We start from the raw sequence: 71637 nt of genomic DNA on the forward strand, positions 1-71637 counted from the left end.
ATTTACAATGACAGCCTACACCGGCCAAACCCAGATAACGCTGGGCCAATTGTGCACCGCCCTATGGGACTCCCAATCATGGCCATTTGTGATACAACCTGGAAATTGAGCTCAGGTTCATCCTGTTTCCATTGATCATCCTTGAGATGTTTCTACAACTTGGAGTCCACCTGTGGTAAATTCAATTGATTGGACAGGATTTGGAAAGGCACACACCTGTCTATATAAAAGGTTCCACAGTTGACAATGCATATCAGAGCAAAGACCAAGCCATGAGGTCGAAGGAATTGTCCGTAGAGTTCCGAGACATGATTGTGTCGAGGCACAGATCTGGGGAAGTGTACCCACAAAATTCTACATTGAAGGTTCCCAAGAACACAGTGGCATCATTCTTAAATGGAAGTAGCTTGGAACCAACAAGACTCGTCCTAGAACTGGCCGCCTGGCCAAACTGAGCAATCGGAGAAGGGCCTTGGTCAGGCAGGTGACCAAGAACCCGATGGTCACTCTGACAGAGCTCTATAGTTCCTCTGTGGAGATGGGAGAACCTTCCAGAAGGACAACCATCTCTGCAGCACTCCACCAATCAGGCCTTTATGGTAGAGTGGCCAGACGGAAGCCACTCCTCAGTAAAAGGCATCTAAAGACTCTCAGACCATGAGAAACAATTCTCGTCTGATGAAACCAAGAGTGAACTCTTTGGCCTGAATGCCAAGCATCACGTCTGGAGGAAACCTGGCACCATCTCTACGGTGAAGCATGGTGGTGGCAGCATCATGCTGTTGGGATGTTTTTCAGCAGCAGTGACTGGGAGACTAGTCAGGATCAAGGCAAAGATGAACGGACCACGGTACAGAGAGATCCTTGATGAAAACCTGCTCCAGAGCGCTCAGGACCTCAGACTGGGGCGAAGGTTCACCTTCCAACAGGACAACAACCCTAAGTACACAGCCAAGACAACACAGAAGTGGCTTCGGGACAAGTCTCTGAATGTCCTTGAGTGGCCCAGCCAGAGCCCCGACTTGAACCCGACCGAACATCTCTGGAGACCTGAAAATAGCTGTGCAGCAACACTCCCCATCCAACCAGACAGAGCTTGAGATGATCTGCAGAGAAGAAAATGGGAGAAACTCCCCAAATACAGGTGTGCCAAGCTTGTAGAGTCATACCCAAGAAGACTCAAGGCTGTAATCGCTGCCAAATGTTCACCAAAGTACTGAGTAAAGGGTCTGAATTGTTACGTTAAATCTTTTTTTAATTTTTTATTGAAATAAATTAGCAAACATTTCTAAACCTGTTTTTGCTTTGTCATTATGGGGTATTGTGTGTAGATTGAGGGGGGGAAAACATTAATAAAAACTTAAAATGTGGAAAAAAGTCAAGGGGTCTGAATACGTTCCGAAGGCACTGTATGAGCCATCTCACCTGTCTGTCCTGGCTTTATACTCTCATGCCACCACACGTCACCATCTGGACAAGTTAAAAGCTCTGATGTAAAGTCCCTTGTTTAGGGGCCTGCGTGGTTCTGGTACTGATTCAGACCGCACATTTTATTTTTACTCCTTATTCTACACAAATTCATGGTATCCAATTGGTAGTTAGTCTTGTCCCATCGCTGCAACTCCCGTACGGACTCAGGAGAGGCGACGGTCGAAATTGGCCCAATTTGTGCGCCACCTCATGGATCTCATGAGGAGAGACTCCGTGCTAGACTGAGTGCTACTTGTGCTGCTTTAACATACTGAATGAATGAGGTAGTCATAAAAAAAATTGTCAAACACTATTATTGCACATAGTGTGAGTCCATGCGACACGTGAATTTTTACTCCTGAACTTATTTAGGCTTGCCATAACAAAGAGAGTTGAACACCTATTGATTCAAGACATTTCAGCTTTTCATTTTTAATTAATTGTGTTTATTTTTGTTTTAGGGGATTGATAAGTAATATCTTAATTATTGTTACAAATGTATGATGCTCATTTTCCTGCGTCTCTACTCTTTTGTTTGAAAATAAATACGTTTTTACAGCATGGTAGACCGTTAGAGAGCGCCCAAGACTGGAATGTACAGCAAAACAGAAAGGGAGTGTAGACACTAGACAGAAGGTAGAAACAGCTGCCATGAGTCTGACTTCAGTAACAAAAAGGTCAGATATATAGACAAGGTATTGTGATACTCCCAATCACATTGTGAAATGGAACACCAAACGTAGCATTTTTTTAGCGGCATAAACATGATTTCCAGTTGTTTTTTGTTTTTTTCTTCACACGGCGGTCAAAATAACACTGAAATTGTGAACATTTTGATAACGCCCTTTTTGTGTAAGAGCTGTTTGAAAGAAAATGCCTAGAATTTCAAGCCTGTTCAGGTGGGTGGGTTTTTTGGCACAGATCATGACATCACAATCTGATCTGATTATTCTGACCAATGACCAGCCATCGATAATTTGCATATGCATCCTCCTACTTTGAAGGGGTACGCGGAGTAGGCTCTAGACGATCCAATTCGGGAAATTAGGGCTGTGTATGTAACTATATTAACATTTGTATCAACACGCCCAAATGATGAGACACAGCATTTCAATGGCAAAAGGAGGCTCATGGAAATAAATTATAAAAATTATTTGGAGTTATTTTCATGAAATAAACAGTGATTTATTAGACATACAGTGATGATTTAAATATCTAATGTAAAAGACTACATGGGGGCTTTAACTGACAAGTTCAGGTAGTATTTCCCCATTTCAAAAGTTTTCTAGTTGTGTCAACTGAACCCCCAGCTTCGCCGGAGCTGTAGAGAAGGCACGGAGTAACATTAAAAAAATTGTTAACTTGCTCAAGGGGTTGGGTGCGGGATCCTCTTAAGTATAATTAGAATTAGAAAATTACATAGACAGCGCTCCCGAAGGATACATGCAATAGGCACAATGTGACATCCAAGAGTCAGTAATATGTAGTAGAGCTCTAGTAGCAGAGCTATGGAGCAGGCACTCGTGAATACAGCAGGCTTCATAATGCACATTGCATATTAAAGGAAATATCCCCATCCAGTACAGTAAACTTGCCTGAATCAGAAGTGATCCCCCTTTTCACGTCTTAATTCATTATATTAATAAAACAATGTTTTAAACCAAAAAATTACAATCACAGTGATACAGTAACATTGGTGCATTTTGTCATTGTCAATAAATAAGCTGGACCCTGATTACATACAAATGCTGTATGATCCATGATGTTTAAAATGATGTGTGTGTAGGTGTGTATCGTCTCTGTCTTTGGTTAGGCAGCCCAGGATTGTCCAGACTAGTTCATCAGTACCAGTGACCAGAGCAGATCATCACTGCTCCCAGTTTTCTTCTTAGTCTCCTCACGCTACCAAAGACATCTGTCATTGTCTAGCCAAAGGAAAATATCCACACTGTGTGGAAAAAGGTTTACATTTTTACTACAACAGTATCTCCTTAGAACAGGATCCTCGGTAGTGTGTTGTTAAAATACAGTAAATCAGTAGTATCATGTTTAAATAGAGTACCCAGTAGTGTTTTGTCCACCTTTTCTCAAATCCAGTTCTTGAAGTCTGATTCGGGACTGGGGACTGATTCGGACACAGGTTGTTATTTATTGTCATTAGTCTTGCCCTGGAGGCAGCTTAGCAGTGGTCATAAAATCTGTTTTGAAACCCCAACCACACTGCTAACCCAAACCTTAAATTAAGACCAAAAATCGTGAATTTTTAAGATACAGACAACTTTGACTTGGCTGCTGGCCCATCTTGCAGAAACAGCTCAGTTCTGCCTCCAGGGAAAGAATCATGACAATAAACATCAACCTGTGATTCAGACCTGGGACACTTGGTGAGTGACTGGCCAACCAGCAGTACTGCGGACCTACATGTTCAGATTTGAGTACCTCTGCTCTAGTTGTGTCTTTTTCCCGGACAATCAGTACTATGTTGTGTTCATCATCACCACACCCTCAAACCTTTTGAGTGACAGGGGATATCACCCAATGGTGTCAGGAATCCCCTCTGTCCTGCCCTCTCGTTAACCGGTCGACAGCTGTAAATGGCTGATGCGAGGAATGGGGACGTTAAAGTGTGGCAGTTTGCTTGCACCCACGGATGCGTCGTCGTGGGTACGGCTGCATCGCTGAACGTTTTGGCTGTGTTGTTGTGGGTTACGTGCCGCTGCGTTGGGTGCGTCTGTTCCACATGCCACGCTTAGAGTGGTAGTGATGCAGGAAGTTCCTCATGTAGATACGCTCCACCTCCAGACCCGACTGCAGAATCCTGACACAGAGCATGGGAGAGCAACATAATTCCTATTAATGATCAGATTGACAGAGTAGGCAAGAGCAACAGAACACACACAAACATGTACCAAACCACCATAGACAGACAAACACACACCTGTCCAGCAGCTCCCAGTCCTCTCCTCCCCAGCGGTCAGTGAAGTCATGTGTGTTCATGCCTCCTGCAGCATCCAAGTCAGACTTATAGATCCCCAGCAGACCAAACCCATTCACCTCCCAGTAACCTGGAACACACACAGAGAGACGTGTGAGACGTGTGTGTGTGTGCACGTGCTTGTGTGTGTGCACGTGCTTGTGTGTGTGTACCTCTGGGCTCCCTGGGCGTAGCCCCACAGTCCAGTCTCATGACGATAGGAGCGAAGGCCATGTGTCCCTCCACACAGTGTTTCCTGACTGAGTCGATGATGGAGGGGGGGAAGTGGATGTGGAGGTCACACAGAAACACTATACTGTGCTCATTCTGGGGAGGAAAAGAGAATATTTATGCCCATTTCATGAAACTCAGTTGATGTATGGAACACAAAACGCTACACACCCACTGTCTGTCACAGTGATGATGTCACTGATCATGTCTCACTCACAGTGATGAGGTCGATGCCGGCCTGTAGACCAGCAGAACGCTCAAAGTTCCCACTCAGCTTCAAGTATTGGTACCTGGTACACAGAGGCAAGTTATCAGGGGTGAAAATAAGCCGCACAGTTCAAACATTCGCTTATCACAATAATTTAAGCAAAGATGCCAACACCGTAGGATTTTACACCATCATTTATTATTGCCGCATCTCAGCCAAATGAAAAATTAGCGAATGGACTAGAAAATGGGTGGTATATGCTCCAAAATGCAGTGTGGTTTCATATCTGCGGCGAGAATTTTTTTATCAAGGCAAAGATGAATGTCCAAGACCAAGACAGCAGTGGACAACACCTCAACATTAACTCAATCCAGGCTACAATTGACTTAATTCCCAAAAGTCATTATACTTTCTGGTGTTTTGTAACAGATGTCTCTTTCCATTACTGTGTGGATGCTGGAATTATTTTAGAGTGGAGGAATGTGCACAAGTAGTCTACGGGAGGCTTTCGGATGATTTGTTTACATACCATTTTTATAATTTATTGCGCAATGAAATGCCACACACTGCGTACCTGTGCAGGGTGGATGCCTTTAGTGTTGTCTCTATGTCCATGTCAGTGCTGTTGTAGTCGGTGATGATGAGGTTGAAGTTGGGGTCTCCAGTGGTCTTGTACAGACCCTCCATGTCAACTATCAGTTGCTGCACCCAGCGGGCCTGGTTCTTTACTGACACACACAGATAGACAGACACCCACAAGAATAAAGCAATATATCGCCCTACAACAGTAGGAGAGTAGCAGTAGGGTGTGTGTTTGTGCGTACCTGGTACTATGAAGTGGACAGTGGCAGTTGGGTTCCAGTGAAAACCGACAGGGTTGCATAGCAACATCTCAGGGGCAGGGCGAAGCGGCGGGAGTCCCCGGGGGCGAGATAGTCTGTGGCGAATCAGAGCATAGATGTAGTGTGACAGGCGAAGGTGTTGGCCATTCACATCCCTCAGCTCCAGCTCCAGGAAGTACCTGCTGCCCTGAGCTCCATCCACTCTCCTCTCAACGTTCAGCACACGCACCAGGCTGAAACGCCTAGGGAGGGAGGGAGGGACAGGTTTAACACACACTCACACTTCCACAAACACATATACTGTACACACACACACTGACCCATGGTGTCTGTGGTTGAGTTTGTTCATGAAGGCCTTGACGATAGGCAGAGCGTCTCTAGGGCGGAGCAGCAGGTTACCAGACACGTTACAGCGGAGGTCTATCCAATCAGAGCGCATCGCTTGGAGGTCTAAAGGGGTCACCTGGAATGTCTGAGCCCAGTTCACCTCAGGGTCAAACACTGTTCGAGGGGTGGAGTCATAAGACAAGCCCTCCACCTCTTCAGAGTCTCCCTCAAGACCCCATAAAGACTCACTCACACCCACCTCCTCCCCCTCTCTCTCACCACCTCCCCCTCTGTCAACCCCTTCAACCAGACGGTCCATCCCTCTGACCACACCAGGGGGCAGATCCCCGTGGAGTGTGTTGTCATAGTCAGGTTGCGGTCGTGACTTTATCTGTGGTTGTGCTCGGAGGATGATATCTGTCTCTAGGACCTGGACTCTCTTCCTAGTCACAGTTGCTTTGTGGTCCAACTTAATTAGCGGTGGTTTAACCTCAGGCAGTCGTGTGGTCGACTGTTTGGCAACCGCTGACCACAGCTCCAGTGTACGGTTAACAAGTCTCCGCCCTCGACCGACCCTGATGGACCAATTAGAGACAGTGGGAGGTGGGAGGTGCTTCAGGGGATTGGGTGTTGCGTTACCCCAACCCCTCGGACCAGGCCGTTGAACACGCCGGTGCCTCCCTTGCAGCTGGGGAAGCCGAACTTCTGGTCCATCTCCCTCTACTGACAGGTTCTGGTCTAGTTTTTGTGGTGCGGGTAAAATCTTTAAGCCGGCTGAGTTCTGTTCTGCTGGTCTCTCTCTTGGTCTGGGTTGTTTTCGGTCTGCTGGCGTCCCTCCTGGTTTCTGTTCCCCTGCTCTGGACTTCACAGGTCTGAGCTGTTCTGCTGGTCTGTCTGCTGGTCTTTTTGCTAGTCTCAGCTGTTCTGCTGGTGTAGTCTGTAGTGATGTATGTGACCCAGGACCAGGGGGGATCTCCAACCCATCCTGTTCTGTTGCTCTGGTCTGGACTACAGCTTGTTGCTCTATTACAGCTGCTGCATTTGTTTCTCTCCTCTTCTTGTATGTGACAGTATCAGACATGTTTGTGTGTGTAGGTGCCCTGTCGGCCTCTGGCAGGGAGAAGAGTTTGCGTCGTCGTCTCTGAGCGTAATCGTCATAGTCGTCTCCATAGTCAGGAGGAGCGGGGTCTTTCTTACTAGCCCCTCCCACATTTGGAGGAGCCTCGCCATCTAACCCCTCCTCTGAGACGGCCTTTCTCCTCCTCAAGATGCCATCAACTACCAAACAACACGCAGACAGAGAAGAGTGTTAAAATAAAACAAAGGCCGACCTGCGACAGTTCATATACTTTTTAACCAAAGAAAAATGTGTGTCTCCTACCTCTACCTCTGGCTCGGCTCTCTCCCTCCTGCCCCTCTGGCTCATCCAGCCTCATGTACCTGGAAAAGCCATACCTAGAGAGTGGCGATACGGGGGGGGGGGGGGGGGGGGGTAGAGAGGGAATGTTACCATCTCTCTCTGACGACATTATCCATAACTTCAGTGATTGCACCCTGCCCTCTGCTGGTTGGTAATGGTAACGACCTCATACAGGATAAGCCCCTTCTCAGACCAGAGTCATAGAGGTTAGACATTTCACTGTCAGTTCTACTTCATAAAAATACAAACACTCTCCCTTTCCCTCTCCCGGCCTCTCTCCCTCCCCTCCTCACCTGTCCAGGTATAGGGGACTGTCGTGGTAGAAGCAGGTGTTGTCTGTCTCCATGTGTGTGAGCCGCGTGTAGTCGTTGGGATAGATGTAGGACATGTGGACCTGGAGACACACAAACATGGTAATAACACGCTCATTTCTGTTACTTATAGGGATTCGAGGTGGAATATTTATGGTACTTACAAATTGCAGGCCTTGGTATCGCAGCAGAGGGAAACCTTTGATGATGTAGCTGGGTTTATAGGTGCAGTCAGGTAACACGCCTTGTAGGAACCTACTGTCTAAGGCAGGGACTACACAGACAGAGTTATTTGTTCAATCTAGTGACTGTAGTGTTGTGTGTGTGTGTGTGTGTGTGTGTGTGTGTGTGTGTGTATGTGTGTGGTCTTACTCTGGTATAGGGTGTCGCGTGGGTCGACTCTCAGCATGTCGGCTGCAGGCTGGTTGCTCAGCTGGTTGTCGGGCTGGTTGCTAGGCGAGAGGGTGTGACTAGCAGCCGTTTGGGGTACATGAGTGATGTCACTCATCCTCAGAGCAGACTCATCTGTACACACACACAAACATCTGAAATACATGTCTGAAATAACAGTTAGGTAGTTAAAATTTGTTAGTAATATTGGATAGCTAGAATGTGTGTGTGTGTGTGTGTGTGTTACTCACTGCTGTAGAGGGATATGTACTTGGAGCTGATGACTGTAAACCTTAGACCCTCCTGGTTCAGCTGCCACTGTGTCAAAACAAATACACACACACTTCATACTACTGCCCAGATGCGCACACACACAGGAAAGAGTAGAGAAGAGGGGAAACTCACCGCCACCTCAATGTGGTCTGTTCCTCTGTCGTTCTGTTTATGGACTATCTCAAAAAAGTACCTCCTTTGAACGGACAGCCTGCAGAACACACACAAAACAGTTACTCCATGCTAGTTTCTGATAGGCGGTTGTAGATGCCTGTCATGTCATGCCCCTTAACTGTGAATGCCTTTCTTCCTCCCCCTTCCATAGCTACCTCCCCCTCTCCTGCCAATACCTGACTATCATCTCCCTCCCTCTATCACCTCCTTTAACCTCTCTCCCCCTGTCCCCCTCCCTCTTTCTACTCTACCCCTCTAGCCTGTGGTCCATGCTTCATTATGGTAGTTGTGACAGCTTCTTTTGTCAGGATCAAACCCACGTCTCCCTGCACCATCCATCATTGTACACACACACACACACACACATCAGAAGTGTGTTTGTGTACATTTCTGAATGTGTGTGTGTGTGTGTTCATCCTGGCTCAGTGACATCACACCAAGCCACCACAAGAAGAAAAACAACCTCTGCTAAAAATAACTCAGCCCTGTGTTTGGATGTGTTTTCAGTTATTCACTTGAAACAAATAGATTCATACACAATTTTGTTTCCCGACAAACTTCCGACAATCATAGCCTTCACTCATACACACCCACAGTGTTTAGCTGACTCACCTAACCGGTCTGGATGTCTGACTGGCATACTTCCCAAACTCACCAGGAGCAGTCCACTCCATGCCAGTCTGCAAAACACCACACACAGTCAGAGAGCTCCCAGAACCCCAAATAAACACAATCATTACAGTCACTGGAGCCATCTTCGGTCCAAACTGACAGACTCTCAGAGCCCACCTTGCCAATCCAGGCCAGTAGCTGCAGGTTGAGTGGAGAGTTATCCCGGCTCAGCCAGAACTCAGAGTTATCATCAGAGCTCACCGCAAACACAAACTCACCTGGAACAAACAGACACAGAGATGACAAATATAGTCAGATAATTATTTGAATTAGGTGTTCCTCTGGGTTCAGTGTTTGGACCCCTGTGGTTCAGTCGCCCTGTGGCATGTAAAGTTGTCAGAACTGATCGTATAATTGAATGGCTGTCTTACTGCACCAAACACAGTTGTCAAAAGCCTTGGTGTTACTATCCACCCAACTTAGATGCTTTACTTCAGAGATCAACAACTACATTCAGCCTTGGGACAATTTTTTCTTGAGTGGATGGTCAGGGTCACGGAACATAATTACAAATAACTCATTTGTAGACTGCGACTTGACTGCAAGAAGCCCAAACATATATAATCTTTGACTAAAACAAGCATTTCAAACCTTGCTTACATTTGTATACGATCACATACAGTACCAGTCAAAAGTTGACACCTACTCATTCAAGGGTTTTACTTTATTTTTAAAATGTTGTATATCAAAACTATGAAATAACACATATGGAATCATATAGTAACCCAAAAAGTATTACATCAAAATATATTTTCCATTTTAGATTCTTCAAAGTAGCCACCCTTTGCCTTGATGACAACTTTGCACACTCTTGGCCATCTCTCAACCAGTTTCACCTGTAATGCTTTTCCAACAGTCTTGAAGGAGTTCCCACATATGCATATCGTCCTTTTGAAAAACAAATTATAGTGCAAACCAGATGGGATGGGCGTATCGCTGCAGAATGCTGTGGTACCCATGCTGGTTAAGTGTGCCTTGAATTCTAAATAAATCAAACCGTGTCACCAGCAAAGCACCCCCACACCATCACAACTCATCCTCCATGCTTCACGGTGGGAACCACACATGCGGAGATCATCCGTACACCTACTCTGCGTCTCACAAAGACACAGCGTTTGGAACCAAAAATCTCAAATTTGGACTCATCTGACCAAAGGACAGATTTTCATCAGTCTAATGTCTATTGGTTGTGTTTCTTGGCCCAAGCAAGTATCTTCTTCTTATTGGTGTCCTTTAGTAGTGATTTCTTTGCAGCAAATCGACCATGAAAGCCTGATTCACGCAATCTCCTCTGAACAGTTGATGTTGAGATGTGTCTATTACTTCAACTCTGTGAAGCATTTATTTGGGCTGCAATTTCAGGGTCCTGAAAAAGGGACATTTCTTTTTTTGCTGAGTTTATATGGGGCAGCAGCCTCTAATGTGCTAGTGATGGCTATTTAACAGTCTGATGGCCTTGAAAAATAGCTTCTATCTCTAGGTCCCAGCTTTGATGCACCTGTACTGACCTCGCCTTCTGGATGATAGCAAGGTGAACAGGCAATGGCTCGGGTGGTGGTTGTCCTTGATTATCTTTTTGGCCTTCCTGTGACAACGGGTGCTGTAGGTGTACTGCAAGGCAGGTAGTTTGCCCCCGGTGATATGTTGGGCAGACCGCACCATCCTCTGGAGAGCCCTGTGGTTGCGGGTGGTGCAGTTGCCGTACCAGGGTTTTAGGTGCCAAGCCAAATTTCTTCAGCCTCCTGATGTTGAAGAGGCGCTGTTGCGCCTTCTTCACCACACTGTCTGTGTGGGTGGACCTTTTCAGTGATATGTACACAGAGGAACTTGAAGCTTTCCACCTTATCCACTGCGGTCCCATCGATGTGGATAGGGGGCCCTCTGCCGTTTCCTGAAGTCAACGATCAACTCCTTTGTTTTTTTGACATTGGGTGAGAGGTTATTTTCCTGGCACCACACTTCCAGGTCCCACACCTGTTAATTGAAATGCATTCCAGGTGACTACCTCATGAAGCTGGTTGAGAGAATGCCAAGAGTGTGCAAAGCTGTCATCAAGGTGGCTACATTGAAGAATTTGTTTTACACTTTTGTGGTTACTACATGATTCCAGGTGTTTTATTTCATAGTTTTGATGTATTCATTATTATTCTACAACGTGGAAAATAGTAAAAATAAAGAAAAACCCTGGAATGAGTAGGTGTGTCCAAACTTTTGACTGGTACTGTATATCTGGGAAAACTTTGGAACAGATTTCCAAAATAAAAAAAATACCGTCGGTATAGGGGTGGAGATAGCCAAATATCCTGAGGCCGTAGTTCATCCACCTGGGAGAAACAGCCAGCTTCTTTACTGTGGTTCTGGACTAGAGGAAAGAGCAAGAGAGGAATGGGTGTAGTCTTCAGTTGAGCTATGACATGTCATGTGTATATGTTGGCTCGGGAACTGTGTGACTTACGTGTGGGTAAAGAGGGTAATGCAGGTTCATGCGAAGCTGAGCTGTAGAGCTGCCACACCAGTCCTCAAAGGTATGGAGATTAGCCTGTCCCTTATACTGGGGGGGGGGGGGGGGGGGGACACAGGACAGTTTGATCCCATAATAACACCCCCTCTCTCCATCACACACACACACACCAACACCTGTTAGGAAGACAGGTTTTTCTATTGATTTATCCTTTATTTAACTAGGCAAGTCAGTTAGAACAAATTCTTATTTACAATGACGGCCTAGGAACAGTGGGTTAACTGCCTTCTTCAGGGGCAGAACGACAGATATTTACCTTGTCAGCTCAGGGACTCGATCTAGCAACCTTTCGGGTTAATGGCCCAACACTCTAACCACTAGGCTACCTGCCACCCCAGTTATCTGAGCTGTGTGAGAGAGTGTGTGTGTGTGTGAGAGAGAATTAAGCAGGTCAGATCCAAAGCCTCTAAGAGAGGCGCTGTCTTCAGCTAACAGCAGAGATGCTAATGATTGGTCATTAGCTTGGTGGCTACAGTCGCTTAGCTTGGTGGCTACAGTCGCTTAGCTTGGTGACAACTAGTCCCAGTGTGGCCATACATTATTACAGATGGAAACTAAACATCCCTAGTCTGTCACGAATGTAGGATAAAATTATATTTGAACTTACTCTACCAAAGTTGCTAAAACACGTGACAAAATGAAGAAAGGAACGATGGCATGTGAACGTCCAGCGGGGCAAATGGCTGGAGCTTTTGGTAGAAAAATAAGATAGATAAGGCTGAGAAGACAGCCGTGTTGATATGTGACATTTCTCTGACATAGCGCAATGCTCGTCTATTTTTAATGTGAAGCTCTTTGAGTTGTCTGACAAATTGCACGATTGTGATTGGCTTGAAAAATCTGAAAGGAGTAGGTCAAACAATACAGTTACTAGTTTTACATTTGGGTAACAGTGTACAAAACAAACATTAGAAAATATATATTTTTAAAGTATACATTTTCTTTATTATTATATCCCCTAACCCTACCACCCCTCCCCTAATTGGAGTAAACTAATGGACAAAAACACTTAGGCTTCTACTTCCAGCTTACATACGTTTCACAGACACTATTTATTACAGTGTCTTTTCTAGTCCCATCCTTCAGCTCCCCTCTTTTCTAGTCCCATCCTTCAGTTCCCCTCAACTCTTCCCATCTATCTCTGAAAACCATCCAGTTTTGATTTCTAATTGCAATGTATGTTTTAACGGTGATGTTTCACAAAAGCACAACCCCCACCTGTGGACGTTGGGCCCTCATTACCACCCTCATGGAGTCTGTTTCTGACCGTTTGAGCAGACACATGCACATTTGTGGCCTGCTGGAGGTCATTTTGCAGGGCTCTGGCAGTGCTCCTCCTTGCACAAAGGCAGAGGTAGCGGTCCTGCTGCTGGGTTGTTGCCCTCCTACGGCCTCCTCCACGTCTCCTGATGTACTGGCCTGTCTCCTGGTAGCGCCTCCATGCTCTGGACACTACGCTGACAGACGCAGCAAACCTTCTTGCCACAGCTCGCATTGATGTGCAATCCTGGATGAGCTGCACTACCTGAGCCACTTGTGTGGGTTGTAGACTCCGTCTCATGCTACCACTAGAGTGAAAGCACCGCCAGCATTCAAAAGTGACCAAAACATCAGCCAGGAAGCATAGGAACTGAGAAGTGGTCTGTGGTCACCACCTGCAGAATCACTCCTTTATTGGGGGTGTCTTGCTAATTGCCTATAATTTCCACCTTTTGTCTATTCCATTTGCACAACAGCATGTGACATTTATTGTCAATCAGTGTTGCTTCCTAAGTGGACAGTTTGATTTCACAGAAGTGTGATTGACTTGGAGTTACATTGTGTTAAGTGTTCCCTTTATTTTTTTTGAGCAGTGTATTTACCAGCTTGGTTCTGTTTCAGTAATAGTGAAATCAGACCTTCTAGCTGCCCATCTGATAGTCTACCATTTTTATAGGAGTGGTTAAAAAAGGTTCGACCCTGGAGTTTGTCCGGACTTAAAGGATTTAACTGTATCAAGAAGTTCCTCTTCTGTAATGTGGCCTCACGTAAGTCTTTCTGTACAGCTCTTCATTTTACATGATTAATAGAAGAAAAATAATTCTTACAATTAACTTCAGTTAGTGGAGACTGAAGAGACAAACGAAAACATATGCTTCAAGTACTTTGCTTCCCCTTTCAAAATAGTGTTTGGTGAATCATGGATGACAGTCATTTGTAACAGGTTCCTGTTGTTAATTTTTGGGAGCATTTCTACTTTTGAAGATAAAAAAAAAAATCCCCATATTCCAGCCAGTTCGCTTTATTTTTTATAATATATTACACTTGATCTTTCTGAAAAAAGTTCAACCATTTATAAAAAAAAATCTGCCAACTTTCTGTGCCTCTATGGTACCGTTTTTATTGAATTCCATCTGTATTGTTAGTTGCTCCATTTCCTGCTCTTTTCATGACAAACTTACCAGTTGAATCCAGGTGAAAGCTATGATCCCTTGATGTTAAATCCCCTTCAAATCAGTGTAGATGAAGGGGATGAGACCGGTTAAAGAAGGATTTTTAATCCTTGAGACATGGATTGTGTATGTGTGCCATTCAGAGGGTGAATTTGCCTTTGAACAAGGTATGGTAGTAGCTGCCAGGTGCACCGGTTTAAGTGTGTCATGAACTGCAAGGCTGCCGGGTTGTCACGCTCAACAGTTTTCCGTGTGTATCAAGAATGATCCACCACCCAAAGGACACCCAGCCAACTTAACACAACTGTGAGAAGCATCTACGTAACATTGCAAAAATCAGAAACTTTCTGTCCAAAAAAAGATGCAAAAAATTAATCCATGCTTTTGTTACTTCTAGGTTAGACTACTGCAATGCTCTACTTTCCGGCTACCCGGATAAAGCACTAAATAAACTTCAGTTAGTGCTAAATACGGCTGCTAGAATCCTGACTAGAACCAAAAAATGTGATCATATTACTCCAGTGCTAGCCTCTCTACACTGGCTTCCTGTTAAGGCAAGGGCTGATTTCAAGGTTTTACTGCTAACCTACAAAGCATTACATGGGCATGCTTCTACCTATCTTTCCGATTTGGTCCTGCCGTACATACCCACACGTACGCTACGGTCACAAGACGCAGGCCTCCTAATTGTCCCTAGAATTTCTAAGCAAACAGCTGGAGGCAGGGCTTTCTCCTATAGATCTCCATTTTTATGGAATAGTCTGCCTACCCATGTGAGAGACGCAGACTCGGTCTCAACCTTTACTGAAGACTTATCTCTTCAGAAGGTCATATGATTGAGTGTAGTCTGGCCCAGGAGTGTGAAGGTGAACGGAAAGGCTCTGGAGCAACGAACCTCCCTTGCTGTCTCTGCCTGGACAGTTCCCCTCTCTCCACTGGGATTCTCTGGCTCCAACCCTATTACAGGGGCTGAGTCACTGGCTTACTGGTGCTCTTCCATGCTGTCCCTAGGAGGGGTCCGTCACTTGAGTGGGTTGAGTCACTGATGTGATCTTCCTGTCTGGGTTGGCGCCACCCCTTGGGTTGTGCCGTGGCGGAGATCTTTGTGGGCTATACTCGGCCTAGTCTCAGGATGGTAAGTTGGTGGTTGAAGATATCCCTCTAGTGGTGTGGGGGCTGTGCTTTGGCAAAGTGTGAGGGGTTATATCCTGCCTGTTTGGCCCTGTCCGGGGGTATCATCGGATGGGGCCACAGCATCTCCTGACCCCTCCTGTCTCAGCCTCCAGTATTTATGCTGCAGTAGTTTATGTGTCGGGGGGCTAGGGTCAGTCTTATATCTGGAGTACTTCTCCTGTCTTATCCGGTGTCCTGTGTGAATTTAAGTATATTCTCTCTCTCTGGACCTGAGCCCTAGGACCATGCCTCAGGACTACCTGGCATGATGACTCCTTGTTGCCCCCAGTCCACCTGGCTGTGATGCTGCTCCAGTTTCAACTGTTCTGCCTGCGGCTATGGAACCCTGACCTGTTCACCGGACGTGCTACCTGTCCCAGACCTGACATTTTCAACTCTCTAGAGACCGCAGGAGCGGTAGAGATACTCTTAATGATCGGCTATGAAAAGGCAACTGACATTTACTCCTGAGGTGCTGACTTGTTGCACCCTCGACAACCACTGTGATTATTATTAATTGACCATGTTGGTCAATTATGAAACTTTAAACATCTTGGCCATGTTCTGTTATAATCTCCACCTGGCACAGCCAGAAGAGGACTGGCCACCCCTCATAGCCTGGTTCCTCTCTAGGTTTCTTCCTAGGTTCTGGCCTTTCTAGGGAGTTTTTCCTAGCGACCGTGCTTCTACACCTGCATTGCTTACTGTTTGGGGTTTTAGGCTGGGTTTCTGTACAGCACTTTGAGATATCAGATGATGTAAGAAGGGCTATATAAATAAATTGGATTGGAGTCAACATTGGCCAGTACCCCTGAGGAATGCATGACACCTTGTAGCCCATGCCCAAACAAATGAAGGCTGTTATGATGGCAAAAGGGGGTTCAAATCAATATTAGGAAGGTGTTGCTCATGTTTTGTAGACTCCGTGTATGGGCTGAGGAATATGTAATGCACCCAAATGATATACATCTCAAAATAATAGGTCTAATGAGTGTAAAGCAAATTAAGTATATCTAATGGCTAGGTAATAAATACTGTAAAACTTTAGAGTAAGACTAAAATACATAACAATGCTTTCCAATAAGATGAAAGTAAAGGGGAGGGTGAAGCCTCCTTGTGAACTAGTTATAATTTTATTTTGTGTCATTAAAACCTTATTTTGGAGAGCCACACTTGAGACTGGTGGACAAATGGACAAATTATTTTTTAAATATAACTCCCAATAATTTAATGAAAGTAGCCTGTAGCAGCTGCTCCCAAACTTTTTCACTCAGGGCCCCCCTTCCAGCATTGGGGAACATCCCACGCACAAGCACTGTTTATGACAAACTGTTCACACCCCTCGTTGGTAGAGAGAATATTGCAGGTTTAAAGCTAATTTCCTACAATTCTACACAATGTTGTGGGATGCAAAGAACATTTTGCAGTTATGGCAAATTTTCTTGCAATTCTATACATTTTGCCATGTCAAATATTATTTAACTAGGCAAGTTAGTAAAGAACAAATTCTTATTCACAATGATGGCCTACCAAAAGGACACAAAAATGTAAAATAAAAGTAGGACAACACACACACCACAACGTAAATAGAGACCTAAGAACACAACATGGTAGCAGCACAAAACATGGTACAAACATTATTGGGCACAGACAACAGCACAAAGAGCAATAAGGTAGAGACAACAATACATCACGTGAAGCAGCCACAACTGTCAGTAAGAGTGTCCATGATTGAGTCTCAATGAAGAGACGGAGATAAAAACAGTCCAGTTGGAGTGTTTGTTGCAGCTCGTTCCAGTCGCTAGCTGCAGCGAACTGAAAAGAGGAGCGACCCAGGGATATGTGCGCTTCTCAGACCTTTAACAGAATGTGACTGGCAGAACGGGTGTTGTATGTGGAAGATGAGGGCTGCAGTAGTCATCTCAGATAGTGGGGTATGAGGCCTAAGAGGGTTTTATAAATAAAAATCAACCAGTGGGTCTTGCGACAGGTATACAGAGGAGTATCCTATAAGGAGCATTTGTGGCAAATGTCATGGCCGAATGGTAAAGAAACAGCTAGCCCCTCGAGAGCACCCTTACCTGACGATCTATAAATTATGTCTCCGTAATCTAGCATGGCAGGATGGTCATCTGAATCAGGGTTATTCTGGTAGCTGGGGTGAAAGGGGAGCGATTACGATAGAGGAAAACAAGTCTAGATTTAACTTTAGCCTGCAGCTTTGATATGTGTTGCGAGAAGGGCAGTGTACCGTCTAGCCATAATCCGAAGTACTTGTATGAGGTGACTACCTGAAGCTAAACCCTCAGGAGGTATCAATCACACTGGTGGGGAGAGGGGCATTCTTCTTACCAAACCACATGACCTTTGTTTTGGAGGTGTTCAGAACCAGGTTAAGGGCAGAGAAAGCTTGTTGGATACTAAGAAAGCTTTTGTTGTAGAGCGTTTAACACAATCCGGGGAGGGGCCAGGTGAGTATAAGACTATCATCTGCATATAAAATGGATGAATGAGCTTCCTACTGCCTGAGCTATGTTGTTGGTGTAAATTGAGAAGCGCCAATGGATGGAGCCTTGGGTTACAGGCAGTGGTTGAGACAGCAGATGTTCTGATTTTATACACTGCACTCATTGAGGAAGCTAGTTTGAAAACCAGGCCAAAGACCACTCAGAGACACCAATACTCCCACAAGAACAGAATGGTCAGAAGTATCAAAAGCTTTGGCCAAGTCAATGAAAATAACAGCGCAACATTGCTTAAAATCAAGGGCAATGGTGACATTGAGGACCTTTAAGGTTGCAGTGGCACATCCATAACCTGAGCAGAAACCAGATTGCATACCTGAGAGAAAACTATAGAACTCAAGAAAGCCAGTCAGTTGATTATTGACAAGTTTTTCCAACACTTTTGATAAACAAGGCAAAATAGAAATTGGCCTATAACAGTTAGGATCTGTTTGATCTCCCCCTTTAAATAAAGGACACACTGTGGCTGACTTCCAAGCAATGGGAACCTCCTCAGAGAGGAGAGACAGGTTGCGGCCCCTATCATCACCAAACCTTAAAAGAGAAAAGGGGTCAAGTTTAAGGGGCTCCTTTAGCACCTCAGACTCAGTGACTGTCTGCAGGGAGAAAGTTTGTAGCAAAGCAGGCGGGGGGAGGCGCAGCCGAGCTAGTCGCATTAGAAGGGGTGGGAAATTAGGAAATTTTGGACGGGCAAGGAGGCATGGCTGAGTCAAATGGGAATCCTGACTTAATGAAGTGGTGATTAAAGAGCTCATCCATCTGCTCCTTGTTAGTAACAACCACATCATCAACATAAAGGGACATGGGCAGCTGTGAGGAGGAGGGTTTATTCTCCAGGTCTTTAACCGTTTTCCAGAACTTCTTTGGGTTGGACCCACAGAGAGAGAACTGCTCCTTAAAGTAACTAACTTTGGCCTTCCGAATAGCCTGAGTGCACTTACTTCACATTAGCCTGAACGAGAACCAGTCAGCCTGAGTATGAATGTGCCGAGCCTTTCGCCAAATGGAATTCTTGAGGTGGAGTAACTGCCAGATCATGGTCATACCAGGGACTGAACAGGTTTTTAATTCTCATTATGGAGGTGTGTTTGTTAACAATACCACTGAAAATATCAAAAAAGGTCCAAGAGTCTTCGACAGAGGGGATCAAGCAGATTCTATACCAATTTACAGAGGCCAGGTCATGAAGGAAGGCTTGCTCATTAAAGTTTTTTTAGCAAGCGTCTGACAAATCAGGAGAGGTTGTTTCACTGAGCAGCCATTACGAACACAGGCTGTAAAACAGTGATTACGAAGGTCATTACAGAAGAAAGAAAAAGATGCCTATCAGGATTATTTGTGAGGATAACATCAAGGAGAGTAGCCTTTTCTGGGTGTTTGGAGTCATAACTTGTGGGATTGGTAATAATCTCAGAAAGATTTAGGGAGTCCCCTTGCTTTAGGACTTGGTCAGGTGGTTTCAGCATGTCCCAGTTTAGGTCACCTAGCTGGACAATTTCAGACTTAGTGTAAGGGGCCAGGAGAGAACTTAGGGCATTTAGGGTACAGGCCGGTGCTGATGGTGGGCGATAAACACCCAGCAACAGTCAACAAAGAGCTATTTGAAAGTTTAATGCTTAAAACCAGATAATCTAATTGTTTGGGGACAGACTTCGTGGAGACAACCGAGCACTGAATATGTTCCTTGGCAAAGATCGCCACTCCCCCACCTTTGGAAGATCTATCTTGCCGAAAAAGGTTATATCCAGAAAGGTTAACATCAGTATTCAAAACACTCTTCCTTAACCACGTCTCAGTAATGACCAACACATCTGGATCGGAGCTGTGAACCCAAACCTTCAATTGATATATTTTAGGCAATAGGCTTCTAGTGTTAACATGCAGAAAACCCATGCTTTGAAGCAGATATCAGAGCACAAGTCAGAATTGGGGCTAGCAACAGTAGATGGGCCAGGGTGTACAGGCACATTTTCAGATATCATCAGCAGTAATACAATCAGGGCACGGCAGAGGACAGGGAGCGCTCTGCAGTGTTGATTTATGACATTTGAATTTGCATAAGACGGCAACAAGATCATATTGTACAGCAAGTTCATCAGGTAACATGAATACAAAGCCGACAGGAGGTGGTTAGAATAGGACGGGCGGCCAAGAGTCCGTGTCCCACGGTTGGGTAAACAGGCAAGTTCATAGTCAAAGCATGCAGGAGTCATGAGGTAAATAGCATAAAGCACAAGAAAGAAAACAACTTGGGTCTAGCCATTGTAAGTTCAGAGTCACTCGCCCCAACAGTGTGTGTGTGCTGGAGGCGAGCAAAAGCTTGGGAGAGAAGGGGGAGTGTGGCGGGGGTACCTGTACCAGACAGGGGGAGACAGTCCAGGACAGACAGTGAACAGATCGCCAGGTGGAGTCCAAGTAGGAGTGCAGCAGGCAGAGAGTAGGTGTCACACCCCCTTGGGAGAAGCTTTTTTCAGGGGGCAGATTCTTTGTAGAAAATCCCAGCTAGCTGTTAGGAATTTTATGAACAATGACTAAACAATGTCTACATTTAGATAAAACTATAACTAATTGAACTCTACCCTGTATTATTATATCTGATTAATAATATTAATTCATAAGGAAGGGATTATGTAGCATGAACAAGGAGTAATTAAAACATAATAAACACCATTCCAACTTAGTTGGAGGTATGTGCTGTGGGTTATAAAGTAAGCAAAAAGGATCGTTAAACTATGGTTGAACCGACTCAACTTAGCCCTGGGATGTTTAGATAAGGCAGCGAGTAACTCCATAGGTCTTCCATTATCTTGAGCTGTCTGCTAAAGTGGTAATAAATTATGTTGAACCTTCTGGAGTTAATCTAGTGATATTGTGTGTCATGTGTGTGCGCTGGTGAGTTGGAATGAACTTTTGAACCGGTTTTGTCTTGGTCAAGAGGAGGAGCTTTATTTTGTAACCAATGACGTCATATTTTGTATATAAACTGTTGTTTGTGATTAAATGGGAACGCGCTCACGAGAATAAATACTATTATCTAATTTTAATAAGACTGGTCCCTGTCTATTTTATGCTAATAAGAATCTTACACATTCTTAGAAACAGACAGAGTGATTTAATAAATGAGCACATAAAGGAATTATTGAATTCCCATAACACTAGCTAGCAAGTCTCATTTTGAAAAGGAGGTTGTAAGCCATCTCTTCAGCGTCGGCAAATGGTTCTTTACGACGTCCAAATAAAATTGTGGCTGTTGTATTGGAGATTGCGAGGAGGATATTTTCTGATGTGATCAAAGCAACACTATTGTGTCTTATTGGGGTAATTTACAATTGAAGTGTCCTGGCTGCATAGCAGTTCAAAATAGAGATGAATCCAGGGGGTACTGTATTGTAATGATCTCTGCACAGATGGAGGCTTCAAAAGGCCTCTGCATTTGGGTGGGGGAGGCTGTGAAACTCTCCTGCCATTGTTGGGCTAAAAGTCTTTGACAGTTCTCACTTCACACCCCAGTGCTAATTGATCTGTTAAGGCTACCGAGGTTGCTAGGACATAACTTAGCATTCAGTCCTTATAAAAGGAAAACATATCACTGTCATTTATTTCACTGACATGGGCTAGCTAATGTGTATTCATATATTTGAGTGAATAAAAATGTACAGAAAGGTTAGGCTTGGTGTTTGTAACTTTACAATGTCATTTTGTAAATTTAGTCAACTGTAATTACGTGTGTCTTACAACAAAATATCCTTTTATTTATTAAACACAGAGAGAAGGATGCAGAGGATTTTGATGAGGTTTGAGTGCCACGCCTCCCCAGCAAGCGTCCCCTGCAGGTCAAGGTCTTCACCCCCCACTGCTATGTCAATCACCACATCTGATAGTTCTACATCCACTTTTCATAGACCTCTTGAAAAAGAAAATAAAGGCTTGTGTTACCATTCGTCCTAACAGCATCGATTTCCCCAAGACCAAGGTAACATGACAAAGACAGCTGAGAGGGGGACCATACGTTGGATCAGGACTAACAAGGTGCTTTTTGTGAAATGGAAGGGTACTAGGGAAGTAACCATGCTCACCACACAGCATAAGGCATTCAATAACAACCATGTCTCAAGGAGGGTGAAAAAGGAAGAAATAAACCCCATTCCTGTGAAGGACTACAATGCCAGCATGGGGGTGTCGACCTATCTGATAGGCTCCTACCAGGTCCTCCAAAAGACCAGGAAATGGTATAAGACTTTTTTTTACCACGTTGTGGACATTAACACAGTATAGGATTTAATTCTCCAAAAGCAGATGGCCAAAACAAAAAGGTCAAACCCCGCTCTCCCAGTTGGCCTTCCAGAGCAGCTGGTGTTGGAAATAGCTGAATTGGGGGCACAAAGCAACCATCACAAGACCCCCCAACTCAAGGTGAGCGCCACCATCCAACACTCATGCCAAAAAGACAAAAGGAATAACTGCAAGCATTGCAAATAACATGGGGGGGGGGGAATCCCAGTTCGCTTTTTGTTTCCTGGCAGAGGGACTGCTTCAAAGTAGGGATGCACAATTTATATATATATATATATATATATATATATTTTTTTTTTTTTTTTAAATAGTCGGTGAACATTTCGGAATCGGCCGATATTAGCTAAAAATGCCAACATCGGTATCGGCCCGATGTCTTGTTAATGCCGATGTGAAAAAACTATGTAAAAGCTGACATGCATACCTATATAAAGTAGGTACATGACGTAATGACACCACGTTAAATGGTACGCTTCACGTGCAACATAGCATTCCTAACCCACAATGCCTGCTGTGTGGATCGAGCAGTCAACAGCGAGACCGCGCAAAGGTGAAATCCATGAACGGCAAGATAATGGATTCAATGCCCTTGACAATCAACGGTTCTGTCGTGGAGGATGTTGGCTTTCGCAACTGGTCGAGCACCGGTACACACTAACGTTACCAAGCGCGCTATTGTTCAGATGTCTCCCTAGTAATAGTGTCACTGCTATTAGCTTCACGACATACATACATACATACTATGGAACACCGTTTGAGTCTTGCATGTCAAAAAAGATACAGTAGCACTGTCAAAGCTGTACAAAAAGTCTGCAAACACCAGGCACGAACGATGTGTTTACAAGACCGCATTGGTAATAAAGCATTATTAGTTTGACCGCAACTTCTGGGGTAGCTAGCTAGCTTTAGCTTGGTACCTAGCTAGCACCAATACCACCAGCCTGAAAACAATGACCAGTAGAAACTGCAGTCCTTTTCATTATTCTTAGCAATGATGTAGGAATCCTTGTGAGTAAGTATTAGCTAGGTAGCAACTTGTTGTTCGCCTATTGAAATTGAACTCCTGTTCATGAAAATAAATAGCTAGCCAGCTACTTATTAACCCCGTTGCCTAAAGATAACGTTATAAGCAGCCAGCTAGCTTCATCTGGCTAGTGATGCTCGACCGGACCGGGTTATGTGTTGTGAGGCTAGTCACAATAAGGATTAGGCACAAGTGTAATATGCAGTTTGCCTTCAAAATACAAGTAAAAGTGATGCAGAAGGTTACACTTGGTGGAATCATGCCATATTTAGACTAGATCGTGTTAAACAAGGTTGAAATCTGAAGCAATGAAATGGGTATCAGTCTACTCGGTGACACCCACAGAACACAACTGTGAAGAGTTCACGGGAATATTAGCGCTGTAGCTCTTATCGCGGGACTGTGACTGTGTGAAATCACCTCCCCAGTCAGCCTATTGTGTGTATTCTTCTAGGCAGAGTTCCTCTGTCCAGTGTCTGTTCTTTTGCCCATCTTAATCTTTTATTTTTATTGGCCAGTCAGACATGGCTTTGTATTTGCAACTCTGCCTAGAACGCCAGCATCCCGGAGTTGCTTCTTCACCGTTTTTTATTTGACCTTTATTTAACTAGGCAAGTCAGTTAACGGGATCTCAGCCGTAAGAAGTTAACGTGATCGACTTGACAGCCAGTGAAAGTGCAGGGCGCCAAATTCAAAACAGAAATCTCATAATTAAAATTCCTCAGACATACAAGTATTTTACACCATTTTAAAGATAAACTTGTTGTTAATCCCACCACAGTGTCCGATTTCAAAAAGACACCAAACGATTATGTTAGGTCTGCACCTAGTCACAGAAAAACCCTGCCATTTTTCCAGCCAAAGAGAGTCACAAAAAGCAGAAATAGAAATAAAATTAATCACTAACCTTTGATGATCTTCATTAGATGACTCATAGGACTTCATGTTACACAATACATGTATGTATTGTTCGATAAAGTTCATATTTATATCCAAAAATCTTAGTTTACATTGGCGCGTTATGGTCAGTAATGTTTTGCCTCCAAAACATCCGGTGATTTTGCAGAGAGCCACATCAATTTACAGAAATACTCATAATAAACATTGATAAAAAGATACAAGTATTAAAACATGGAACTTTAGATAAACTTCTCCATAATGCAACCGCTGTGTCAGATTTCAAAAAAACTTTACGGAAAAAGCACACCATGCTATAATCTGAGTACAGCGCTGTCATGACGTTGGCCTGGGGGTAGGTTTATGACAGTCATAAATACCTCTTTCCCCCTTTTTCCCCTCTCCCTACTATACTGATGTGACATAAGAAAACCCTTTTGGTTAACAGAGATTCTGGGAACATCAGAAGTTGGGGGGGAAATTAACTATATTCTGGTAATCCGACCAACTGAACATATGCGGTGGTACTTAAGGTATATTATGTCAGTTCGGTTGTCATGAGACATTCTCAATGATAGAATGACAAACTCTACTGTGGAAAGTCTAAACAGAGGTATCGGATTCACATGGAATTGTTGTTTAATTCAAATGTTTGAATATGAAATTATTTGTGAAGAGATGAAATGTAATTTTAGCTTCCAAATGAGAGATTTGGGTTTTCATAAGTTTGGGCCTCTGCTCAACCAGTGGCCCGCCCCTGTGAAGAGACATGGGTTACAAACTTTTCAGACACACCCCTCTCCCTCCACTATATAAAGCCATTGACAAAAATATAACTTTTTGTTCCGAGGATATGAGGGTGACGATCCCATGTCAGAATGGTTCAGATAATAACTACAGGACGAAGCCAACATCAGCATGAACTTTGGTTGTGAATGGTATGAACTTTGAACTCGTATTCACTATAGAAGTGATACCTCCTAGACGTTGTTGGCGACAGCAGCTACAAACGCAGGTTAGGAAGGACAGTCAGAGTATCCCGTCTACTACACAACGACGTTACTACAACGTATCCAGTGACCACCAGAGACATTCTTCAAAGGACAGAGGACTCGGTTTGGCAACACGGTCTTCCATCTACCACCAACCTACTGAAGCGCAGCTCAGAGTAAATATTTATTGCATTTTCCTTTTCCAAATGGGCGGTAATTTAGAATGCATAGGATACTGTATTTACTATAGCACAGCTTCGGCTCTGTTCCAGTCTCCCGCTCTTTCACTAAAACCCAGCCCCTTTCCTTTGTGTAACAAGCTGTCATATCTATTCCGCCCGCTAGGGACGTTTTCCTTTATGACGGCAATTTGTAATCAAGTTATGATTTAATTGTGTATGTGTGATTCGTTAGGTATTTAGTAAATAAATAAACCCAATTTTGTATTGCTGATTCAACTTGTTAGCCAGGATTCTTGCAGATAACCAAGGATTTACAACTTTCAGATGAGACTGAATAAGATGACGATTAATGTTGACTGCTATTGATGTAAAATATTACTAAATCTTTAAGAGTTTATTCGGAAGATAACAGCTCTATAAATATTATTTTGTGGTGTCCCTCTAGTTAATTACATTTACATGATTAGTTCAATCAGGTAATATTAATTACGGAGAAATTATTTTATAGAATAGTATGTCATAGCAATTAATCCGGCATAGCCAAAGACACGACAGCGCTCAGAGCCCAAATGAGCCATAAAGATATCCGCCATGTTGGAGTCAACAGATGTCAGAAATAGCATTATAAATATTCACTTACCTTTGATGATCTTCATCAGAATGCACTCTCAGGAATCTCAGTTCCACAATAATTGTTTGTTTTGTTCGATATAGTCCATAATTTATGTCCAAATACCTTATTTTTGTTCACGCGTTCAGTCCAGTAATCCAAATGCATGACGCGCAGGTCAGACAAAGTCAAACAACTCCATTACAGTTCGTAGAAACATGTCAAACGATGTATAGAATCAATCTTTAGGATGTTTTTAACATAAATCTTCAATAATGTTTCAACCGGAGAATTCCTTTGTCTTCAGAAATGCAATGGAAAGCTCATGTTCAGCTCATGCCAGACACCTGACTCAAAGAGCTCTCCTTCCCTCATTCTTCACAGTAGAAGCATCAAGCAAGGTTCTAAAGACTGTTGACATCTAGTGGAAGCCTTAGGAAGTGCAATATGACCAATATCCCACTAATTGGATAGGCAAACCTTAAACCTCAGATTTCCCACTTCCTGGTTGGATTCCTTCTCAGGATTTTGTCTGCCATATGAGTTCTGTTATACTCACAGACATCATTCAAACAGTTTTAGAAACTTCAGAGTGTTTTCTATCCAAATCTACTAATAATATGCATATCTTAGCTTCTGGGACTGAGTAGCAGGCAGTTTACTCTGGGCACCTTATTCATTCAAGCTACTCAATACTGCCCCCAGCCATAAGAAGTTAATTACAAATTCTTATTTTCAATGACGGCCTTGGAACAGTGGGTTAACCGCCTTGTTCAGGGGCAGAACGGCAGATTTTTACCTTGTCAGCTCGGGGATTCGATCTTGCAACCTTTCAGTTGCTAGTCCAACGCTCTAACCACTTGGCTACCTGTTGCTACTGTTGACGTGGAGACTGGTGTTTTGTGGGTACTACTTAATGAAGCTGCCAGTTGGGGACTTGTGAAGCGTCTGTTTCTCAAACTAGACACTCTAATGTACTTGTCCTCTTGCTCAGTTGTGTACCGGGGCCTCTCACTCTTTCCATTCTGGTTAGAGCCAGTTTGAGCTGTTCTGTGAAGGGAGTAGTACACAGTGTTGTATGAGATCTTCAGTTTCTTGGAAATTTCTCGCATGGAATAGCCTTCATTTCTCAGAACAAGAATAGACTGACGAGTTTCAGAAGAAAGGTCTTTGTGTCTGGCCATTTTGAGCCTGTAATCGAACACACAAATGCTGATGCTCCAGATGCTCAACTAGTCTAAAGAAGGCCAGTTTTATTGCTTCTTTAAATCAAAACAGTTTTCAGCTGTGCTAACATAATTGCAAAAGGGTTCTCTAATGATCAATTAGCCTTTTTAAATGATAAACTTGGATTAGCTAACACAACGTGCCATTGGAACACAGGAGTGATGATGGCTGAATGGGCCTCTGTACACCTATGTAGAAATTCCATTTATTTAATTAAAATAAAATTATCAGCCATTTCCAGCTACAATAGTCATTTACAATGTCTACACTGTATTTCTGATCAATTTGATGTTATTTTACTGGACTTTTCTTTCAAAAAGAAGGAGTTTTCTAAGTGACCCTAAACTTTTAAATGGTAGTGTATATATATTGTTTTTGTATGTGGGACCAATACATTGGCTATGCCTAGGCTAAACGTTCAGGCACTTTGGAGAGGTTTTATTAAAAATTACTTTAAAAATACTGAATATCCCCTGTATGTCCCGACACCACCACAATGTTTGAGAGAGGTTGGTGTTGTAGCCAGTTTTTAAAGTGAACAATAACTTTTAGGCACATCCAGTTTGCTAAAACAGTGGAATTACCACATTCGGACACTTGAGAGGTTGAAAGGACACTTGAACGTACCCTGGATACAACCATAACACCACCAATGTTTGAGTGAGCTTGATGTGGTATAAATTGTGTTTGAGACTGACAACAATAGCATTAAGCGATTGCAAATATGTAATAGCACTGGATTATCAAATTTACAGACATATGCCACTTTGGAGAAGTTTAGTGACACTTGGAAATGTCCCGTGACCACACCTGACACCAGTTACGAAAACATCTGCCCATTTCTAGTTGTTAGGTCTATCAATACCATTTTTTTGCTGAAATTGTTCACATGTTGTGGAAGCCATCTGATGCGTTTCCAGCTCTGGGCATCAATAATTCACGTATAGCTTGTCAATGAAAGATTACTTTCTAAATAAAATGTAAAAAAATATAATAAAAACAGCTATTTTGTGTATTCTGAAGACTTCCTCAGATGTCTTCTTTCCAAATATACCAAGTTTTGGCATGTCAGAATCAATGTATTACACATGAATAGCAGTTACTTTAGGGTATGTCTATTTAGGCGTAAATCTACATTTTGCCATTACATTAAAGTGGTGAATCCTTTTATATAAGATTCTACCAACTTAGCACACCATGATATAATAGAAACATGACTACTACTTAGATTCTGCTCAAACACTGATTACTACTATACACTAGGGCCTAAATACACACACTTACACAAGGGGAGGAGTGAGCAAGCCTAGGCAGGTTGTGAATGATTCCTGTGAGGTGAATAAGAAAGCGTACCTCTGGCCTCCAGGGCTGTGGGGTGTAGCTGGAACGCCAGGCTTCTGAATCCTCACTCGCATCACCTCCAAACTGGAAAACACACAGATGAGGCAACTAATTATATTTTGTGATAACTGGTATGTGACAAATTCTTTCCCATACACACCTGTCTCCCCCACTCTCGTAACCTCTTCATACTATCCCTCTCTCCCCCCATCCTTACCAATCTCTCTTGGGTAGGAATTCTCCCGAGGCTATCCTCACTGGCAAGACTGAAACCTGCACAGAGAGAGGAGGGAATAGATTTTAGAAAGACGAGGGACACACACACACAATTCTAGGGTCTAGTTAAATGTTTAACCCATAGAATTAAGAATTAGAATACGAGAATGGACATGAATATTCTTATGATGGTCAAATGGTCAGTCATGTTGTTCAGGGAGTTGGTCAACTATGGTTTGCAAGTGCTGTGATAAGATTGTTTAAAACAATGACTGAAGAATTGATCTACACTGTTTAGTGCATTCAGACCTTGACTTGTTCCACATTGTTACGTTACAGCCTTATTCTAAAATATATATTTTTTTTTTGTTATCTTCACACAGTACCTCAACACAAAGCAAAAACTTTTCGAAATTTTAGCGAATGCATTAAGAATCAAAAACGGAAATATATATTTACATAAGTATTCAGACCCTTTACTCAGTACTTTGTTGAAGCACCTCCGGCAGCGATTACAGCCTCGAGTCTTCTTGGGTATGACGCTACAAGCTTGGCACACCTGTATTTGGAGTGTTTCTCCCATTCTTCTCTGCAGATCCTTTCAAGCACTGTCAGGTTGGATGGGGAGTGTCGCTGCACTGCTATTTTCAGGTCTCTCCAGAGATTTTCGATTGGGACATTCAGAGACTTGTTCTGAATTCACTCCTGAGTTGTCTTGGCTGTGTGCTTAGGGTTATTGTCCTGTTGGAAGATGAACCGTTGCCCCAGTCGGAGAACCTGCTCCAGAGTGTTCAGGACTTCATCAAGGATCCCTCTGTACTTTGCGCCGTTCATCTTTGCCTCGATCCTGACTAATCTCCCAGTCTCTGCTGCTGAAAAACATTCCCACAGCATGATGCTGCCACCACCATGCTTCACCGTAGGGATGGTGCAGGGTTTCCTCCAGACGTGACGCTTGTCATTCAGGCCAAAGAGTTCAATCTTGGTTTCATCAGACCAAGATTAAATCCAAAAAGTTACAAAAATGTGGAAAAAGTCAAAGGGTCAGAATACTTTCCGAATGCACTGTACATGTGTTAGCTAGGCAGTTTCAGAGGAATGATTCCATACATTTTTTCAAATTAACTGCCAATACGCCAACATTCCATTCAAACTGGCTGAAATCAGTTGATAGGATTTAGACTAGTTGTAAATGCAACAAGTACTGATATTATATCATAATAGCATTCACAGCTTCCTAGAAAACAACATTTGAGACATTTATGGTCTGTTTACATATAGTTGAGCCTATTTATACAGAAAATTGGTACAAAACCCGTAAAACTATTATAATTATATGACAATATTTTAGGTTGACTATAATTCCATTACACAATTTCTGATACATCACATGCTTTCTATTTTCCTGCATAATTAAAAGCAGGAAACACATCACCTGCCTCAACTGTCATTCATTCCAGACTGGTTTGGATTTCTCCCAGACAGCTATCATTTAGTACAGCAACCCTAATTTGCCACAGGGGCAAGTGCCTTGCTCAAGTGCACAGACATATTTTTCACCTTGTCGGTTCGCGTAATCAAACCAGCAACCTTTCAGTTACGGGCCCAACGCTCTAACCCCTAGGCTACCTACTGCCCCATTATGGAACTGTTAGGGATTATAACAGAGATCCTATTAAATTACTAGAGGGGCTATGGTTAAATCATCTGTTATCACACAATCAGCTGGTCATAAAAAAGGAAATTACACATGCACATGAATCTGAACCCCCCCAACACACACACCAGGGCTTTGATGGTCATGTATTTTAAGGTCACTTAATCATAAAAAGGATTTACATATTTTTTTGTTGCACACTTTCTCCTCTCTTCCACTCCCGACTGTCTGTGGTCGTGTCTAGACCATCTTTATGTAATACATGTATCACTAGCCACTTTAAACTATGCCACTTATGTTTACATACCCTACATTACTCATCTCATATGTATAGACTGTACACTATACCATCTACTGCATCTTGCCTATGCCGTTCTGTACCATCACTCATGCATACATCTTTATGTACATATTCTTTATCCCTTTACACTTGTGTGTATAAGGTAGTAGTTGTGGAATTGTTAGGTTAGATTACTCGTTGGTTACTACTGCATTGTCGGAACTAGAAGCACAAGCATTTCGCTACACTCGCATTAACATCTGCTAACCATGTGCATGTGACAAATACAATTTGATTTGACTAGACACTTACATGCGACTTCTGCTATCAGAATACGAAGACTGCATTGAAAAGACAGGTCTAGGCGCACAAAAGTTAATTTCTGGTGTAATTGTGTCTGTTCTGGGTGACCACTTCAGGGGGTGGTCAGGGATGCTTTGTGTGTGGATTTCTCCTCAGTCTGGAAGCAAATCAGGCTACTGAAAGCGCATACATACAGTGGGCGATGTCATCAGCACTCCAACAAGTCTGATTGGGTGCATGCATTTCATGATACTTGTTTTAGCAAGGTTTTGTAGCAAACAAGGACCAGCAAAGTTCCATCACTTTGTAAAGAGTCAATGTTACCACGGAAATAGGCTCAAATTCATGTCAACGCCGCTGCAGCCCTTCAGTCAGCAGTTTATTACAACGTAAAATTATTATTATTTTTAATACTATTTTTTTTCTCCTCTCATCGCTCCTTTTATCAGCTGTTAGATGTGAACCAGGCTTACCTTTACTGCTCTTGGGTTAAGTTAGTCAATTTTAAAATGAAGTTCATAAAGCTAAAAATATATATTTATACATACAGTAGATATTTTACGGTTACTTTATTTTCATGACTGTCTTCATCCATAATCGTCAGTTACACGATTATACACTGCTCAAAAAAATAAAGGGAACACTTAAACAACACAATGTAACTCCAAGTCAATCACACTTCTGTGAAATCAAACTGTCCACTTAGGAAGCAACACTGATTGACAAATTTCACATGCTGTTATGCAAATGGATTAGACAAAAGGTGGAAATTATAGGCAATTAGCAAGACACCCCCAATAAAGGAGTGATTCTGCAGGTGGTGACCACAGACCACTTCTCAGTTCCTATGCTTCCTGGCTGATGTTTTGGTCACTTTTGAATGCTGGCGGTGCTTTCACTCTAGTGGTAGCATGAGACGGAGTCTACAACCCACACAAGTGGCTCAGGTAGTGCAGCTCATCCAGGATGGCACATCAATGCGAGCTGTGGCAAGAAGGTTTGCTGTGTCTGTCAGCGTAGTGTCCAGAGCATGGAGGCGCTACCAGGAGACAGGCCAGTACATCAGGAGACGTGGAGGAGGCCGTAGGAGGGCAACAACCCAGCAGCAGGACCGCTACCTCCGCCTTTGTGCAATTAAAAAATGTATTATTATTTACATTGACGGCCTATCCCGGCCAAACACAGACTACGCTGGGCCAATTGTGCGCCACCATATGGGACCCAATCACGGCCGGATGTGATACAGCCTGGATTTGACCCAGGGACTGTAGTGACGCCTATTTCACTGAGATGTAGTGCCTTAGCTGCGCCACTCGGGATAGTCAACAAAATTACATTATTGGTTTCATCAGCCTGTAAGCAGTCTATGGACAAGGTATGACAGCAACCCATGATTTGGTTTTGTTGGACACTGTTTCAAACAGGGGTTCTGACCCAGATCTAACCCCCAAAAAATAACTTTTTACACTGAGTGAACAAAACATTAAGGATACCTTCCTAAGATTTAGTTGCACACCCCCTTTTGCCCTCAGAACAGCCTCAATTTGTCAGAAAATGGACTCTACTAGGTGTCGAAAGCATTCCACAAGGATGCTGGCCCATGTTAACTACAATGCTTCCCACAGTTGTATCATGTTGGCTAGATGTCCTTTGGGTGGTGGACCACTCTTGATACACATGGGAAACTGTTGAGCATAAAATACCCAGCAGCGTTGCAGCTCTTAACATGCTCAAACTGGTGCGCCTGGCACCTACTATCACAGCACGTTCAAAGGCACCTAAATATTTTGTCTTACCCTCTGAATTGCATACATACACAATCCATTTCTCAATTGTCTCATGGCTTAAAAATCCTTCTTTAACCCGTCTCCTCGCCTTCATCTACACTGATCGAAGTGGATTTAACAAGTGACATCAGTAAGGGATCATAGCCTTCAACTGAAATCACCTGGTCAGCCTGTCATTGAAAGTGCATGTAATGTTTTGCACACTCAGTGTATATCGTTCCTTTTTAAACCTCTGAAATCAAACGTTAACATTTAGCTCGACTTCAAATTACTTCACCAATCAGTGAGGATAGAGCAGCTTACAAGCTATTGTTTACATGCATTGGACAGACAAGTGTAGGGCGCAAAATGCAACTGAAATTTTGCAGGTGGGGAGAAAGCGAAAATGGAGGAGGACGGCTGGCTTGAAGCTCTGGGCATGTTGTGATGACATGCATTATCTGAATTCGGCCGACAGAAATATACCTACGGGGGAGTGGCTTCTATTAATTATTGTCAATAGGGGGCGCTGTTTTCACTTTGGAAATAATCGTGCCCAAATGAAACAGCCTCGTACTCTGTTCTAGATCATACAATATGCATATTATTATTACTATTGGATAGAAAACACTCAAGTTTCTAAAACTGCTTAAATTATATCTGTGAGTAAAACAGAACTCATTTGGCAGCAAACTTCCATCTAGGAAGTGAAAAATCTGAAAACGAGGCTCTGTGTCAGGGCCTGCCTATTCAACTGGCTTTTATTTATGGATCTGTATGCACTTCATACGCCTTCCACTAGATGTCAACAGGCAGTAGAAGGTGGAATGGGGTGTCTAGCTTGATCTGAGGCCGAATAAGAGCTTTTGGAGTGACAGGTCCGGTATTTTTTTTGTCTTCGACGGCGCGCGGGGGAGCTCGACATTGTCTTCTGAAAAGCGTTCGGTATACACGGCGAATATCTCCGGCTCTGATTTTATTTGATACATATGAGAAAAACATCATGAAGTAGGTTTTTTCAACCGAGTTTTATCAGTTTATTCAACGTTTAATGGGACTTTTGGAATTTTCCGTTCTTTGCGCCAAGAGAGGATGGGAATGTTCGCACCACAATGCTAGCCAAGGTTGTTAATTCGACAGAAGAAATGGACATTCTAAAACCAAACAACGATTTATTCTGGAAATAGGACTCCTTGTACAACATTCTGATGGAAGCTCAGCAAAAGTAAGACAACATTTATGATGTTATTTCGTATTTCTGTGGAATATGTTGATTCCTATTCTCCGCCGTGTTGGTGAGCGCTGTCTCACAATAACCCAAGCTGTATGTTGTGGTAAAGTTATTTTAAAAAATCTAACACGGCGGTTGCATTAAGAACCAGTGTATCTTTCATTTGCAATACAACAAGTATTTTTATGTAAAGTTTATGATGAGTTCTTTGGTCAGATTAGGTGAGTGTCCAAAATATCTCCGGACATTCTGGGGAAATGTTGCTACGTATTCACAATGTATAACCACGATTTGCAGCTCTAAATATGCACATTTTTGAACAAAACATAAATGTATTGTATAACTTGATGTTATAAGACTGTCATCTGATGAAGTTGTCCAAAGGTTAGTGATTAATTTTATATCTATTGCTGGTTTTTGCAAAAGCTACCTTTGCGGTGTTTGGCTTTGTGTGTTTGGCTATTGTGGTAAGCTAATATAAATCTATATTGTGTTTTCCCTGTAAAACACATTTAAATTTTTTTTTTTTAATCAGAAATATTGGCTGGATTCACAAGATGTTTATCTTTCATTTGCTGTACACCATGTATTTTTCAAAAATGTTTGATGAGTATTTATGTATTTCACGTTGCTCTCTGTAATTATTCTGGCTGCTTTGGTGCTATTTTTGATGGTGGCAGCAATGTAAAACTATGATTTATACCTCAAATATGCACATTTTCGAACATAAATGTATTGTATAACATGTTATAAGACTGTCATCTGATGAAGTTGTTTCTTGGTTAGTGACTAATTTTATCTCTATTTTGTCTGTTTTGTGAGAGCTACCTATTCGGTGGAAACATGGTGAAAATATGCGGTTGTGTGTTTGGCTATTGTGGTTAGCTAATAGAAATATAGTGTTTTCGCTGTAAAACATTTTTAAAAAATCGGAAATGATGGCTGGATTCACAAGATGTTTATCTTTCATTTGCTGTATTGGACTTGTGATTTCATGAAAATTATATTATATGATATCCCTGTCCCGTTAGGCTAGGCTATGCTAGTCAGCTTTTTTGATGAGGATCCCGGAGGGTGATGAAGTAGAGGTTAAGGAACTTTGAATGTCTTTGAACTACTTAGAGTTGGCTTAACGTTGGACAAGCTGGTGTATGCAGAGCAGCACCAGATTAAAATAGAAAAACATCTTGCATTTATGTAGGTAATGAATCCAATGTGAAACGTTCAAACTATTTCATACTTAAATAGCATTGAAAAGGTTAATCCTTTCTTCTGTAATTAAAAATCTCTCCCCAATTTCTGAATCACGCTTGTAACATCAGTAGGCTACAGTAGCCTATGCATCAGAGGGGGAGGGGCAGGTAGTTTACACAAAGATTTTCAGCTAGCAGAAAGAGATTGGAAAAAGATTGATTGACAGAGTGAGGACCTTGAATAGGTTATGTTGCATTTTTGTGTGTGATTGAAAAGAAAAAAAATACCCTGTATGTAAAATAACGGTATTAAGCAGTTCCCGTGATTTCAAAATAACAGTTATGTTCCAGAACAGTATAGATCACTTTCATTCCAGGTTGGGATTCCGTTCCTTGAAAAATGTAGCCATTTTTACAGTTTTCGGTTCCCTGAACTGGATCCAACCCCTGGTTTCAAATGCTGACTTTGTGGCACAAATCCAATGCAAGTTAATGGTACCAATATCAGCATTTTCACGCTTCATGTTCAAGTCATCCTGAAGTATAAAAATGTTTTATTTTTTTTATGTAAGTGTACAACTCAATGACGTTATTTATAGATGATTTGGATATGAAGCGTGAAAGTGCTAATATTAGGTACCACTGACTTGCATTGGATTTGTGCCACAAATGCTAAAAATGTACCATCTGAAACAGTGGCCAGGTAAACAAAACCAAAGCATGGGTGGCTGTCATACCCTGTAAGCAGTTGATGGACAAGGTAAGGAAACATTTATTATTTACTTAATAGCAGGAACAGCACCATCTAGTAGTCAGAACCTGGTAATATCAGGATGTAGGTGTGTGTGTGAAACATGGGACCAACACTTTACATGTCAAAGCTCTATATTTTGTTTGAGTGTACATCGAGTCATGTTAAATGTACAGCATTTCCCTCACTTAGACAACAAATTTGCAAAAGTTGAACCAACTTATTGTTGCGCGACAAGCTCAAGTTCAGAATGGCGGTCAGTCAAAACTCTAACAATGCTGTGAAGTGCAGAGCTTTGAGGTAATGTATAGCATGTTACTGTACAGCCATTATGTTCCAATATAGGCACTTAAATGCAGATTTGGACTCTATCAACCCTTATACAGGTATGAGTGTAAATGGTAAGCACACACTCCTCTCTTCCAAATACAACCCTCTACTGCGCATGTTCCAATAAGGGTTGTCTGCTTGAGTCAAGACCATGTTAGCCCAGTGAGCTCAAGCCTAGGAATCAGGTCTGGGAATGAACACCAGCCTTCTGGACTCAGAAACACAAACCAGGCACGCCCCAAAAAAATAAAAACACACAAAATGAGGCTACCCTGTGTGTATTTATAGGCAATGCTATGGGGTTAACATGTGGGTGTAGCGGAGGTTGAGAGAACTTTAAGTACTGGTGCTCTGGAAGTCTGTCATTATCACCAGGGTGGAGAATAGCTCTCGAAAACCCTACTCCATATGTAGGGTTTTCAGCAGTTAGTCGCCCACATTTGGCTCCATGTGAACTACAATTCCCACGCTGTGTTTTAACATTTAGAAAAGTCTATAATCATTGTTCAAACCGGTTTTCGAAACATTTGCAGATACGCCCCTTATCTTTTATATCAGCGAGAAAGAATCAATCAAATAAAAAAGACAATTACTGTAGAAGTGTTGCACTGATCCACAAGCTGTGTGCCTCAAGTGGATTAACTACACTTCCTCCCCAGTTATGGCTTACACACAGGTGTACGGAGCACGTTATATAGCTAAATAGCACAGGTGGCTGTCTGTCTTCCGTAAACAAGAGATGTAACATGGAGATATAGTGTTAGTGTTCCCACACAGCCATAAAAGGTGTACAGTAATTTAACCTTAATTTATTGCTGATATGAAAAGATGCTGTATTTTTTTTAGAAACAAAAGTAACGTAGACGATGCATGTTAATGTATAGAGAAAGCATCAGGGCTCTTCACAAAACTCCCCGGTCAGATGATACTATCATCAATAGGCGCTAAAGCAGCTAGTGTCTATGAATGGGGTCCCGTGTGGCTCAGTTGGTAGAGCATGGCGCTTGCAAAGCCAGGGTTGTGGGTTCATTCCCCACGGGGGGACCAGGATGAATATGTATGAACTTTCCAATTTGTAAGTCGCTCTGGATAAGAGCGTCTGCTAAATGACTTAAATGTAAATGTAATGTAAATGGGTAGGTGTAGAGTGGACACAGGGTAATTTTAGAGTATTAGTTGGATAGAAAAATCACATTTTTAACTCAAAATATAAGAGATTCTATCCCCCTCCTTTTATGTATCTCTCGCTCTCCTCTCCCTAGGTGTATGGGCACATAGACCAACATCCGATACACAACATTTGTCCCATCACTATACACACACACACACACACACAGAGGGTGATGTCCTCACTCCCCATTGTGAGGAGGCTAGGAATGCACTGTGTACCTTCTAAGGCAGCTCCTTCATGAGGCTTGGCGTATCCCTGTCTCTTAGTGATGAAGATACAGTTGAAGTCAGAAGTTTACGTACACTTAGGTTGTCATTAAAACTCATTTTTCAACCACTCTACAAATTTCTTGTTAACAAACTATAGTTTTGGCAAGTCGGTTAGGACATCTATTTTGTGCATGACAAGTAATTTTTCCAACAATTGTTTACAGACAGATTATTTCACTGTATCACAATTCCAGTGGGTCAGAAGATTACATACACCAAGTTGACTGTGCCTTTAAAAAGCTTGGAAAATTCCAGAAAATGATGTCATGGCTTTAGAAGCTTCTGATAGGCTAATAGACATAATTTGAGTCAATTGGAGGTGTATCTGTGGATATATTTCAAGGCCTACCTTCAAACTCAGTGCCTAGTTGCTTGACATCATGGGAAAATCAAAAGAAATCAGCCAAGACCTCCACAAGTCTGGTTCATCCTTAGGAGCAATTTCCAAACGCCTGAAGGTACCACGTTCATTTGTACCAACAATAGTACGCAAGTATAAACACCATGGGACCACGCAGCCGTCATACCGCTCAGGAAGGAGATGTGTTCTGTCTCCTAGAGATGAACTTACTTTGATTTGCACTTTTCGCACCAATCCCAGAACAGCAGCAAAGGACCTTGTGAAGATGCTGGAGGAAACAGGTATAAAAGTATCTATATCCACAGTAAAACGAGTCCTATATCAACATAATCTGAAAGGCCGCTCAGCAAGGAAGAAACCACTGCTCCAAAACTGCCATAAAAAAAGCCAGACTATGGTTTGCAACTGCACATGGGGACAAAGATAATAGTTTTTGAAGAAATGTCCTCTGGTCTGATGAAACAAAAATAGAACTGTTTGGTCATAATGACCATTATGTTTGGAGGAAAAAAAGGGGGAGGCTTGCAAGCCAAAGTTAACCATCCCAACCGTGAAGTACGGGGGTGGCAGCATCATGTTGTGGGAGTGCTTTGCTGCAGGAGGGACTGGTGCACTTCACAAAATAGATGGCACCATGAGGGAAATTATGTGGATATATTGAAGCAAAATCTCAAGACATCAGTCAGGAAGTTAAAGCTTGGTCGCAAATGGGTCTTCCAAATGGACAATGAACCTAAGCATTCTTCCAAAGTTGTGGCAAAATGGCTTAAGGACAACAAAGTCAAGGTATTGGAGTGGCCATCACAAAGCCGTGGCCTGAATCCTATAGAAATGTTGTGGGCAGAACTAAAAAAGCATGTGTGTGAGCAAGGAAGCCTTACAAACCTGACTCCGTTACACCAGCTCTGTCAGGAGGAATGGGCCAAAATGCACCCAACTTATTCTGGGAAGCTTGTGGAAGGCTACCCGAAACGTTTGACCCAAGTTAAGCAATGTATAGGAAATGCTACCAGATACTAATTGAGTGCATGTAAACTTCTGACCCACTGGGAATGTGATGAAAGAAATAAAAGCTGAAATAAATCATTCTCTCTGCTATTATTCTGACATTTTAGATTCTTAAAATAAAGTGGTGATCCTAACTGACCTAAGACAGGGCATTTTTACTAGGATTAAAAGTCAGGGGCTGTGAACTGAGTTTAAATGTATTTGGCTAAGGTAAACTTCCGACTTCAACTGTGTGTGTGTCCAGAAGGTGTATTATTCATTTTCTCTCCTTTACAAATGCACACACGCCTCTTGAACGGGAAGGAGTGTGTTTGAGGTGGGGTTAGGAGGGCCATCTTTACAGGTGTGTGTGTGTGTTTGTGTGTATTGACAGCAGGGTTCCAAAACTCTGCCCCCTCTAGCCCCAGGTATGAGGCTACCACTGCAACAAACAAGTGTGTGTACTAGTGATAGCAGGTACAAGGGCAAATGGAAAGAAAAGCCACTCAACAAAGACCAACATGTACACACACGCCCCACATAGGACCCAACCCACATACTGTGTCTGGACACTTGTATGGTTGTGTTTGCATGTCATATTTCCAGTATTGATGCTTCAACCACTTCAACAGGCTTCATCATGGTGTGTGCAATGTTGTTGTAGTTATGTTGAATGGTTGACTCTTACTGCACTACACTTATCAGCATTCAGAACTAAGGGAAAAGGGAACTCCCAGATGAGTTGTCTCGTTATGTAGGCAGTGTGTGTGTGATCACCTGCAGAGTATGGGACAGTCCTCTAAATCTCTCATGTCAGCAGCCCATCAGCCACACCTTACATCTTTCTAAAGTTAGTTATGAAGTTCGAAGTCCTTACAACACAGGATTTGAAAAAGTTGACTCAGCTACAGTGAAGAGTAAGTATTTATTTTCCACCTTGCAGAATAGGCCCACCATTCAATAACACCATGGCATGTACCATTGATAAAATACCCAAGACTTGGTGAAAAACTATCAAGTTAGCTCATTTGGCAATACAGTTGATAATGAACAAAACTACCAGTATATACACACACACACACACACACACACACACACATACACTTGTTGATCATCATAGTAATAGTTCGGAAAGCTATCCATGATAGCCTACTCACGGCTTTTGGTGCTCCTCCACGCCTTAGTAGCAACAAACTCGTGGTAGACAGCGAAAGCTCCCAGCACCAGCAGAACTAAGAACAGCAGATGTTTCCCACTCCGTCTCAGTTTCTTCAGCGGGAAGAAAGACTTGACCATGTTGATTGATCTCCCTGCTGCTTGCTCCCGGGGACCCAGTCAGTGAATTTGGCGGCTTTGTTCGTTCGGCAAAGTTGGACCAGGCTGACCGCCCGTCAGTCTCGCAACCCCGTTCGCGATACACCGCCGGCGACCCCAACACTCCCACCTCCCGATGGTGGCGAGGTGACTTATTTCATCCCGTAAATAACCCGGCAGGCTCCGGCTTCGAGTTTGCTTTGACTCGAGCGCTATGTTGAATTTACCCCTGTTTAAACGAGTCGAGACTGGCTGTTGGGTTGGCTGACTACTACTAAACTACATATCGACCTAAACAAAAATCCTAGCAACCCCGCACTGTTTTCTGTCACCTCCTCGCTTCACTGCGCAAACACAAACAGAACAAGCACATAAGCACCCGCTCAGAGAGAGATTTATGGGTGGGGTTACGTGGCCACGCCCGCGTCGTATCGCAGCCAGTGGCCCAGGTAGTAGGTTACGACTAGATGGATGCAGATTTTGTAACCATAACTATTTTCCTAACCTTAACCTAATTATTCTAACCTGCTACGAAAAGTCAAATCAGGTAGAAATCTGGGAGAGGCTATACGGACACGCCTGGTGCCCAAATTGATGACGTGTGTCGCGCAGCTGAGAGTCGAGTGGAGACGAATGGATTAGGTTTAGTCAGTTGTCCTGAGCCATTCCCAGCTAGCTAATTTATGCTGGAAACAATAGCATGGCGCTAGTTAAAACTTGTAAAATAAAGTGCTTATTTCGATGGGCGAGGTAGAAATAACTTGTAGTATTGGTTACCATCTGGAAGTCACCTTGACATGACATGCTAATTGGCTAATGTAACAGCATGCTGGTGTGAGTGACCAGTGCAAGCGTTGTATTCAAGTGTAGCCAGCAGATCCGACCACTTGCTTACAGCTGCACTAGGGTCTGACAGCATGACTGTGTAGATTAAGGCAATGGGGAGCTTGGAAAATGTACTTAATCCAGGGATGAGATGCGTTGTACTCTGTACTCATTTTTCTCTTTATCCCAACTGTTACGCCGAGAAGATTGAACTAGCAGTCTTTCAAAAGGTGCTCCTTAAGGCAACCCGCGCACATTCATCCAAACACCTACGTTTATTGTAATGATATTCTGCGATTGTTATTAGGCCTACACAAAATCAAATCAAATGTATTTGTCACATACACGTGGTTAGCAGGTGTTAATGCAAGTGTAGCGAAATGCTTGTCCTAGTTCCGACCATGCAGTAATATCTAACAAGTAATATAACCTAACAATTTCACAACAACTACCTTATACACAAAAGTGTAAAGGGATGAATACGAATATGTACATAAAGATATATAAATGAGTGATGGCCGAACGGCATAGGCAAGATGCAGTAGATGTATAGAGTACAGTATATACATATAAGATGAGTAATGTAGGGTATGAGAACGTTATATAAAGTGGCATTGTTTAAAGTGGCTAGTGATACATTTAATTACATCAAGATGGCAAGATGCAGTAGATGGTATAGCGTACAGTATATACATATGAGATGAGTAATGTAGGGTAAGTAAACATTAAATAATATATAGTTGCTAGTGGTAAATTTATTACATCAATTTCCCATTATTAAAGTGGTTGGAGTTGAGTCAGTATGTTGGCAGCAGCCACTCAATGTTAGTGATGGCTGTTTAACAGTCTGATGGCCTTGAGATAGAAGCTGTTTTTCAGTCTCTCGGGCCCCGCTTTGATGCACCTGTACTGACCTCGCCTTCTGAATGATAGCGGGGTGAACAGGCAGTGGCTCAGGTGGTTGTTGTCCTTGATGATCTTTTTGGCCTTCCTGTGACATCGGGTGGTGTAGGTGTCCTGGAGGGCAGGTAGTTTGCACCCGGTGATGCGTTGTGCAGACATTTACATTTAAGTCATTTAGCTGACGCTCTTTTCCAGAGCGACTTACAAATTGGAAAGTTCATACATATTCATCCTGGTCCCCCCGTGGGGAATGAACCCACAACCCTGGCGTTGCAAGCGCCATGCTCTACCAACTGAGCCACACGGGACCTCACTACCCCCTGGAGAGCCTTACGGTTATAGGTGGACCAGCTGCCGTACCAGGCGGTGATACAGCCCGACAGGATGCTCTCGATTGTGCATCTGTAAAAGTTTGTGAGTGTTTTTGGTGACAACCCGAATTTCTTCATCCTCCTGAGGTTGAAGAGGCGCTGCTGCGCCTTCTTCACCACGCTGTCTGTGTGGGTGAACCATTTCAGTTTGTCTGTGATGTGTACGCCGAGGAACTTAAATCTCTCCACCCTCTCCACTACTGTCTCCACTACTAGCCTGAATTGATGCATTCAATGTTGTCTGAGGCACCTCGGTCTCAGCCTTGGCAAAATGTACGTGTTCTTGTCTAACCACAATGCAATTTGGAGCCACCACCTGGTTTCAAGTCAATTATCAATTTTTTATGTGGCTGTTAAATAATGCTGTAATAGCCTATAGTTTTCTGGCATTTTGTGTTAATTGTAATAGGCTCACATTTTACCAATACAGGGTACCCCCACTATTTATTTTGCTGGGACACCACACTGGACCAGCTTACTTTCACCCCTAGTTCTCCGTAAACAAGTGCTGTAATATGGAGATATGGCTGTGTGGGAACACTAACCCTAACAAGGTGTGTATCAATTTAAGCTTTTGTTTTTTGAAGATTATTTCTCGCTGATATGAAAGATAAGGTCTCTATGCTTCCAAAACCGTACTGCAAGCGATGCATGTTAATGTTCAGACCGATCATTTGGGATCTTAAAATTCCCCCGACAGAAGAAACCTTCATCCAATTAATCTTATGTGTAATGTAATGGAACTGAGATTCATGATCAAGAGCTAGTCTGACCATAGTGCAGCTGTAAGCAAGTGGGGATCTGCTGGCTATATCGATGTGATTCCGACTGTTGCTTCTCACTGGGCAGCAATTGCACTTGCTTCACAGAACAGCTGTATCACATGTCGCTGGCGGTAGCTAACGTGGATAATTTGTTCCATCCCACTTGATTATATTTCGAGAAATCATTGGTAATATTGGTAGTATAGAACCATCTGGGTGTCACATTGATAGTCTGCTCAATGGGGAGAATTGGCGCTGCAAGCCAGCAACACAACATGCGGGTTGTATCCTTCGCTCCCGATGAGTAACTGCGCCCCCCTAACACACCTGATTTAAATAACCAACTCATCATCAAACTTTGATTATTTGAAGCAGATGTGTAGTGCTAGGGCAAAACATTTAATATCAGCCCAGGGTGACAACTAATGCGCATTTACTGCTTTTGTAGTCCGATAAAAAATGGAATGATTCTGAATACTCCCAACTTCGGCAGACACGTTTCTAGCCACTAGCATAAAATATCTATTTAGGACGACTGACTGAACTGAATCCGTTCTTCCCCAGTTATCTCTCGATGCACGACATACGCCATCAATGTTGGGACCAGGTGTGTAATTTTCCGACTTGCTAACTGGCGGTAGTTATACACGTGCCATGTTCAACGAATCAGCTATTCGGACATTTCCGAGTTTCCTATGCCGCGTTCAAGTGCCAGTCGGAACATGTCTGACTTGCTAACTGGTTGGACACGGCACGTGTGTAAATACAACCATATAGCAAGTCGGAAATGTCCAACAATCAATCAATCAATCAATTTTATTTTATATAGCCCTTCGTACATCAGCTAATATCTCGAAGTGCTGTACAGACACCCAGCCTAAAACCCCAAACAGCTAGTAATGCAGGTGTAGAAGCACGGTGGCTAGGAAAAACTCCCTAGAAAGGCCAAAACCTAGGAAGAAACCTAGAGAGGAACCAGGCTATGAGGGGTGGCCAGTCCTCTTCTGGCTGTGCCGGGTGGAGATTATAACAGAACTATGCCAAGATGTTCAAAAATGTTCATAAGTGACAAGCATGGTCAAATAATAATCATGAATAATTTTCAGTTGGCTTTTCATAGCCGATCATCAAGAGTTGAAAAACAACAGGTCTGGGACAGGTGGCGGTTCCATAACCGCAAGCAGAACAGCTGAAACTGGAATAGCAGCAAGGCCAGGCGGACTGGGGACAGCAAGGAGTCACCACGGGCGGCAGTCCCGACGCATGGTCCTAGGGCCCAGGTCCTCCGAGAGAAAGAAAGAGAGAAGGAGAAAATTAGAGAGAGCCAAGATTTTCAAAATTTCCATAAATGACAAGCATGGTCAAATAATAATCAGGAATAAATCTCAGTTGGCTTTTCATAGCCGATCATTAAGAGTTGAAAACAGCAGGTCTGGGACAGGTAGGGGTTCCATAACCGCAGGCAGAACAGTTGAAACTGGAATAGCAGCAAGGCCAGGCGGACTGGGGACAGCAAGGAGTCACCACGGCCGGTAGTCCCGACGTATGGTCCTAGGGCTCAGGTCCTCCGAGAGAAAGAAAGAGAGAAGGAGAAAATTAGAGAGAGCCAAGATTTTCAAAATTTCCATAAATGACAAGCATGGTCAAATAATAATCAGGAATAAATCTCAGTTGGCTTTTCATAGCCGATCATTAAGAGTTGAAAACAGCAGGTCTGGGACAGGTAGGGGTTCCATAACCGCAGGCAGAACAGTTGAAACTGGAATAGCAGCAAGGCCAGGCGGACTGGGGACAGCAAGGTGTCATCATGCCCGGTAGTCCTGACGTATGGTCCTAGGGCTCAGGTTCTCAGAGAGAAAGAGAGAACGAGAGAATTAGAGAAAGCATACTTAAATTCACACAGGACACTGGATAAGACAGGAGAAGTACTCCAGGTAACCAACTGACCCTAGCCCCCCGACACAAACTACTGCAGCATAAATACTGGAGGCTGAGACAGGAGCGGTCAGGAGACACTGTGGCCCCATCCGAAGAAACCCCCGGACAGGGCCAAATAGGAAGGATATAACCCCACCCACTTTGCCAAAGCACAGCCCCCGCACCACTAGAGGGAAATCCTCAACCACCAACTTACAATCCTGAGACAAGGCCGAGTATAGCCCACAAAGGTCTCCACCACAGCACAAACCAAGGGGGGGCGCCAACCCAGACAGGAAGATCACGTCAGTAACTCAACCCACTCAAGTGACGCACCCCTCCTAGGGACGGCATGAAAGAGCACCAGCAAGCCAGTGACTCAGCAACAAGCATAACAACGCAGCATATGAGCGTAAACCCACAGTGTGATATACATCCGCCATAACCTCCTCCCCAGTCTATTGCGCATATAATGCTGCGTTCAGAAACAAGTGAGAATATGGTATTTACCCATACGCCTGGGAAAAAACATATGGACGCTCTTATAGCTGGTAATTACTAGTGGGAAGCTCTTATCACTGCGCTCCGACTCCTCCCACATGCGGAACTCTGACGTCACCTACGAAGATAATGACTTCGATAACAGCATTTTCGGGAGTTAAATGCAACAACAAAATATGATTTATAAAAAGTAATCTAATATGGTTCTTGAACACTATAATTTATTTACAAGCATCATAGATGTACTTTTAGTTTATGGTTGATGCAGCTTGTTGGCCATTAGCGTTTCTCAATGAGTTCAAAGCATGTTAATGCAACCAACTGGTACTTACGACTTCACAACTGGTAATGACCACCTTCCCAAACTTATCAACGCAGCATAAACCTATTCAAAATTGGCTATAGTGAGTAATGTTTGACAATTTTAGCCAATCACACGACTGCAAGGCGTGGCTCTGTGCTTATGGTGTGCAGTGATTTGGGGGAAGGTTCGGGGGAATGTGTTGTGGGAAATGATTGGTTTAATCGCTTAACCTACCAACCAATGAGGGGATTCGATTACGATGCTCCGGGTTGTAATCTGTGCCACCTAATTATATTGTCAACAAGGCAGCAAGCATGGTGCGTCTTCAGAAACATGTATTTTCCATAAAGTATATGTTCAAAATGTTAAACTAGTTTTACCTGGTTAGGGAGATTAAGGACATAGGCCTATGCGTTTTTATCACGAGAGCAAATACTTTTACAGAGATTACATCTGACATGATCTTGATTCTGATCTGTTTCTTTTCAAACCTTTTGTTAGTCTAGCAGAGAGAGAGAGTGAGTGTGTTGTATGTTTGTGAGAGTGTAGGCTAAAGACTGACCCTCCTTTATATCTGAATATTTGCCATACAAGTGGACAGTGGTGTAAAGTACTTAAGTAAAAATACTTTCAAGTGCTGTTAAAGTAGTTTTTTGGGGGTATCTGTACTTTTCATATTTTTGACAACTTTTACGTTTACTTCACTACATTTCTGAAGAAAATAATGTACTTTTTACTGCATATATTTTCCTTGACACGCAAAAGTACTTTTTGTATGCTAAGCAGGATAGAAACATTTCCCAATTTTGTCACATGCGCCGAATACAACAGGTACAGTAGACCTTACCATGAAATGCTTACTTACACGCCCTTAACCAACAATAAAGTTGAGAAAATAGAGTTAAGAAAATATTTACTAAATAAACTAAAGAAAAGAAACACAATAAAATAACAATAATGAGGCTATATACAGGGGTACCGGTTCTGAGTCATTGTGTAGGGGTACAGGTTAGTCAAGGTAATTTGTACATGTAGATAAGAGTAAAGTGACTATGCATAGATAATAAACAGCGAGTAGCAGCAGTGTAAAAACAAAAGTACTGCAAATAGCCATTTTGATTAATTGTTCAACAGTCTTGGGGGTAGAAGCTGTCTTTTGGACCTAGACTTAGCGCTCTGGTACCGCTTGCCGTGCACCAGCAGAAAGAACAGTGTATGACTTGGGTGACGAGTCTTTGACAATTTTTGGGCCTTCCTCTGAAACCGCCTAGTATATAGGTCCTGGATGGCAGGAAGTGATGTACTGGGCCGTACGCACTACCCTCTGTGGCGCCTTACAGTTGGATGCCGAGAAGTTGCCATACCAGGTGGTGATGCAACCGGTCAGGATGCTCTCGATGTTGCAGCTGTAGAAATGTTTGAGGTTCTGGGGACCTATACCAAATCTTTTCAGTCTTCTTTATTTATTTGTATTGATTTTTTTTACCCTTTTTTCTCCCCAATTTCGTGGTATCCAATTGGTAGTAGTTAGTCTTTTCTCATCGCTGCAACTCCCGTATGGACTCGGGAGAGGCGAAGGTCGAGAGCCATGCGTCCTCCGAAACACAACCCAACCTAGCCGCACTGCTTCTTGACACAATGCACATCCAACCCGGAAGCCAGCCTCACCAATGTGTCAGAGGAAACTCTGTACACCTGGCAACCTGGTCAGCGTGCACTGCGCCCGGCCCGCCACAGGAGTCGCTAGTGCGTGATGAGACAAGGATATCCCTGCCTGCCAAACCCTCCCTAACATGGACGATGCTGGCCCAATTGTGCGTCGCCCCATGGACCTCCCGATCGCGGCCGGCTGCGACAGAGCCTGGGCTCGAACCCAGAATCTCTGGTGGCACAGCTAGCCTTAGACCACTGCGCCACCCGGGAGGCCTCTTTTCAGTCTTCTGAGGGGGAAAAGGCATTGTCGTGCCCTCTTCCTGACGTTTTTGGTGTGATTGGACCATGATAGTTTGTTGGTGATGTGGACACCAAGGATCTTGAAACTCTCGACCCGCTCAACTACAGCCCCATCGAGGTGAATGGGGGTGTGTTCGGCCCTTCTTTTCCTGTAGTCTACGATCATCTCCTTTGTCTTGCTCACGTTGAAGGAGAGGTTGTTGTCCTGGCATCACATTGCCAGGTCTCTGACGTCCTCCCTATAAGCTGTCTCATCGTTGTCGGTGATCAGGCCTACCACTGTGTTGTCAGCAAACTTAATGATGGTGTTGGAGTCGTGCTTGGCCATGCAGTCGTGGGTGAACAGGAGGGGACTAAGCATGCACCCCTGAGGGGCCCCCGTGTTGAGGATCAGCATGGCAGATGTGTTGTTGCCTACCTTTACCAACTGAGGGTGGCCCGTCAGGAAGTCCATGATCCAGTTGCAGAGGTAGGTGTTTAGTCCCAGGGTCCTTGGCGTAGTGATGAGCTTTGTGGGCAATATGGTGAATGCTGAGCTGTAGTCAATGAACAAAATTCTCACATAGGTATTCCTTTGGTCCAGATGGGAAAGGGCAGTGTGGAGTGCAATTGAGATTGCGTCATCTGTGGATCTGTTGGGACAGTATGCGAATTGGAGTGGGTCTAGGGTTTCCGGGATGATGGTGTTGATGTGATCCATGACCAGCCTTTCAAAGCACTTCATGGCTACTGACGTGAGTGCTACGAGGCGGTAGTCATTTAGGCAGGTTACCTTTGCTTTTTTGGGCACAGGGACTATGGTGGTCTGCTTGAAACATGTAGGTATTGCAGACTTGGTCAGGCACATGTTGAAAATGTCAGTGAAGACACTTGCTAGTTGGTCAGTGCATGCTCCGAGTACACATCCTGGTAGTCCGTCTGGTCCTGTGAATGTTGACCTGTTTAAAGGTCTTGCTCACGGAAATTCACGCACTTATCAAGAGAACATCCCTGGGCATCCCTACTGCTTCTGATCTGGCGGACTCATTAAAGTCAAATGCGTCATTTGTAAATTATGTCTGAGTGTTGGAGTGTGCCCCTGGCTAGCTGTAAAAAAATAAATAAAATAAAAAGACAATTGTGCTGTCTGGTTTGCTTAATATAAGCACTTTGACATGACTTATACTTTGATACTTAGGTATATTTCTGCAATTACATTTACTTTTACTCACATAGTATTTTACTGGGTGACTTTCAGTTGAGTCATTATCTATTAAGGTATCTTTACTCAAATATTACCATTTGGTGCTTTTTCGACCACTGCCAGTGGAGAAGTTATTGTATGGTCAAGTCAATGTATCCGGAAGCATCACGCCTGGTCCTGTTCAGTGTTTTGTTGTCATAGTCAAACAATGTGGCAGGCTGGCAGCTCTATCGCTAGGGATTGAATAGCTTATGTCAGAGTGTGTGGCAGCCTGTGTTCATCAGAAGAGTCAGTGTCTGTAAGATGACACTGCGGATGGCCCTGCCTTGGCGCCCAGTAACCCAGTGTGTGTGTTACCCAGCAGTGACCCTGCAATGGGGAGACAAATCCGACGTTCAAGCCTTGGATAGGCCGTCTTTAAGTCTTCATACAGAAGTCCTTGTATACAAGGTTATAAGAGCATATAGAAAATAAAAACCATAACTGAAGTAGCTACAATATTGAATTAATTCCGTAGGAACCTGTCCTCTTTTACATTGATAGCAAAGAACTACAGGTGAAGCAAAAATCTGATATAAGCTACGCATCCATCATGTTACTTTCACCGGTCTTGTTTTCCTCTTTTATCTCCAGCCACAGCATGTGACCTTCATATGTTTACTTATTCAATGAGATGGAAACCAGGACACAGTTGTATGTGAAGGAAACAGGAAGTAGAGCCACCTGATAATGTCATGGCCACCTAAGCAGCCATGCAGGTGAAAGAAGAGACAAGTTCAGCTGATGGTCAGTACTACTGACCCATCACCAACTGAACACAAATGTCTAGTGAACCGAGTTAGCCTAGTTCCTGTTTGTGGTGGGTTCATATCCATAGTTAACAGAACAATAACTTCAACAACTCTGGTCAGAAGAGAGGGTGGCAGGTTTGAGCTCTGCATGGGCCACGCATACTGATTTATCTGGCTCTGGATCAGGGCTCTCCAACCTTGTTCTTGGAGAGCTACCCTCCTGTAGGTTTTTCTCCAACCCCAGTTGTAACTGACCTGATTCAGCTTATCAACCAGGTAATTATTAGAATCAGGTGTGCTAGATTAGGGTTGGAGCAAAAACCTACAGGAAGAGGGTTGGGGAGCACTGCTCTGGATTAAAGAGAAAATTATACCAGATTTTCATTTTTTTAACCTTTAACTAGGCATGTCAGTTAAGAACAAATTCTTATTTTCAATGACGGTCTAGGAAGTGGGTTAACTGCCTTGTTCAGGGGCAGAACGACAGATTTTTACCTTGTCAGCTTGGGGATTCAATCTTGCAACCTTTCGGTTACAAGTACAACGCTCTAACCACTAAGCTACCTGCCGCCCCGTTAATCAGATCATTACTATCTGTAGGATTTAAAAAGAAAATACATCACACACAGGAGGCCAGACCCTTCAAACAGGCTACAACTGCCATGTTGCAAACCAGCTTTAGGAAACCCAACAGTTGTGCTTGTCCCGCATGGCGGGACCCAAATTTGTTGTCACCCCACTGAAGTTTCCATTTAAACGGTTAAGAGTTGGTTTAGGGTTGTCCCAAGGAACCGTCTTTGAATTTCCTTCTCATACATTATCGGTAGATTCTATCTCAAATGGGAGAATTGCTTTTGGTTCACCCAATTAGTTTGTATTTGAATTTGTCAGTCTTGTAAAAACTACTTTTGTTTCCACTGTATACTACAAAATCGATTGGTCAAAAGGTACAGTGACCTAAGTACAAAAAATGAGGACACAGACCAAAGTTTGAGTAATTTCTGTTTATTAGTCATTAGAGCCTTCAGTCTGAGAACCAATCGTGATGCTCCAATCAGATCGACCTCCCCCCCAACCAACCAGCATGCAGTTGACACCCCAAACCCAGACCAATGTCACTCCCTAGCTGCTCTGCTTCACATGACCTTGTTTAGCTGAACCTAGAGCCAGGTCTGCTGGAAATGCTGTATGCAAGAAGATTACAGTAAGTCTGCATCTCAAATGACACCCATTACCTATATAGTGCACTACTTTAGTAGCCACCTCTGACCATTGGTCAAAAAGTAGGGCATATTGAGTCATCTACAACAGGGTCTCCCCCCCCCCCCCCCCCGCCCTAGCACCACACAGATAATTAAATCAACCAACTCATCATCAAGCTTTGATTCTTTGAATCAGCTGTGTAGTGTTGGGGGAAAATCAAAACGTGCAACATTGGGGGCCCCAGGATCACATTTGGGAAACACTGATCTACAAGGTATAGAGTGTCATTTGGAATGCAGACAGACTAAGTAAGACTATATATGTAATGTGACTGAGCTTTATACTGGTTCAGTCTGACCAGAAGAAGCGGCTTAAGCTGCTTCACACACACCCTTCTAGGTGTGAAGTAAATCATCATCCCATGAAGAACATAAACCCAGAGTAAGAACATACAGTGCGTTTGAGAAGCAGAGAGCAACCGTTTAGTTAGCATGACTGCTGCTAGAGAGGGAGCTGCTACTGTCTGCGGACAAGCAGTCATACATACACATGAAGCAGTCCCCAGGAGTTGATCAGTTGGCCTTGGAAGGTGGTGAGAAGTGAAGGGGGTTTGGGGATTAGCCCTTGCTGGGTGAAAGGGGGGTTTACACACACACACAAATACCCAGTACTGGGCTTCCAACTCCATTAAGCAAAGAGCTCTATGAGTAGAGGGGGGGTAGCGGGAGTGGTGGAGGGACAGCCTGCTACATGCTAACCAGAGGGATGGGGGGGGCACTCCTTTTAGCCACACCTCCTGAGTGCAGTCAGCTACAGAAGGCCCACCCAGCCAGCTAGCTGCCAAGGCGATAGCACGCAGACACACTCACACAGGAGATAGTTGAGCCATGGACACACACGCTTATCACAAACACATTCTCTCTTTATAAACACGAATGTCTGAAGTTTTAAAAATCTTCATGACACAGTCTGACATCTTTCTCCCGTAGTCATTACTCCTGTCCTCCACTCTCCTCTACATCCATCCCACCTACGTTCTCCGTCCCCTTGTCAGCCTCCTTCTGTTCATCACAGCAGAAACAAAGAGAGACATTAAAACAGTAATTTACACTGTGTATACAAAACATTAAGAACATGCTCTTTCCATAACATAGGCTAACCAGGTGAAAGCTATGATCCCTTATTGATGTCACTTGTTAAATCCACTTCAGTGTAGTTGAAGGGAAGGAGACAGGTTAAAGAAGGATTTTTAAGCCTCGAGACAGTTGAGACATGGAATGTGTATGTGTGCCATTCAGAGTGTGAATGGGCCAGACAAAAGATTGAAGTGCCTTTGAAAAGGGTATGGTAGTAGCTTCCAGGCACACTGGTTTGAGTGTGTCAAGAACTGCAATGCTGCTGGGTTTTTCACACTCAACAGTTTCCCGTGTGTATCAAGAATGGTCCACCACCCAAAGGACATCCAGCTAACTTGACAACTGTGGGAAGCATTGGAGTCAACATGGGCCAGCATCCCTGTGGAACGCTTTCTTATATGATGCTAAGTGTGGGTTAATCTGTTCTGATGTCTCTCCAGTATTCCATCTCAACTCACCTTGGGGCTAGGGGAAGAGTTTAATCTGTAGGAGCTAGGGGAAGTGTAGCGTGGCTACAGGAAATGTGTAGTGTGTTGGCTGTTTGACTCACCTTGGCGTCTCTCTCTGCGAACTTCTGGAACATGTTGGCGTAGAGCCTCTTGTCCTTCTCATGCTGCTCCTTAATCTGTTTCTGGCACAGAGCCACCTGGGAGGGCAGACAGAGAGCCCCGGATCAGACAAAGAGCAAGCAGAGATGGACATCCAGATGAGAGGAGAGGGAAGTTTAGACGGGGCACACAAAGACCATTCTAGTACAGTACCTGGCTCTTGGCGGCCTTGTTGCTAGGATAAAGTTGGGTGACGCGCTGGAAGTCTGCTCTCGCCCTATCAAACTCCTTCATGGCAAACAGTGCCTCCCCCCTCCGGAATAGAGCCTTTTCATTGGATTCGTCTAGCTCCAGGGCCTTCGCACACACGCGAGAGAGCAGAAACCAAAAGTAAGTTGGGGAATAGGTTTGGTGTGGAATATTTAGGAAGTCAGATATGTTCAGATACAGTCAGGTCAGGTGTGTGTGTCTCCTAATCGAGTCTGTGTGTACCTTGTCACAGTTATCGAAGGCAGAGCTTGGTTCCTGAAGCTTGATGAAGCACATGGCCAGGTTGAGGTGAGCAGCCAATCGCAGGGCTTTAGCTTTCTGGTCCTCCCCCTCAGGCAAACTTGATTCATTCTCCAGCCATGACACAATCCTCTTATACTGGACAGACGCTTGGCGATGCTTCCCTTCCTACACACACACACACACACACACACACGTTATACTAAACAAGCTCACACAGTCTCACCTCAGAATTATACATTCATCCAGGTTCAAACGTCAAATTTCAAAGTGTTTCAGGTTATCTCCGAAATCTTAAAGTTAGCCATTTGGAGTTAATGCCTAAGGTAAGGGTTAAGGATAAAACAAAAATCTAAAAAACAACTTTCCATCGCTGCTGGATTCAAACATGCAACCTTTTGCACCAGAGGCAGACGCTTAAACCCATCCGCCAACCCCACCGCAAAAATAAAACATATTTAAAGGCAACAGCGCGTTTCCACATCATCTCCCGACATCCCCAGACAAGGCTGGATGTCTAATACTGACTTGTATCACGAGTGACCTGCCTAGTTATACTGCACTGCTGCTTGAAGCTACTTCTCTCCACCCACACACAGGTAGCCTAGCGGTTAAGAACCTGTCGATGTGCCCTTGAGCAAGGTACTTAATCCTAATGGCTCCTATATGTCTCTCTGGATCTGCTAAATGACTAAAATCTAAACCTTGAAGTACTGTGTTCCTTTCTCCTTGATGATGACGCTCTGCTCCAGTTTCTCTGCTGAGTTCATCTCCCAGGATTCCTTGGCCTGGGGAATAGGAAATGCTTCAGTAAGCCAGCAAATCACATCTCAAAAACACCAGACTCATCTGGGGCACACTTAGTAGGCAAACAGTTTGTAAATGTCATGAATAAAATGCCTAAGGCATGTCTCTGGACAGGACCCTCTGGTTCACATTGCTAAAGGATGAGGGGTCATACCTTCTCGAAGGTGGTCAGTTTGAGTTTGTACTGCAGAGTAGCTCCACCAGGAATACTGTACTTGCTGCTTCCTATGTTTCCATAGCCATACCTACACACACACACACACTTAGAAATTCATATCGACACACACTACAATTAGATATCCATACATACACAGCCACACAACTCAGCCAATATACCCAGAGAACACACCATTATACATTTCTCAAAATAACAACATAGTATGTAGACTAGGTTTTTAATGTGTGTGTGTGTATTACTTGGGTTTGATGATGAAGAGTGACTCCTCTCCCTGTTCCATGGCGGTCAGGGCTTTCTCCACTCCACTTGGCAGACCCAAACTCTTTCCATCTCCCAACTCAAACTTCAGCTCCCTCTGGTCAAAGACCTTGCCCTCACAGCTGCCCTCCACACACACTGCAGGGGAAAGAGACCGAGAAAGGTGTGAGAGCTTGTAGCCTGTCCAGTAGGTCTTAGTTTGGAATATCCCTGTTCCTTTTTGATGACGATGATGATATGTTTGTGTGTGTACCTTCTACCGCAGCTCCTTCATTAGGTTTGGAGTATCCGGCTCCCTTAGTGATGATGCGACGGATGATTCCTCCATCCTCTCCCTCAGTGATGTCCTCACCTCGAAACTCAAACAGCTCCACCTAACACACACATCAATTTAAGCACTCAGTCACACACGTCAATGTTGACACCGAATGTTTACCTAAAACAGACTTAATCCCTCACAGACAGAAGGTTACCTGGAAGACAAGAATAGCATTGGGGGGTATCTTCGGGGGGCTGCCGGCGGTGCCGTAGGCGTACTCTGGTTTACACATCAGCTGGCTAATCTCTCCTACTTTCATAGTTGCCACTCCCAGGTCCCACGCCTTGATTACCTGACCTACACACACACAGGTCAAATGTCTTGATCACAAGGCGTGTACTTCAACACACACACACACACACACACACACACACACACACACACACACACACACACCTTTGCCCAGCTCAAAGGAGAACTTCTCTCCTCGTTCGCGACTGGAGTCAAATGGAGTTCCATCCAGCAGCGTGCCAACATAGTGAACAAACACCTTGTCCCCCGTCATAGGCAGCTCAGTCCCTGTGCCCTCTTGCTTCACTAACTACAGATGTAGGGGAGGGAGAGAGGGAAAGAGCGACAGTGAAGGTTAGTTGTGCTGTAGCAGTGTATGGCAGTCTGTCTGTGGTAGAGTTAGGTATTTTATTAGGATCCCCATTAGCTGTTGCAAAAGCAGCAGCTACTCTTCCTGGGGTCCACACAAACCATAACATAATACAGAACATTAAATAGACAACAGCTCAAGGACAAAACCTAATCAATTTTTTAAAAATTATGTAAAAAAGGCACACGTAGTCTAGATATCAATACATACAAACTATCTAGGTCAAATAGGGGAGAGGCGTTGTGCTGTGAGTTGTTGCTTTATCAGTTTTTTTTAAACCAGGTGTGCTGTTCATTTGAACAATATGAGATGGAAGAGTTCCATGCAATAATGGCTCTATATAATACTGTACACTTTCTGAAATTTGTTTGGATTTGGGGACTGTGAAAAGCTAACGCCAAGTAATTTAGTCTCCTCAACTTGTTCAACAGCCACATCATTCATTACCAGATTCAGCTGAGGTCTAGCACTTAAGGAATGATTTGTACCAAATACAATGCACTTCGTTTTAGAGATGTTCAGGACCAGCCATTCCAAAACAGACTGCAACTCTTTGTTAAGAGTTTCATTGACTTCATTAGCTGTGGTTGCTGATGTGTATATGGTTGAATCATCAACACACATGGACACACGTTTTGTTTAATGCCAGTGGCAGGCCATTGGTAAAAATAGAAAAGAGTAGAGGGCCTAGAGAACTGCCCTGCAGTACACCACATTTTACATGTTTGACATTAGAAAAGCTTCCATTAAAGAAAACCCTTTGAGTTCTATTAGATCAACATCTCTGAAGCCACGATATGGCAGAGGTTGAAATGCCATAACACCAATGTTTTCTCAACAGGTTTTGGTCAATAATATCAAATGTTACACTGAAATCTAACAGTACAGCTCCCACAATCTTATTACTATCAATTTCTTTCAACCAATCATCAGTCATTTGTGTCAGTGCAGTACATGTTGAGAAATAGCATTGTATTTGGTCAAACACCATTCTTTCCAACAGTTTGCTAAGAGCTGGCAGCAAGCTTATATAAGTCTGCTGTTAGAACCAGTAAAGGCTGCTTACTATTGCTTCCCTCCAGGCCTGAGGACAAATACTTTTCTCTAGGCTCAGATTAACAAAAACATGGAACACCACACAAGGGTTAGTCACCCAATGTTCGTGGGTCTGATGGACCCACAACATCATTGGGTTTTTAAAACAATACAGCCATAACAATTTACATAAAAATACTTAACACTTAAGATGTTGACTTATATCAATTACAAGCAATATAGACAGCATACATGATTCAAATTTGCCATTGACCTCTGCTAGTTCACATTTATCAACAAAAGCGCTATTCGTTTTTTTTAATCAAATGGTTTTTGTGAGCAAAAATCTCAAATCAAGACATTGGTGGAATAAATAATGTTTATCTTGAAAAAATATAAATGAAACAAGGTTTTCATCACTATTGATGTTATTTGCTTTGAACAAACTGGAAGGACAAATTGTACATACAGTATTTTATGGAAATGATAAATGAACCCAATTGAACACAAATGAAGGCCGGTCTACACACCACATGAGGGACAGAGTTTTACTGTGTGTGTGTTGCAAATGTATTTCTTGCACGTGTCTTTCTGTCCTTCTTGGGTCCACACACATGGCAGCGATTCTTCTTGTTGCTACCGGCTGCAATCTAGGATGATGAAAACACTTAGTTCAGGAATTTTACTAACATCTCACTCATTCACATATATAAACTCAGCAAAAAAAGAAATGTTTACTCACTGTCAACTGTGTTTATTTTCAGCAAACTTAACATGTATAAATATTTGTAGGAACATAACATTCAACAACAGACAAACTGAACAAGTTCCACAGACATGTGACTAACAGAAATGGAATAATGTGTCCCTAAACAAAGGGGGGGGGGGGGGTCAAAATCAAAAGTAACAATTAGTATCTGGTGTGGCCACCAGCTGCATTAAGTACTGCAGTGCATCTCCTCCTCGTGGACTGCACCAGATTTGCCAGTTCTTGCTGTGAGATCTTACCCCGCTCTTCCACCAAGGCACCTGCAAGTTCCCGGACATTTCTGGGGGGGGAATGGCCCTAGACCTCACCCTCCGATCAAGCAGGTTCCAGACGTGCTCAATGGGATTGAGATCCAGGCTCTTCGCTGGCCATGGCAGAACACTGACATTCCTGTCTTGCAGGAAATCACGCACAGAACGAGCAGTATGGCTGGTGGCATTGTCATGCTGGAGGGTCATGTCAGGATGAGCCTGCAGGAAGGGTACCACATGAGGGAGGATGTCGTCCCTGTAACGCACAGCGTTGAGATTGCAGACAATGACAACAAGCTCAGTCCGATGATGCTGTGACACACTGTCTCAGACCATGACGGACCCTCCAAATCAATCCCGCTCCAGAGTACAGGCCTTGGTGTAACGCTCATTCCTTTCGACGATAAACGCGAATCCGACCATCACCCCTGGTGAGACAAAATCGCAACTCATCAGTGAAGAGCACTTTTTGCCAGTCCTATCTGGTCCAGCGACGATGGGGTTGTGCCCATAGGCAACGTTGTTGCCGGTGATGTCTGGTGAGGACCTGCCTTACAACAGGCCAACAAGCCCTCAGTCCAGCCTCTCTCAGCCTATTGCGGACAGTCTGAGCACTGATGGAGGGATTGGGCGTTCCTGGTGTAACTCGGGCAGTTGCTGTTGCCATCCTGTACCTGTCCCGCAGGTGTGATGTTCGGATGTACCGATCCTGTGCAGGTGTTGTTACACGTGGTCTGCCACTGCGAGGACGATCATCTGTCCGTCCTGTCTCCCTGTAGCGCTGTCTTAGGCGTCTCACAGTATGGACATTGCAATTTATTGCCCTGTCCACATCTGCAGTCCTCATGCCTCAGGCACGTTCACACAGATGAGCAGGGACCCTGGGCATCTTTCTTTTGGTGTTTTTCAGAGTCAGTAGAAAGGCCTCTTCAGTGTCCTAAGTTTTCATAACTGTGACCTTAATTGCCTACCGTCTAAGCTGTTAGTGTCTTAACGATCGTTCCACAGGTGCATGTTCATTAATTGTTTATAGTTCATTGAACATGGGAAACAGTGTTTAAACCCTTTACAATGAAGATCTGTGAAGTTAATTGGATTTTTACAAATTATCTTTGAAAGACAGGGTCCTGAAAAGGGGACTTTTCTTTTTTTGCTGAATTTAGTTACAACATGCCAAGGTAGGAGTCAGACACACACACACACACACAACTCACACTTACTTCCGGTATTGGAGTTCTTGGTTCTGTGGGTCGAGCGGATGGGGCACCAGCATCCTCCTGAATCCTCCTCACGATGGCTGCAGAAGCTGGGATCCTTGGGATATGTTGCCTCCTCGTGATTAGAGGTCTTAATAATGCCTTGCCCAGCTCCTCGAGAAAGAGCCGTCTCCTCTGCAGCTTCTCTCTGTCCTAATCTGGGTTCAATGCCATCCAGATGACAAACGCGTTGTACGCCGAGATGTGCAAGATGTTTAAGAACATCACAAGTGGCTAACGTAGGGTTCTTCTTTTGCAGCTGTAGTCAGTCACCAGCTTGTCTAAATTGTCCACCCCTCCTTTTGTGGCATTGCGATCCATTATGATTTCTGGTTTTTGATGTTCCTGGCCACAGATTCTCCCATCCCTATGTAGCGTACTCATGAGTACCACATTTTTGCCTTTATTTGGCACGTAGGACACTGGGAATGTGTCGCAAACTAGAGCAATTGATAGTTGTTGAATACATGGAACAGGTCTGAGGTGGGAGCTCTTCATCTTCCAAAATGGAAGACGCTCCTTCCACACTAGCTTCTCTACCTCTGAGCAGAGATTATTTTTGCCATACTGATTGATTGTGGTAAGGAGCCACACATGCAAAGCTATTTATTTGTTGTGTCTCTCCCCCAATTGGAGTGTAAAAAATTCTGCATTTTCCCACAATGTATCAAAATAATCTATTGTAATAATATTGTGCCGGTTCCATCAAGACATTGTGTAGTTTCACACACTACAAAAGGTAAAGAGAGTGCGAAAAGCAGGAGACAGCACCAAGAACCTGTCTGTCTCCCTGCCTATGTTGAAACAGCAGGCCCAGGGAGGAGGAAGACAGAATGAAGGCACACAGCAAACCTTTTTGTTTAATTTTTTACTTGTTTTCACCAACACACACTTATTCCCCTCGGGTCCAGTGGACCCAAACACCACATATGTAATATAAATGTGTAGGGGGGTGCACAGTGTGCACTCAATGAAAATGTGTTATTTTACATGTTCTTCACAGAAAATGAGCAAAGGCCAAAGAGTCTCAGGTTAAAAAAATAATTAATTGTATCAAAGGACTATTTGTGATGTTTCTGGGACATTTTGGAGTGCCAACAGAAGTAGATCTAAGGTAAGGCATGAATTATATCTTTATTTCTGACTTTTGTGTCACACCTGCCTGGTTGAAATATGTTTTTCATGTGTTGGTATGCTGGGCGCTGTCCTCAGATAATCGCATGGTTTGCTTTCGCCGTAAAGCCTTTTTGAAATCTGACACGGCGGCTGGATTAACAAGAAGTTAAGCTTTATTTTGATGTATTGCACTTGTGATTTTATGAAAGTTAAATATTTATAGTAATTTAATTTGAATTTGGCGCTCTGGAATTTCACCGGATGTTGTCGAGGTGGGACGCTACCGTACCACTGATCTGAAAGAAGTTAACAGGTGCATGCTTACTGCATGTAGTCTAGTACTTTGGGCTGCTGTTGTGTTTAGGTCTTGGGTTGTGGGCTCAAACTGTTCAAGAGGTGATTTATTTGTGTGATGATGTGGAAACTGTCTGAGACACCATGTGCTGCAAGTCTGCCTTTAGGGAAATACACCATGGGCCAGAATGACTGACAGTCTCTCTCTCTCTCACACACACACTTCTCAGTGTCAACATTGACCAGCCACACTGCCTGCAGAAATAGGATATTCAGCAGGGAAGGGTCTGGTCACCAAAACCAGAATGAGAATCTCCACACCCCCCACTCCAAGCAGCTGTGGGTATCCCAAATATGGCAGGTTCTAGAAAACGTCCAGGTAACCAGATATGTTTGCTGACAAACAAGAAACTATGAAATGCTTATACCCAGGCCAGAACCTTCTAGCCAAAACTAAGACACTTTTAGATCACTGCTAAGTCTGAATAGTGATGACTAGACATTTGATAGTTAGCTGCAGAAACACATATTTCAGTGACAGTACAAACTAGAGGTCGACCGATTATGATTTTTCAACGCCGATATCGATTATTGGAGGACAAAAAAAGCCGATACCGATTAAATCGGCCGATTTATATAAAAATGAAATAAAAAATTATATATATATATATATATATATATATATCATACACACATTTTTGTAATAATGACAACTGCAACAATACTGAATGAACAATGAACACTTTTATTTTAACTTAATATAATACATAAATACACACACACAGCTGAAGTGACAATGATACTGAAGAGTCTGCTTAGGGGACAAATACTCTCAACTGTTTGAATAAAAATAGAGTTTAAGTTACCTGTGATGAATGTTGAAAACAAAAACTGTCATTTCTATATGCAGAAAATCCTATTTTAATAATGGGCATGGTAAGAATTGACGACCAAAGTGCGAGTCATAATTCCCATGACACCTTCTAGCAAAATCTGAAAAGCGGTTCCTTCATTTATTCCATAGGATATTTTTAGATTCACTTAAAATAAGGTCTGTGTTTCGTGTAGGCTTACACCACCTTGCCAATTGTATAACTGTGTAGATATCCATAGGACAAGGTAATAACTCTGATCAATATTGGCTAAATATAAGCGAAGATCATTTTTTTTGTAGAGTGGATTTATGAAAATATGTTCACAAACGTTACCTTATCCTAGTGAGATTTACACAGGTATCAAAACGTCGAGGCGGTTTAAGCCTGCACGAAACACAGATCTTATTTGAAGTAGATCAAGACATTCTCTATGGAAGACATGAACGGTAAAATAACGAAGGAACCCCTGTCAAGTTCAGCCGCAAGTTATTACAGGAATTATAACGCGTCGACTATTTCTCTCTAAACCATATACCTTTGACTAATCCGGAAACTATCACCTCGAAAACAAAACGTTTATTCCGTTCCGTATTTTATCTAACGGGTGGCATCCATGAGTCTAAATATTCCTGTTACATTGCACAACCTTCAATGTTGTCATAACTACGTCAAATTCTGGCAAATTAGCCTCCCGGGTGGCGCAGTGGTCTAGAGCACTGCATCGCAGTGCTATGCTGCGCCACCAGAGTCTGGGTTCGCGCCCAGGCTCTGTCGCAGCCGGCCGCGACCGGGAGGTCCGTGGGGCGACGCACAATTGGCTTAGCGTCGTCCGGGTTAGGGAGGGTTTGGCCGGTAGGGATATCCTTGTCTCATCGCGCTCCAGCGACTCCTGTGGCGGGCCGGGCGCAGTGCGCGCTAACTGAGGGGGGCGGGTGCACGGTGTTTCCTCCGACACATTGGTGCGGCTGGCTTCCGGGTTGGAGGCGCGCTGTGTTAAGAAGCAGTGCGGCTTGGTTGGGTTGTGCTTCGGAGGACGCATGACTTTCGACCTTCGTCTCTCCCGAGCCCGTACGGGAGTTGTAGCGATGAGACAAGATAGTAATTACTAGCGATTGGATACCACGAAAATTGGGGAGAAAAGGGGATAAAATTTAAAATAAAAAAAAAATAAAAAAATAAAAAAATTCTGGCAAATTAGTTCGCAAAGAGCCAGGCGGCCCAAACTGTTGCATATACCCTGATTCTGCGTGCAATGAACGCAAGAGAAATGACACAATTTCACCTGGTTAATATTGCCTGCTAACCTGGATATCTTTTAGCTAAATATGCAGGTTTAAAAATATATACTTGTGTATTGATTTTAACAAAGGCATTGATGTTTATGGTTAAGTACATATTGGAGCAATGACAGTCATTGATTGATTGTTTTTTATAAGATAAGTTTAATGCTAGCTAGCAATTTACCTTAGCTTACTGCATTCGCGGCACAGGCAGGCTCCTCATGGAGTGCAATGTAATCAGTGTTAGAGCATTGGACTAGTTAACTGTAAGGTTGCAAGATTGGATCCCCCGAGCTGACACGGTTATGTCGAACGAAAATGTTGTTCTGTCTCAGTTCCTAGGCCGTCATTGAAAATAAGAATGTGTTCTTAACTGACTTGCCTAGTTAAATAAAGATTAAATAAAGGTGTAAAAAAACTATAATAAAAAATTTAAATATCGGCAAATCGGCGCCCAAAAATACCGATTTACGATTGTTATGAAAACTTGAAATCGACCTCTAGTACAAACTACCTAGCAATGATAACATCTCTGATTACATGGGGAAGTGAGATGCACCCAGCTGCAACCCCATAGCAGCCTGAGACTGAAACTAGCCTGTCACTAAAACCAATACTATCGCCATCTAATGGCCGTGGTTAATCCCTACCACATACATGTGAACTTTTCTTTCCTGTATTCCTTTCCTCGCGGGTGGTCAGGGCTCCACAAATCGCATTTGTGAATAAAAAGTCAAGTATGAACACTTTTATAGTAAAATAATTGCTGCAGTAGCTGTTTTCAAAGTATTTCTGCCATTTTGTTTCATAGCTGGTAAATGAAATCGCACAAAGTCAAAGAACAACAAATCTTATATTTACTTGAAACAAAAGTCTACTGAAGTGAGACTTTTCCTCGCGTTACCTGGCCATTTATATTGTTTTGTTCACAAGCTAGGTTATTTATCTGTTTAAGTTTCAACTGCTAGGGAAGAGAAGACAAGGATTCTACTTGTCAAACTCAATCTCACAGGCACAAAATGACTTGAGTCGTGTTACCATAGTAACCTCCCACCCTTAAAGGGGCAAGTGAAAATGTTTCATCTGTGATATTTTGGTTAAAAGACTCAAATTAAAACAATATCACATTTCTTACTAGTAATACATTTGTTTTAGAAACATTACAAAGCATGCTCATCCGTTTTTTGGTGTTTTGTTGGTGTAATTTTGTCCAGTAAAACATCTGAACGGCCGGTAGATTTTTAAAATCTACCTGCCAGTGGCTGGTGGACCAAAATGTACATTTTATGCCCTGCCTCCTTCCTCTCTACTGGCCATGGTTTATCTCTACCACATATACTACCGTTCAAAAGTTTGGGGTCACTTAGAAATGTCGTTGTTTTTGAAAGAAAAGCACATTTATTGGCCATTAACATCAAATTGACCATAAATACAGTGTAGACATTGTTAATGTTGTAAATGACTATTGTAGCTGGAAACGGCAGATTTTTAATGGAATATCTACATAGGCGTACAGGGCCCCATTATCAGCTACCATCACTCATGTGTTCCAATGGCACGTTGTGCACCGGGGCCTCCCACTCCTCTTTCTATTCTGGTTAGAGCCAGTATGAACTGTTCTGTGAAGGGAGTAGTACACAGTGTTGTACGAGATCTTCAGTTTCTTGGCAATTTCTCACATGGAATAGCCTTAATTTCTCAGAACAAGAATAGACTGATGATTTTCAGAAGAAAGGTCTTTGTTTCTGGCCATTTTGAGCCTGTAATCGAACACACAAATGCTGATGCTTCAGATACTCAACTACTCTAAAGAAGGCCAGTTTTATTGCTTCTTTAAATCAAAACAGTTTTCAGCTGTGCTATCATAATTGCAAAAGGGTTTTCTAATGATCAATTAGCCTTTTAAAATGATAAAACTTGGATTAGCTAACACAACGTGCCATTAGAACACAGGAGTGATGGTAGCTGATAATGGGCCTCTGTAGGCCTATGTAGATATTCCATAACAAATCAGCTGTTTCCAGCTACAATAGTAATTTAGAACATTAAAAATGTCTACACCTTATTTCTGATCAATTTGATGTTATTTCAATTTGATGTTATTTTAATGGACAAAAAAAATGTGCTTTTCTTTCAAAAACAAGGACATTTCTCAGTGACCCCAAACTTTGAACCTCTTTCCTAGCTTCCTTTCCTACATTCATTACCTCTCCTCCTTCCCCATCTCCCACCTCCCTTTTCATTCTCCTCTCCTCGACCCCGTTTTTCCCCCCCTGAGTTCACAGTTGTCTTGAAAGCACCATAATCCCTACCACATACAATGCATTCAAAAAGTTCAGACCCCTTGACTTTTTCCACATTGTGTTGTGTTAGGTGCACCCTTATTCTAAAATGGACTAAATCGTTTCCCCCCCTCATCAATCTACACACAATACCCCATAATGAAAGCAAAAACCTTTGGGGGGGAAATGTTTGCAAACGTATTAAATTTTTTAAAAACATCACATTTACATCAGGATTCTATACCCTTTACTCAGTAATTTGTCGAAGCACCTTTGGCAGCGATTATAGCCTTGAGTCTTCTTGAGTATGACGCTACACACCTGTATTTGCGGAGTTTCTCCCATTCTTCTCTGCAGATCCTCTCAAGCTCTGTCAGGTTGGATGGGGAGTGTTGCTGCACAGCTATTTTCAGGCCTCTCCAGAGATTTTAGATCAGGTTCAAGTCCAGGCTCTTGCTGGAACATTCAAGGATATTCAGAGACTTGTCCCTAAGCCACTCCTGCGTTGTCTTAGCTGTGTGCTTAGGGTTGTTGTCCTGTTGGAAGATGAACCTTCGCCCCAGTCTGAGGTCCTGAGCTGGTTTTCATCAAGGATCTCTCTGTACTTCGCTCCATTCATCTTTCCCTCGATCCTGACAAGTCTCCCACTCCCTGCTGCTGAAAAACATCCCCACAGCATGATGCTGCCATCACCATGCTTCACCGTAGAGATGGTGCCAGGTTTCCTCCAGACTTGACGCTTGGCATTCAGGCCAAAGAGCTCAATGTTTGCTTCATCAGACCAGATAATCTTGTTTCCCATGGTCTGAGAGTCATTTAGGTGCCTTTTGGCAAACTCCAAGTGGGCTGTCATGTGCCTTTTACCAAGGAGTGGCTTCTGTCTGGCCACTCCACCATAAAGACCTGATTGGTGGAGTGCTGCAGAGATGGTTATCCTTCTGGAAGGTTCTCCCATCTCCAGAGGAACTCTGGAGCTCTGACAGAGTGACCATTGGGTTCTTGATCACCTCCCTGACCAAGGCCCTCTCCCCCGATTGCTCAGTTTGGCCGGGCAGCCAGCTCTAGCAAGAGTCTTGGTGGTTCCAAACTTCTTCCATTTAAGAATGATTCAGGCCACTGTGTTCTTGGGGACCTTCAATGCTGCATAATTTTATTGGTACCCTTCACCAGATCTGTGCCTTGACACAATCCAGTCTCAGAGCTCTACTGACAATTCCTTCGACCTCATGGCTTGGTTTTTGCTCTGACATGTCCTGTCAACTGCACCACTCGGTAGGCTCTCACTGGCTTATTTACAAATTTACACTGATTGGCCCAAGGGGGGAATTGCATCATTCGTGAGAGGATGACATGTTTACTGTAGTATAGTTTTATGTTGTTCTTGATACCATATCTTGTTTGGAGGTTTTTTGACTGATGTCACATCTATGCTAATATAGCAAAAATTGGCAAGCTAGCCAACCAACAACTATAATGTTGTATTTAAACAACCAACCTGTCTATGAAGACATAAAATGCGCAGTTTGAGCTACTCCGGGAAGTGACATTGCAGGCTAGCTCAGTGCTGCCCCCTTATCTCAAGTCCAAGGCTGACCGGGGTACTGCAGGCTGCCATTAGCTACTAAATGATCATCCTGTGTGCGATTTTTATTCGATTTTTTTTATATAAATCGGTTCAAGGACATACATCTGGTGTAATATAAAAAAATATTGGTATCATGACTATAATGGTAGGCTGAACAAAAGAATGAGTCAAAATTCACCCAGGGCTTTAAAATGGCAAAAGAACGTTGGCTAAGCTGGAACACTAGCGCGAGCCCATAGCAATTGAATGGAATCGAACGGTCGCAGAGCATCTTCTGACTGGAATTCCTTTTCACCTAAAAGGCACAAAGAAATGTATCCCTTTTTATTTTACTACTACCATCTGCTCTTTGGACGAAACTGAAAAAGAACAACTTGTGTAGAAAGTAAACATCCTCACCTCGATGGTGCCAAGTGTGCTAATGTCTGCATAATGAGGAAGTAAGAAAAAAAAATCTACTTTGACTGTTTCTGGTCTAGCGATCGACAACCTTATGTAATTAGAAAGAGATTATCCTGATTAAAATGGTGTCCGACTTGAAATGGTGTCCGACATTGCAAGATATTTGGCAAAATATACCAGCATGCCTCTCCATAGGAAAACAAAGGGAGAGGCTCAACGTTCCAAGGGCAAAAGGTATTCCGGGGCTAGTGTTTGATGACAGCGGAGTACGCTGCCTTACATAATTAGAAAGAGGAGGTTCTCATGTTTAAATGGTGTCCGACTTGAAAAAAAATTAAATATACATATTGCAAGATATTTGGCGAAAGACAGACATACCTATATTTCCCTTTTAGTTAACAATGGGACGACCTCAAAGTTCCATGAGTCATTTTTTGTTGTTGTTTACATTTTAACTACCAGCAATGTGGGCAGGTCTCATTGACAACAATAACAAAGCAGCCATTGTGACATAGAACAATAAACTGGGAATAGAACTTTCGGAAGGAGAGTTGGTGCCAAGGTGCACAATAGAAGAAACTAATAGGAGCTGGCAGGTTGAAAAATGCCCTAAAATAAGGCCTGTTTTTTTCGTGATTACTTCAAAACTACGGCAAGCAGCTGGGACATAAGGTAATATTGTGAAACTGTGCTCCACGGCAGATGCAATGAACTGGGGGGTAGGTAGCCTAGTGGTTTGGGCGTTGGGCCAGAAACCGAAAGGTTGCTAGATCAATCCCTGAGCTGACAATAATCTGTCCTTCTGCCCCTGAACAAGGCAGTTAACCACTGTTCCTAGGCCGTCATTGTAAATAATAATTTGTTCTTAATTGACTTGCCTAGTTAAATAAAGGTTAAATAAAAATACATAAACTCGTTTTTATCAGAAAAAAGCATTGTTAAAAACGTCATGTGTCCTGACAATGCCTGCAGTACCGTGCCCGGCATTGAACTTCGTGGCTTCAATGCGAGTGTTGCAGTCATTCTCCCCTGGGTTAACCACAGCCAGTAGTTAGCGATATTATGGTTTTAGTCACAGGCTGCTGCGGGCCTGCACCTGGATACTACTGGGGAAAGATAGGGCTGGTGGGGAAGCTAGCATGTTCGAGGTGACGTCACGATGTGAGGAGCTAGTCAGCCAGTTAGCTAACGTTAGTTAAGTTTAGCCAGCAGATATAACTACAGTAGCAAACCCCAAATGTTGCATATAGATCATGGACTGCGCTGCAAAATCGCACTAATCTAAATTACCCTACTGTAGCCAACTGACCAAAATATTTTAGCATTATTTTCTTCAGTCAAGCCTGCTAGGTAGCTGGTTATGCCATTCAATGAATTGCTATTGGCTAGATAGCGAGCATGCTAACGCTAGCTTGTTGGCTCGCTAGGGTTTCCACTAGTTAACCCAGCTGCAAAGTCAACATGGGCGATATCGTACAAATTCATGACAACAAAAATGTGCTTTTTGTTCTTAAATTAAGGTTAGGTTTAGGTGTAAGGTTGGCAGTGTGGTTAGGTTTAAAATCACATTTTAAGAAGATAAATGTTAGAAATAGGCGGGGTTTAAGACTGTGGCCCTGGTAACTAGTGACGACCGCTAGTTAGTTAGTTACCTTTAAAACCCCTCCATCTTTCTTCTGCGTGATATCCTCTCCCTCCATTGGTAATGGGATGTTCTGTCCTTCGTTGGTCACCTCTTCCGCAGTCATAGCCCTGGAGCACTTCTTTCTGCAAACCTCTCCTTCTCAGCTAGCTGACGTTAACTAGGAAACCACACAACTGCAAGTTTCGACTGCCTAGATTAGAGCTAGCTACCAACTGGGGTTCTGCAGGAGAGCTGCGCCACAAATCAAAGCTAACGCGCTTGATGGCTATAAGAATCAGCTTTTCTCGTAAGCTATATTTTGGGTTTGCACTTTTAGTGCCAAATTACGCTTATGTCAATCGCTGTGCACCAGTCTCCAAACTGAAGTTGTGCCGTTGAGTTGCTTAGCTAGCTAATAAATCCAGAGGTCCACTTTGCTGTGTTGCTTGCTTGTTTCTCTGTCTAGCATCTGACAGTTGTCTAGGCTGCTAGCGTCTGGAAGAAGGGCCGAGAACTTTCGATACGCTGCAAGGGGGGGTGGCGGGCTTTGGAAAGGACCGTCGTGAAGTGACTCATCGCCATCTAAACAAATACTGTACATTATCTCACACATTTCTTTCTTGAGTAGTAAACACATTGATGAATATGTTTTTTTGTGGGGGGAGAAAGAGCATTGTTTTTTTACGTCCATCTTTCATATGGTCAAATTCTTTAAAATAAAAACCCAGACACTCAGTTCAGTGCTCTCTCGCCACGCCGCCCGGGCACGCCCCTCTTGACGTTACATTTCACCGGCTTGTCATTGGTCAGTTTCTGAAACACTTGGCGCGCTTGTAGAAGAAGCACGAACTCGGTCAAAACATATTTGCTAGCTCCAGCCAGCCTCCAACTAGTCATTGAACTAAAATCAAACCATACCGGTGAGTATTTGTATTTCTTGTTTTAACTATTCAACGGTTAAGTCTCACGATCGTTTCGAACTAACATAATCGACAACTGACCAGACTAGGAAGTAGCTAGCTAATGCATGCTCCATGCAATGTAGCTATAGCATAATCATTATTTGCCAAGGCTGACAGTCCCAGACATAACGTTACAATGTAAAATGTCTGTTAGACTCCACTACCTTCAGTTTAGACACAACGTCCCGTTCTGCCTTCTGCACAAAGTCAGTGATCCAGTCAGGCCCAGCAGAGGAGGATGGAGAATGTTAGACAATGATCTAAAAACCATTGATCTTGCCATTGATCTAAAACCCATAGGTAACAGGGTACTCCCAATGTAGTGTCACATCAGTTACCATGTATGGCATTGAGAAAGTCCGGTAACGTTAGTTTAACTGAGAATTCTCAACTCCTTGATATGATAATGCTCAGCTTATAACAGTTCTGCTACGAAAAAAAGTACCTAGCTAGCTCTAAATGTGCATTTCACGTTCTAAAGAGTTTATATAGTACAGGTAATTACAACTGAGTTTGTCAGTGTTCTAACCCCCAGGCAGCAAGAGCATTATTAGCAGTGATGGAAAAGGCTGGTGCCCCCCACTTCCCCTTCCCCTACCAGCCATACCCCATCCAGGAGCAGTTCATGCAGGCCCTGTATGGGGCACTGGAGCACGGCAAAGTCGGCATCTTTGAGAGCCCTACTGGAACGGTGTGTGTGTGTTCATATCTGTGTAATAATGTGTGTGTCTATCTGTCTCAGTCTGTGTATTAATATATTGTTGTTCCAGGGCAAGTCTCTGAGTCTGATCTGTGGAGCTCTGAGCTGGCTGAGGGACCATGAGGAGAAGAGGAGACAGGAGGCAGACAGACTGCTGCAGGGGGATGGAGGTACATCTCTCTCCATCTCCTCATCCCTCTCTACCACAACATCCTCCACCCCGCCATCCTCCTCTGCTGAGCCTGACTGGATCACTGACTTTGTGCAGAAGAAGGCAGAACGGGACTTTGTGTCTAAACTGAAGGTAGTGTATGTGGTGTATGTGGTGTGTGGAGGTTGGGGGGAGGGGGTGTCTTTGAGGTAGTTTGATGTGACTTATGTGTTTACAGAATGTCAGCATCACTCTGTGTTTCTGTATCCTTATGTGTGTGTGTCAGGATGAAGAGCTGCGGAGGAAGAAGAGGGTGGAACACCTGGAAATGATCAGAAACAACTCTCAGCTGAAATACGCTCTGAAGAGAAAGGTAGAGCATAACATTCTAATACTCAGTAGACTATAGCTGTATACAGTAACAGCTTAAATGTTGTGCGTGTGTGTATATGTAGAGCTGTGAGGATGATGAGGCAGTGAAGCTGCTGCAGCTCAGTAAGGACCCCCAGGAGGAGGAGCTAAACAACCCTGAGGAGGAGCTTATTGTGGCTGAGTATGAGAGCGATGACGAATCAAAGACCAAGAACAAGTAAGGACAACCCAATTACTAGGCCACAATTGAGTGTAGCTTAATAAAATAGTAAAGAGTGTTTCAATTTGACAACATAATGACACCCCTGTCTCAACTCGACAGGTTCTGTGGTGGTGATGATGATGATGATGAAGATGACTTGGTGGAGGAGCACGTCACCAAGGTATATTTGGGATTCTTAGGTTATTTCTCTTATGTAGAATTTTGTCCTCGGTCAACACACATAGTGTGTTCGCGCGCGTGTTTCATCAGATCTACTACTGCAGCCGTACACACTCCCAGCTGGCTCAGTTTGTCCATGAGGTACAGAAGAGTCCCTTCAGCCAGGACATCAGCCTGGTCCCACTGGGGTCCCGACAGGTACACATACACACACACCGGTCTTTACACATTCTTTCCATTCCTGTAGATCCTGTGTATTAATGAGCTGTGTCTGTGTAGAATATGTGTGTAAATGAGGAGGTGCGTCGGCTGGGAAGCGTCCAACGTATCAACGACCGCTGTATGGAAATGCAGAAGAACAAACACGGTGAGAACATATGCTCCCAGAATGAATGGGGCCTTATGGCAATGCTGACTCAACAAAATATGGTTATTCGGTATCTCAGTAAGTGAATTCATATTAAAAACTGTCTTGGTGAATCAACTACAGTTAAGGAAATCGTATACATTTATTTTAGGAGGAATCTATCCTTTTTAAAGAACTGTAGGCCTGTCGCATTGCTCTCTTTTCTCAAAGATGTCCTCTCTTTCTCTCCTGTATTCTCTCGCTCTCTCTCAGACCAGCGTCCGAAGGAAGTGGAGGGTGGTAAGAGGAAGAAGAGTGTGTCTAAGGCGGTGTGTCCGTACGTAGGGGCTCAGGGGCTGCAGACACTGAGGGATGCAGTCTTGGGGGCGGTACGAGACATAGAACAGCTGCTCAGCCTGGCCAGAGAAACACGCTCCTGTCCCTACTACGCTACACGCCTCGCTATACCCCCCGCACAGGTACACACCATCACACACACATTTTCCCTCAAATGATTATGGTATTACATTGTGAGACCCTGGTCT

The 71637-nt window shown here is 43.4% G+C and overlaps 3 protein-coding genes across 9 annotated transcripts in view; 1 reads left to right on the forward strand and 2 right to left on the reverse strand.

Moving 5' to 3' along the window:
* Positions 1-2630: 2630 nt before the first annotated feature.
* On the reverse strand, positions 2631-40721 carry b4galnt3b (beta-1,4-N-acetyl-galactosaminyl transferase 3b). The gene is made up of 20 exons (XM_071416712.1): positions 40182-40721; positions 28727-28782; positions 28522-28593; positions 11748-11843; positions 11564-11654; positions 9410-9510; positions 9233-9300; positions 8579-8657; positions 8425-8491; positions 8156-8308; positions 7948-8057; positions 7766-7866; positions 7434-7507; positions 6046-7330; positions 5708-5967; positions 5458-5611; positions 4893-4965; positions 4618-4771; positions 4409-4535; positions 2631-4288 (listed from the first exon to the last, which is right to left on the reverse strand). The coding sequence occupies exons 1-20, from the start codon at positions 40318-40320 to the stop codon at positions 4177-4179; spliced, it is 3372 nt and encodes a 1123-aa protein (XP_071272813.1). The 5' UTR covers positions 40321-40721; the 3' UTR covers positions 2631-4176.
* A 10118-nt stretch (positions 40722-50839) lies between these two features.
* On the reverse strand, positions 50840-68947 carry LOC139584654 (peptidyl-prolyl cis-trans isomerase FKBP4-like). Its single transcript, XM_071416752.1, has 11 exons — positions 68208-68947; positions 55206-55350; positions 54964-55106; positions 54744-54864; positions 54472-54628; positions 54209-54299; positions 53952-54035; positions 53230-53415; positions 52951-53094; positions 52740-52835; positions 50840-52114 (listed from the first exon to the last, which is right to left on the reverse strand). Exons 1-11 carry the CDS (start codon positions 68301-68303, stop codon positions 52046-52048), a joined length of 1332 nt encoding a protein of 443 aa, XP_071272853.1. The 5' UTR covers positions 68304-68947; the 3' UTR covers positions 50840-52045.
* Positions 68948-68959: 12 nt separating this feature from the next.
* Positions 68960-71637, forward strand: part of ddx11 (DEAD/H (Asp-Glu-Ala-Asp/His) box helicase 11) — a 12641-nt gene continuing 9963 nt past the window's right edge. For 5 of the 7 annotated variants that reach the window (XM_071416741.1, XM_071416745.1, XM_071416746.1 and 2 more), the window contains exons 1-9: positions 68960-69099; positions 69677-69832; positions 69912-70145; positions 70279-70365; positions 70448-70581; positions 70687-70747; positions 70837-70944; positions 71026-71113; positions 71366-71571. In XM_071416741.1, the coding sequence (XP_071272842.1) occupies positions 69701-69832; positions 69912-70145; positions 70279-70365; positions 70448-70581; positions 70687-70747; positions 70837-70944; positions 71026-71113; positions 71366-71571 (1050 nt within the window). In that variant the 5' untranslated portion in view covers positions 68960-69099; positions 69677-69700. Of the gene's footprint in view, positions 69100-69661; positions 69833-69911; positions 70146-70278; positions 70366-70447; positions 70582-70686; positions 70748-70836; positions 70945-71025; positions 71114-71365; positions 71572-71637 lie in introns of all 7 variants that reach the window. The other 2 variants (XM_071416742.1, XM_071416748.1) reach the window with 2 other exon arrangements.

This window comes from Salvelinus alpinus, chromosome 9 (genome assembly GCF_045679555.1).
Source record: "Salvelinus alpinus chromosome 9, SLU_Salpinus.1, whole genome shotgun sequence".
NCBI lineage: Eukaryota > Metazoa > Chordata > Actinopteri > Salmoniformes > Salmonidae > Salvelinus > Salvelinus alpinus.

What these genes read in the sequence shown, in the direction of transcription:
- b4galnt3b (XM_071416712.1), bottom strand. Translation starts at nt 40,320, where the DNA reads ATGGTCAAGTCTTTCTTCCCGCTGAAGAAACTGAGACGGAGTGGGAAA. An exon ending in TACTGGCCTGGATTGGCAAG is followed by an intron (nt 9,301 to 9,409) that starts GTGGGCTCTGAG and finishes GGTGTTTTGCAG; the next exon opens with ACTGGCATGGAGTGGACTGC. An exon ending in GACTGGGAGCTGCTGGACAG is followed by an intron (nt 4,289 to 4,408) that starts GTGTGTGTTTGT and finishes GCTCTGTGTCAG; the next exon opens with GATTCTGCAGTCGGGTCTGG.
- LOC139584654 (XM_071416752.1), bottom strand. Translation starts at nt 68,303, where the DNA reads ATGACTGCGGAAGAGGTGACCAACGAAGGACAGAACATCCCATTACCA. An exon ending in CTCTTCATCATCAAACCCAA is followed by an intron (nt 54,300 to 54,471) that starts GTAATACACACA and finishes GTGTGTGTGTAG; the next exon opens with GTATGGCTATGGAAACATAG. An exon ending in AACTGACCACCTTCGAGAAG is followed by an intron (nt 54,036 to 54,208) that starts GTATGACCCCTC and finishes CCTATTCCCCAG; the next exon opens with GCCAAGGAATCCTGGGAGAT.